Source organism: Symsagittifera roscoffensis, chromosome 9 (assembly GCF_963678635.1).
Source record: "Symsagittifera roscoffensis chromosome 9, txSymRosc1.1, whole genome shotgun sequence".
NCBI classification, from domain to species: Eukaryota; Metazoa; Xenacoelomorpha; order Acoela; family Convolutidae; genus Symsagittifera; species Symsagittifera roscoffensis.
The window spans coordinates 9,980,463-10,052,351 of record NC_087070.1 but is presented as its reverse complement, the minus strand read 5'-3'; the positions used below and the strand labels follow the sequence as shown (position 1 = coordinate 10,052,351).

Here is a 71,889-nt window from a genome sequence, read left to right as displayed (position 1 = left end):
AGTTTTCAGAACCAAGAAATAGACCACGAACCCATAGAGACAGCATACTCGGCTTACTCGATTTGCGACGAAAACTCGACGTCCGATTCAGTGTCTATGCAGTTCGTGACTAATTACAGCGACAACTTGAGACGAACAGCCTCAACGGGGGCGTCGATAGTTGGCGGAGGGTCGCACGGGTACCCCCCAACCGACTATTCCAGTCCTCCCAGTCAAGCTTCGTCAACGAATAATGTTACAGGGGAGCCCCCACCCATGTATGATGAGTTTTACAGACGTGCACAACAGAGGATAAACTCAACTAACTCAAGTACGGTTTCATAAACTTTGTAAATGAAACAAGTTATTAAGTGTTGATGAAAGTAGTGAAGACACTTATAGAGGTGGAAATTTTTCAGGTATAACTTTTAAATGTTTTTCACGCCAAATTCGATTTTTCGCGGTTCGACTTTTGATTTGTTTCTAAGTTCAATTCAATTTCATTTGCCAACTGAAAGCAAAATAACGCTTTCGAATTACGAAACTGAAAATGGCGCGGAAAAAAAAACGTGACTGACTTCTAGATTCGAAGGTGGATTTGAATTTCTAAATTTCACAGAGGAATGACAATTTCACCTGTTGATCTGATATCTCAATCTAAATTAGCAGAAAAGTTTCAAGCAGAAATTATTCTTGAAATATAAAGAACTTTTACATGATGTATTTTTTAAATTGAACAATATTCAAAAATATTCAATCCGTTTTTCCGGTACCCTTGATTTCGTTTTCACTTTGCAACTTTCTGTTACTTTTCCAGCTTTCTGTTTCAACTTAACTTTTGTTCTTATTTTACTACTAAAACGTTGATTTGGTTTGTTTGTAGTTAACTCAGCTGGCGAAATGGCGCCTGCTTATACCAGTAGACCAGTGTCAGCCGCCTCCAGCTTCCTCAGTCTAAAGATGGGTGGTGGGGGGCTGAGTGGACCACACAGTGCGGGGGGATCCCAGTTCGCAAGTATATCTGATATGAACAATCAACTGCATCAACAGGACTCGACGTGCCAGATATTACCAGCCAGAGGAAGAAACCTGAGCGGAAAGAAAGTCAAGTTCCAGGTGAGAAACGCTTTCATGAAATTAGTTCTAGAATGGGCAGGGCGAGTATGACCTATTATCAATAAAAAGTGGCATCAACATTTTCCAATCGTTGCTTAATCAAATCGAAAATCTTGAGTAATAGATCTTGATGCCGTTTTAGGCTCATCCCAATCCGCCTTATTCGGGGCCCAAATTAAGGCATGCATCCGATATGGACCCTAGAACTGCACGTAGGGTGCAAGGAGCAGGATTACCAAATCTTTCTAGTTCTGCGGGAGGTTCTATGATGAAAAACACACTTGCCACCCACCAGAATCAGCCCAGTAGTTCTAAGTCACCGGGGCACTCTTCGAAAGAGTTGAAACCAGCGCTGAGGGTACGTCATCGGTCTGCGGAGCAGAGTAGAACTATGGGTCAATTTGGTCCAACGATAGCACCCGGAACGGTTGGTGGAGCTTTGCCTGCTATCCAGCCGCCTCCGCAACATCCGGGATCCCGGCTCCTGAGGAACTCCAGCAACGGAAGTGGTGGAAACTTGTTGACAGGAAGCAGCACAAATAGTATTCTAGATGAAATATCTGGCGGTGCTAGTACTCACAAAGACGAAAGCTTGTCCAAACGAAATTTAGCGAACGATGAGCGAAAATCAGCGCCTCGTTTGGCCATTGATACATCTGTGAGACAGCGTCATGTCTCGGCCGATCAGCCTGCATTGGGACGCAATCGCAAAGATAGTGATATGATAGGTCTTCTTGATGACCAGAGTCCGATGATTTTGACCCCTGGAAGCGATGGTAATAGCAAAAATATCACAGTCAACCCTTTCTTATTTACGAAAGACCGAAAATCAGCATCAGATTTCAATTCTGATAGACAAAATGGGCAATCGGCTGAAGGAACCTTAAATGTAAGCAATGTTTCATCTTCCACGAATGCTTTAACTGTTCGCAGTCCATCTGAGCTGAACCCGCCGATGTTTCAATCAGCATCCAAACATCAGCGTTTCTCAGATCAAGACCTGACCGAAAATAATCCCAGTTTGACAAATTCTGCAATACGTCCAAGGTCTAAAAGCGTGACTGACCAAAACCGCCAGCTAAATACTCCCTCTTCGTCGAGTGTGAATGGAAATTTGGAAAAAGCTGATTCAGGGTCGGGAGTAGTAGGGTACAAAGTGGGAAATGTTATAGGAAGCGCTTCCGGTAGCAAAACTAGTGTTGCCTCTATAGAAAAAGGCGCACCCCATTTGCCCAAACAAGGCTCCATAAATGCTTCCTATGAAGACGAATCAATATGCTAGCCATCAAACTTGTTCTGGAAAGGTGTTATTTATGTAAAATTATTTTTGATAAATTTGAATCATTTCACCAAAAAAAAAACTTTTGTAAGATATTATCCTATATCGAAAATGTGATTCTGTTGATTTAACTTCAAATTACGGCAGTTTGTCTTGGACTTATGGGTGTTTTTGAGGAAAATTGCCTAATGGAAACATTTCCGACAAGAAAATCAAAGCAGAATTAGAACGAGTAAGAGTATTTAATTCTAATGCATCGTCTGAGTTTTTTTTGGAGTGTTCGGTTTCCTTTTTGGTACTATTTTACTTGTTTGGTCCCGTGAGAAAACTAGTTTAGATGATTGGTCCAGCCGATTCTTAAAAACAAAATAAAGCGAGAGATTCGAACCTACGCCTTGGGGTTGGTAACCGAATTCGTACCGACTAAACTGAATATTCCAGCTCTGTTGACAACATAGAGAATTAAAATGCTCAGTGGGAGATTTAATCCAAATACTGTACCTCTGTTGCTATTAGGGACCACGGCATTTTTGCGTAACCAAACAAATAAACCAGTACTTCATTTTTTTCAATATAGGGAATTTTTTTAGGAGCACCCGATTAATTTCAATCGACCTAAATGATGTGGTAGTTTCAAAGTAATTCATTTATGGATATACGCGTTACCTGGCTTGTTGTCCAACGTCTGTTCCTTTTGTTAATTAGTTAAATAAAAGTTAATCAATCAAATTTTTTTGCAATCAAGTCACTTCTCAAGGATAGGAAATTATTGCGGAGTAAGCAGTTTTTCAATGCGTTTGTGAAATCGGCAACTAGACTTTTACTATCAAGCAATTTTTCCTACAAGTTTTCTATAAAGTGTTCTTTAAATACAGGAAGTTTTTAGTCTCTGGAGGTCTTGATGTCTTCAATTTAGTCTCAAATTTGTTTGAATTCTTTTTTCAGTTTTGAAGTGATTGTAAGCTATAATGTTGTTTGACGTTTGTCTTCTTGTTGTAATTCAATTGATTTCTTTTATCGAAAGAAAAGCAAGTTCAATTGTCGAAAAGCGGAAGTGTAATGGTTACAAAAATTTCAATGGCTTCTAGTTTCAAAAAGGACTTAAATGTTGCCAACTCTCAGCGGAATAAAAAAAGTAGACATTGAATCCAGTTTTCTTTAAATAGGATTATTTTAACAAAAATTGTCTATCATACACAATTCCTGAACTTCAAAGAGCTTTAATGTGATGAAGAGATTCTCTTAGAAATTCTAAAGTTAGTTTTTTCAGTTTCCATTTTTAGTTACATTTGTCCAACTACTTGTTGGCTATCTGTTCTTTTGAATAAAAAAAGGCCATTTACCTTTCATAAAGACTATCAATGTTTGTTTCATAGGAGCCTAAAATTTGGGTTTTATTACTCAATTTAAAAATTGTTTCAGTGTATTCCGGCTATGGGCAAGTAATTGAGCTCCAATTTTTTTTTTTGCTATTTTTTGATTTTTTTTGTGCTGATCATTAAAAAGTTTTGAAAATTGTTTGCTTTGTAAATTCAAGTTTGTAAAGTTTCTAATGATGCAGGTAATTTTGTTCCAGGACTTTTTTGTGCACCTTGCAATTGTTTGAACTTTTTGAAGGTCTTTTTTTCAATTTTTGATTTATCTTTTCATTTGCTGGTAATCATAGTTATTTTTGTTGTATCGCAGGTGATGCGGAGCTCCGCCTCGCCTGTGTATAATAATGCAACTAATATTTGTTCTTATTTTCGCAGCTCTTGACCTAGCTCAATCGCTACTTACTAAAAAGAGGAATAGAAATTATGGCGAAAAAGTACAGAAATAGCATTTTTGTTCGTCGTTTCCCTGTAATAATGCTTCCCTAACTAGTTGCTCCCTATTATTTTATTAACAAATCTGAGAGGAAGGTTTAATTCAAAAGAAAAAATTATGGGGATCACCCTTTCTCAAACGGTTCATCCCAAAATTTGGTTTAAAAAAGTTATGGCGCCAAGCAAGTCATTTCGGTTAATTTTTAACATTGTGGTTAATTTAAAAAAAACTTTTTGATTTTTCGCAAAAACTACCCTGTCAAATAGGAGGTTAAGGGTTTAACTAAAGAAATAAATTATGCTAATTTTACCCGCGGAAGCGGCTATGCCCTGCAATTTGAAAAAATAATGCCCTGCGTAGTCTGTTTTACCCTGTATCTTTGTAGTAAAGATGATATGGACTGCGTAAAAATTCTTTATTTAAAAGTTTACCGTTTTCTTAGAATTTTCGTCGCCATTCACGAAAACTTGTAGCTAAATCTGATATTAAGGGTTCAAAAATCAAGGCGTGAAAAGCAGAGGCTATTCCTACGCATTAGTAGAGAAAAAATTATGGATTTAGGAAAAGTCGAGTTTTCGATTTTGCTCATTTTTTAAAAATCTTTTTCACTTTTTCCGAAAACAACCGATCCGAATCTGTCAGGAAGATTTCAATTTAAAGAGCAGCAAATAGTAGTTTTCTCCTTAAAAGAGGCGGTTAATGGACTACTTAAGCAGAGAAACACTAGGATTCAGCGTAAAGTCCTTTTTTTGAAATTTTGAACAATACGCATTTCCGTATCAGTACAATATATGATAAAAATATTAGAACAGGTAGATAGCCACTGGCCTACTTCCAAGCGAAAGTGGCACAAATGCGAGGGCGTGAGAGGCCTAATTAACAGATCGGATATTCAAATTCGGAACATTGAAGTAGTTATGTTTTTTTGGTCGAATTTTTGCCACATAACATTGGCAATTTGATAAACTGTTGCTGCTTTATTGGCGACCAGTGTTAGTAAAACGGCAAGCGTTCACGGAGCAGATGTGAGAATCTGATGCTTTTATACTCATTGTTTTTTTAATGTGTAATTTTAATCTATTCCTTATTTCACTTTATTTTGCCTGCTTAGCGCTCCTTTTCGCATTTTCCTCGCTTGTGTTTGCGAAGCGCTGCTTCGCCGCTCTGCGTTAAATATACATAATGTAATTAATTTCAAAAGTTAGGCACTTGTATACTCAGTTTTGTTCATTAAAAATCATTCAAATCGTTTGTTTCCGAACTATACTGAATTTTGTTTTGTTGTATGTTTCATCATTGTTCTGCGAATACTCCATACATAGTGATAATATCTTAAGAGGATACTGAAACTTTATGTTATACTTTTCTTGATTCTCTGCTGAAACTACCTAAATCTAAGCATCAAATTAAATTGGCTTGCATAAGTCTGATACTTCAGAACAATTCATATTCCAGCTTGAAAAATGCGACTATCGCATGCAAAAATGCTAAACTTATGCCCTATTTTTGATCACAGTTACTGTTAAAAGAGAGAAGAAAAGGAGAACGTATTATTCATATTTAATACGACTTAAGGATACTGATGTTACAGCAACCATTTTGGCCGACCAATTCAATTTTTCGAAAGGAGTCTGGGGAACCAATGCATACTAACGCTGAAAGAATTTTTTAATCGAAACCTTTTAACGGAACACAAAGCGACCTTTTTATCGCTCCAGCAAAAATTCATTTGCAGCGCAAAAATGCATTTTTTTGCAGTAGTCGAAAACTTTTATCGAAGCTCTCGAATTTCAAAAGGAAACTGCGAACAATTCTACAAAAAAAACATGCCCAAAAACAATAGCCGAAACAGATTATTCATCAACCTAAATCGATTGATATGGTGGGGTTGGCGCGGTAGTTGGCGCAAACCAAAAACTTACTTGTCTGTTGGGTATATTTCCTGGGGCAGGTCTAATATGTGTCAAAGTGTACTGCTGTTTAGCTATGACTATTCTCTATCATTCGGTTTGTAAAATCAATAATCTCTTTAACTTCAATTTTTTTCAAACCAATGATTAAGTACAAAGTGTATGATTTTTCTTCGCGCAAATAAATAGCGGAATTTTTGATGGAATCGCATATGATCTCTCAATACAGCCCTTTCTATCATGATTAGAAATGCAATTTTTGGGTCGAAAAAAGTGGCTAAATAGATACGAATAATTTTTAATTGAATTTATTACAGGCTTATCAGATTTTTTTTAAACTTAAATAGCATTTGTAATGATCAGGGTTGCATGATTAAAGTCAACCTGATTTAAATCGTTGATTTAAGTCCGATGTTAATCGAAGAATAAAAATTAACTGCGCTGTTTATTGCGTCATCCTGCCGAGTGCCGAGGTAAACACAGCCCAGCACTTTCGGATTTGTCCACTTCAGTCTCAGAAACCGATTGGGAATAGAAAAATGCGGAAAATTTGTGTTCTGCTTTCGGGTGCTGACTCAGTAATTTCACGTGAATTAATTGATTTTGAAACAAAATAGTTTCAACAGAAATAAAAAAATCCAAGTAAAATAATAAAAAATGTATTTAAAGCAATCGAGAATTACATCAGTTTTTTATGCAACCCTGGTAATGAGTGATAAACTGGACTGAGATACTTTCTGGTGAGTTCAGAAACTGGAACTGATAACTGATTATATTTTCAAGTCTAACCTAATGGCTTTAAAGCAGATATGAAAAGAGAACAGCTAGAAGTTTTCATTTTACCTCAATGAAGCGATTGGTCCGACAAATGGGGAGGAATTTTATATTCGGGTGTTTTTTTTCATTTTGTCTTTCACGCAAAATCAGCTATCACAATCATCAGAGAGAGTTAACTGGTATATCATATTAAAGCCCTTACAGTCGCGATATGAGTGGCATTGGAAATATCAAACATATTTTTTTTCGAGAAGAAACGGTTTGGAGTTTTCGGTTTTTCGTCTTAATTTGTGCGAATAAAGCGAGCCAGCAGGCTTATAATAGCTCATTTTAATGGCTTAAAGACGTACATTAGCTAAATTTAAAGCGTAAAAACTTTATTTTACTCGAGCTTGGTTAGTTTTTTGAGTAATTTGAATCAAAATTCAACTGCAAAAATTAAATGAGTTTTTTTCGTTTTTGTAAGTTTTTTTTTCATTTTTCTTATTTTATCTGTCGAATATGCCTAATCTCTATTTTTGGTTCAATTCTTTTTATCTCACCTCGTCGAAACAACTAAACTAATTTGAAAAAAAAAAACTTTTTGTTGTGTTTTTTAAGACTGTAGTCGGAACATTCTGTGCTACTTGCACAGTTATTGGCTATCCTTGTTTTTGTTGTGTAGTTTATGATGGGTGCCAATTTGATCGGTATGATCGGTGCCAATTTCTGTTTTAAATCTACGTTTTGAATTTTTATGTACTGTACGGTTGCAGTATCTGTTGGGCAGTATCTATTTCATTGCTGCTCGGATGTTATTATTAATTTGGATGTTATATTGGATGTTATCAAATTGGAATTGAGACTTTTTTGGGCTAACAGCTAGCTTAGCAAAAGACTGAATCATTTTTGCATTTTTACTGGGTACAAAAACTACTAGACCGCTAAGGGACTACGCTCGAATCCCCTGTTTTTTTATAAACCTAGAAATGATCGTCGCATGGGTTGTCTGCTTATGGTTCATCGGCTTAGTCGCCACATTTGTTTTACATTTTTTGTGTTTGTATGGTTTTTGAATTCTAATTGAAAGTGTTTTTTGATTCTTTGTTGTAATTTGTAATTCTTACAGTTGGAGAGCAAGTGTCTTGTAATCGGGAACTAGACTGTTTTTCCCGTAAGAAATTTATGTTACACGTTTAATTTAAATGGAAGTTGCTTAATTATCAAACCATAGCAATTTCAGACCACTTGGTCCTTTGAAGTCTAATGTCGGAGGCTCGAGTCCCGGTCGGACCTTGTTTTTTTTCAGTTTCTGAAATTGAAATTTTTTCCGGGAAAATTTGATTAGTCGGATTATAGTTTGCCAGCTTACTTGCCATCCCTATTTTTTTTTACTCTTATCAGTTTTCTTTGTAGTCTCAAGTGTCTTTGATTAACTCCTGTAGCTTTTTAAAATAACTATACCTGGCTGGTATATTTCCGTTTTTTGGGTTTTTTCGCTTAGAAATTTTATTCGGCATAAATTATTTCGGCTCTTTGTTTAGTGAACTTATTTTGCATCGATGTAAGGATAAAAATGGTTTATCATGTTTTTGATAAATCAGGGCGGCTGGTATTATGAAAGTTAAAAGTTCGAACTTTTTAATCTTTCAAAGTTTTTCTTATGACAACAGTTTCCTTTGACAATTTTTGTTTTCGGTTTAATTGGCGGCTATCCACGTGTTGTCGCCCTAAGAAACACTTGAAAAACACTGAAAGCTTGTTTTATGCTGTGTTTCTCGTCTGTCTTTCAGAGACTGCGTTTTGCGTATTTAAAAACTAAAATGTTGATTTTCTTATGACAACCATTTCCTTTGAAATTTTCGTGTTCGGATCAATTGGCGTCTAACCACGTGTTGCTGGCTTATTGGACTCTCGGAAAATATTAAATCTTGTCAAATGGTAGTGGTTGTTTTTCTCGTCTGTTCTCTGTGATTGAATTTTTTGTATTTCCAGTTTTTTCAAGTTTTGTTTTCACTTAGTTATGTCCATCTCACTGACGATTTAGTATCTGGTACTGGTACACTTTCGTTGTATCACAAGTAATAAGAAGCTTCGCCTCTGTGCTCAAATTTGAATGAACGATCGGATGAGCCTGTATTTATGTTGGAAAATTTCTGTCAAAGAAGTGGTTTTGATCCCACCGGTGTTCCCGGTTCTTTTTTAACTATTTTTTTTTCGTTTATTTAATAAAGATCGCTTCCGGTAATGAATAATTGATTTTCTAAAATTTTCACATCTTGTATCACATTAGATCTTGACGCTTCTTTTCATTCCAGACCTGCCTTTTGAGATGCTTGATTCAAAATCCTCGATTTTGATGCCATATGTGTCGTTTGATTCATTCAGTTAAGTCTCGTTAATTTCTTTTGATTTTGACGGTGACGCAAGCTACTTGTGGGCGCTCAAGACTATTATAATGGAACGCCGGCCGCGTAGAGATTTAAATATGCAGTATATGTTGTCGCTATTCTTGTGTTAAAAGAGAATTGATCCTTCTCGTGACCGTGGAGAATCATACTTAGCATCTTTCCTAATGAGGTTCAGAAATTTGACTCGAGGAGCCGTGAGAACTTCAAACTTTTTTAAAAATGTTTTTCTTTGTAGATTGCATGAGTAATCTTTTGTTCTGTAGCATGCTCATTTTTTCCCACTGAAAAATGAACAATCTTGGGGTTGATTTTTTCTCGTGTGCAGTATATTCGGAATAGTTATATCCGGTTGTAACTTTGGCTTCAGAATCGGCAGCTAATTGAATCACTTTGGCAATACTTCCTTCTCTTCAAACGCAATCCATTTAAGTCTTTTACCTGATCTGCCATACTTCCTAATTTTATGACATTTCTGGGCTGTTTTTATGCTGGTGTGTTATTATGCTTCTGGAACAAACTTGCGGTTTTTATGCTGCATTTAATTTATGCTTCTGAAACTATTTGATTTTAAAGTTGATCTCAATAACAAAGCTAATTGCAACCTTCCAAAAATCTTTTTGTAACCCAAAACTGATTGCTTCTTGACTTGATCTTATATTTAGTTCTAACTATCTAAATGCCGCAATGTGTGTTAAGTGTCGCGATTGTCATCGGACTATAAATTTTTGTGATAGTTGAAAGAAGTTGTAACTTTGCAATTCAACAGGAGGGTCGTTGATTTGAATCCCACTTCGGTCCCAGGCGGAGGGATCCTAATGTCATCCGCCTGCAGTTGGTATGGCCGGGGCAAATGGATTAAAAAAGAATGGAACAGTTGAAGAATCACAGTAAAATGAAAAGACGCGAATGTCTGCGAGTACCCAATACACATTGCGGTTTTGCAAAAACTTGAAGTTTCTGATAAAAACCGCACTCCTACACTATGCCCAATTTATACTATCATATAAAGGACCGCCTTCGAGAGGTTTGTGCTTTTTTGCAGAAAAAAACTCGCTTACACCAACTCTTGCAAAGAGCCTCACTAAAGCTGAACATCAGCACGGTTTTTGTCCCCTCCAATACTGTGGAATTATCAACTGAACTTTTTTATTAATCCACCTGAAAGTACTATGCTGGCCATCTTAGATTTATTCAAAGCCTTCGACATGGTATGCTATCGTACATAACTTAAACTTTTATGGCATCTGTATGAGATGGATAGTTTAAGTAATTAACTGGCAAATTAGCTGAGAGACAGGCGCCTTGTTTTCATCCAAGATTGGAGATGCAGGCGTTTCTCAGGGTTCTGTCTTTTCTTCCATTATTTTGATTTTTTTCCAACACGATTCGCCAAACAAGTCACGATGTGTGAAACCTTGCTTTGGGTCACAAGCTTCCTGAAATTATTGGTTTGTTTTTCGATCCTTGCCTCAATTTTTTCAAGCAGTGCAAGCGGTCAGCGAGCAAAGCCGTTCGTAGGATATCGTTCCTGAAGGCGCCGTCGGATTCAAACGGGGTCAGTTGAAAGAGATTTTACGGAGCAGTAATAGAACCAATCAGGCACTACGCTTGTGCAGCTAGGTCTCGCGCGGTGATTGATACTTCTATAAATAAGCTGCAACTAGTGCAAGTTGCAGCTTTGCGCGGAGTGACCGATGTACTAAGATGTATACCATTGACTAACTACTTAGTGCAAATTACTTTTACAAGTCGAGGTAGCAATTTGTAAAAGGAATGTTTCCCAAAGTTGAGTCCATGACTCTCTGAAACTCGTTTGGCATATCGCCGAGTCCGTAAAAACCCGTTAAAAATTGATAAGTGCCTGTTATATCTCCGCCGACTAGACTAAAATTGCATTGGCTGCTAGTAAAATTGTCCAGCGCGAGTTGACTATATGCGTTCTTTAGGTCTAGGTTTGTAAACCATACTTCTCCGACGGAATTGTTTGAAATTTGAGCCGCTACGTTATCAACTAATTCGTGTATATTAGGCATCTGATATTTGTTCTTGTAGATTTGTTTGTTGATAAATTTTGAATATAGGGCTAGCTTTATCGATTTGTCTTTTTTACAAGTAATAACTATCGGACTAATAAATCTCTCCTCGTCACAGTTTTCTAATTTTTTGATGTGTCCTTCGGATTTAAGCCTGTATAATTCTGTTTTTACTGAATCCAGTAAGTGTAAAGGGACCCTCCTGCCTTTTAGTTGAATTGGCTTTAATGGTTCATGAAAGTGTGTTATTTTTGTTTGATTTTTTATTTTTCCAATCCGAAGGAATAGTTGTTTGAAGGTTTTTCCAATCATTTCTATTTCATTATCTATGTCAAGTGAGGTAACTGAATTGATAGACTTACAGGTTCTCTTGTTTGTGAATGTTGCGTATTGTTTTTGTGAAACTTCGATTCCGACTTTTGGTAAATTGTCATTTCCCAAGATATTTCTTTCATGACCTTGAGTTAGGAAGAAGTGACATTCCTTGTGGGACCATCCATTTGAGAAAATTGGGACAATTACTTTTCCAGTGATATTTATTGCATTGTTCGTAAATCCACAATAGAGTTCCTTGGTAGCCTTATCCACTGGATATATTTTCACGTAGGGGTCTCGTAGTTTCAACTCGTGTAACACATTCTGTTTAAGGAAGCTTACAGGGCTTGCTGAATCCACCTGTATGTTGAGAATTACTTGGTTTTCATTTCCTAAGCCGATATTTAGTAGTTTCTTCAGTTCCTTTCCTTGATCGTCGTATATAGTTGTAACGTTTAATACAGAGTAATCATCGTTATCGCTTTGTCCAGACTCTGACCATGCGTTGATTACTCCACAGCATTCTCTATTAGCGTGGTCAATATGTACATCTGGTTGTTCCGAAGGATAATGATGATCTGTATTATTTACAATTTGACTATCCACAATATTTACATTTTTACGGCGTGATTTACAGAGTCTAGTAAAATGTCCTACATATTTACAAGTCGTATCATATTCACATGTTGTATCTTTAGCAGGGCAAACCGCTAGATGTCCTTTTGTAAAATTTCCGCCGCATTTCATACATGTGTTATTTCTTTCGATGTTTAGGGTGAGTTCTCTTTTTACAATAAAATGATTAAAAGATTTGTTGGAAGAATATCCGCTGGATTTAAAAGTACTCGTCATCTTGATGTGGTTTGTAATTCCTTTTTTGTCAATCAGTGCTACGTTTAAGGCTTCTAGTGGTGGTAAGGTTTCCGCGAGGAGTTTCCGTTGGATATCTGAATTCTTCATATTATTAATAAAAATATCTCTAATCCATTCATCTTCTCCTGTGGGAATGTTACATCGTTTTGCCATTTCTGCCAGTGCCCGCCAGAATTGTTCTAATGATTCTCTGTCCCTCTGTTTTCTGTTTAGGAGTTTGTGTCTTTCGAAGGTTATGTTTGTTTTTCTCACAAAAGCTGTGGACAAATTTTCCCAAAATTCTTTGAAAGAAATTTGTAGAACTTTGACTCTCGTGAACTTTTGGCCGAATATTTTCTTTCCTTCGTTTCCGAGGGCTAGATAAAGTATGGATCTTAGTTTTTTGTCCGCCTCTTCCAGTCTCATGCCGTTGAATTTCTTGGTTTCTGACTTTATTGAGGCCATTTCTTCATCATCGAATCTCTTTTGTTCTTGAATATTCCTCTCGATGCGTGATGTTTTTTGAGCGTCGGATTCGTTTTCCGGCCGATTTTCCAATGTTGGGAGAGGTGGGTGATATCGTTCCGTTGGATTCAAAAGATTTTCGATGTCGATACTCTCTTTCGCGATTATTGCTAGCTGGAATAGATCGCTCCACTCTTCCCAAGGAATTGGTGGGTCCACTGTGTGGTTTTGCCAAAATGAAGGTATACCTCTCACGTTTGATTCGTTGCTGTTTGACTGCGCCATGATAAAATGTTCCTTTGTTACGGTAAATTCTACTTAGTTACAAATAAGATATGTTTAAAAAGTGAATTAATCTCTAAGTTAAAACATTAAAGAGTGAACGGTCATTCTCTCCGTCGGAGAGAATGAAGATAGCAAGGTCAAATGAGATTAACCAGTTAAGATACTTTAAAGTAATTAGTGAAATAAAACGAATGGTAAGAATCACAACAGCTTCCCAGTTTGCCCACAAGACCTACTTGCCAATAAACACCTTACTTTTACCATTTTGACCTTCGCCGCCCCGCTAGCTTCGTGCGAATATCTCAGATTTTAAAAAAAAGGATTTTGACCTGGAAGCAAACGTGCCTCACAATAGTATCGAGTTAATAATTTTATCGATCTAGTGTGTCCAGAAACAATAGTTTTTCGCACCAAGAGATGATAGACGAAGCTCCCCTCCCAAAGTTCTCTCCATAAGTTGAAAAAAAAAAACATCTTGACTGGGCGCTCTATCGCCCAAATATGACCAAATACAGTCCCTTCCTTAATATTTAAATCAGTAGGATAGGCCGCAATGTCTCCATAAACTCCCCTATGCCTTGGTCCCAACGCAGCGCTCACTTTTTAAAGTGTCCTCAAAATAAGACGAACTTGACCTCAATATACTTGTGGCTTCGGCGGATGGAGGAGTCGCAACGTTTCGTGGAATCTGCAAGAGCATGCTGGACTTGGCCCAAACAGCGGGCCAATAACAAATACAAATAATTTTGGAGCAAAGAAACGATGAAAAATAAATAAATACTACGTAGTGAATGGTGAATGGGTGAGGCGTATGTCTAATTGAAAAAATGTTAATTTTCTGTCTGCTTTTTGTTTTTTTTTGCTCAAAACCTGTTTTTTTTTTTGCAATCGGGCAGTATGAGCAGTAGATAATAATCTTATTAGTAAATTTGAGTTCAGGTGTATTGTTTGTTCCTCAATTTCTAACGAAGTGTCTGTTCGATTAATCGACAACTTTATATCCTGTTGACTATTTAGGATATTGAATCTATTCGCAGATTTTCCACTGTATTCTTCTTTAACATTGTGCTCTTAATTTACCAGGTTATATTCAATTTTTTTCCTTGGTAAGATGAGTTTCAGTCAAACAAAAGAAGGAAAAAATATTTAAACTCAAAATGAGTGCTGAAACTGACCATTCGCTTTTAAGCTTCTTTGTCTTGCAGATATATGGTCTATGGATTGATACTTTCACCAGCATGTTTGCGTAACAGATCTAACTCTCTTTCTGTGATCTTTTGCAGATAAAGTCATGTTAGATTCTTATCAACGTTGGCTTCGATCTTCAATTCAGAGCTCCTGTTGACAATCAGAAAAGTGTGCTACTTGAATCTATGAGCACTGGTGTGTCACCGGGAGGTGATTTGAGGTCGCGTGGTACAGCTGCAGGCAGTGGGGGTAATAAAAAGATGCTGGCTTCAAATATTCTAGGCTCTGGATCTAGTAGGGCAGAGTATTACAGAGTTAGAAATGAACAAAGACCGGTTCCTGTCTATTCGTCAATGCAGGTAATCAAAATCACTTTCCTTATTTTGGTTTAAACATAATTTTCTACTGTGCAGCTAAAGTTCGTTGAAGGCATTTTTATCGGTGAGTTATGCTAATCAATTTAAAATTTAGTTACTCAAAAGAGCTGGTATCACGAGTGTAAAATGTTAAGAATTTTTTTTATCATGATAATGGTAAATGCATTAAAATCAGTAATGAGTGTAGTCCAGTAATTCTGGTTCCAATTTTTTCCCAAAGGGTTATCACGTATATTAGTACTATTTCAGACAATCCAATTTTCAGATTTGAATTCACAATAATCCTACCCCCTAAGTGACATGCCAAGGTTGACCACAATTTTTTAAAAGGCTATCCTGAAAAAGAGAACATTAAAAAAATTTTGAGGCATTAGCTCTGTAAATATATAGTTAATCTTGGTTAATTAGAAATTGATCAATGGCTTCAGAATAACTAGTTGGTTTCAGTATAAATCAGCCCCGTCCAAGGTGCCTTGGAAATCTGGAGGCGTTAGCTCTGTAAATATATAGTTAATCTTGGTTAATTAGAAATTGATCAATGGCTTCAGAATAACTAGTTGGTTTCAGTATAAATCAGCCCCGTCCAAGGTGCCTTGGAAATCTGGAGGCATTAGCTCTGTAAATATATAGTTAATCTTGGTTAATTAGAAATTGATCAATGGCTTCAGAATAACTAGTTGGTTTCAGTATAAATCAGCCCCGTCCAAGGTGCCTTGGAAATTTGGAGGCATTAGCTCTGTAAATATATAGTTAATCTTGGTTAATTAGAAATTGATCAATGGCTTCAGAATAACTAGTTGGTTTCAGTATAAATCAGCCCCGTCCAAGGTGCCTTGGAAATCTGGAGGCGTTAGCTCTGTAAATATATAGTTAATCTTGGTTAATTAGAAATTGATCAATGGCTTCAGAATAACTAGTTGGTTTCAGTATAAATCAGCCCCGTCCAAGGTGCCTTGGAAATTTGGAGGCATTAGCTCTGTAAATATATAGTTAATCTTGGTTAATTAGAAATTGATCAATGGCTTCAGAATAACTAGTTGGTTTCAGTATAAATCAGCCCCGTCCAAGGTGCCTTGGAAATTTGGAGGCATTAGCTCTGTAAATTTATAGTTAATCTTGGTTAATTAGAAATTGATCGATGGCTTCAGAATAACTAGTTGGTTTCAGTATAAATCAGCCCCGTCCAAGGTGCCTTGGAAATTTGGAGGCATTAGCTCTGTAAATATATAGTTAATCTTGGTTAATTAGAAATTGATCAATGGCTTCAGAATAACTAGTTGGTTTCAGTATAAATCAGCCCCGTCCAAGGTGCCTTGGAAATCTGGAGGCATTAGCTCTGTAAATATATAGTTAATCTTGGTTAATTAGAAATTGATCAATGGCTTCAGAATAACTAGTTGGTTTCAGTATAAATCAGCCCCGTCCAAGGTGCCTTGGAAATTTGGAGGCATTAGCTCTGTAAATTTATAGTTAATCTTGGTTAATTAGAAATTGATCAATGGCTTCAGAATAACTAGTTGGTTTCAGTATAAATCAGCCCCGTCCAAGGTGCCTTGGAAATTTGGAGGCATTAGCTCTGTAAATTTATAGTTAATCTTGGTTAATTAGAAATTGATCAATGGCTTCAGAATAACTAGTTGGTTTCAGTATAAATCAGCCCCGTCCAAGGTGCCTTGGAAATCTGGAGGCGTTAGCTCTGTAAATATATAGTTAATCTTGGTTAATTAGAAATTGATCAATGGCTTCAGAATAACTAGTTGGTTTCAGTATAAATCAGCCCCGTCCAAGGTGCCTTGGAAATCTGGAGGCATTAGCTCTGTAAATATATAGTTAATCTTGGTTAATTAGAAATTGATCAATGGCTTCAGAATAACTAGTTGGTTTCAGTATAAATCAGCCCCGTCCAAGGTGCCTTGGAAATTTGGAGGCATTAGCTCTGTAAATATATAGTTAATCTTGGTTAATTAGAAATTGATCAATGGCTTCAGAATAACTAGTTGGTTTCAGTATAAATCAGCCCCGTCCAAGGTGCCTTGGAAATCTGGAGGCATTAGCTCTGTAAATATATAGTTAATCTTGGTTAATTAGAAATTGATCAATGGCTTCAGAATAACTAGTTGGTTTCAGTATAAATCAGCCCCGTCCAAGGTGCCTTGGAAATTTGGAGGCATTAGCTCTGTAAATATATAGTTAATCTTGGTTAATTAGAAATTGATCAATGGCTTCAGAATAACTAGTTGGTTTCAGTATAAATCAGCCCCGTCCAAGGTGCCTTGGAAATCTGGAGGCATTAGCTCTATAAATATATAAGTAATCTTGGTTAATTAGAAATTGATCAATGGCTTCAGAATAACTAGTTGGTTTCAGTATAAATCAGCCCCGTCCAAGGTGCCTTGGAAATCTGGAGGCATTAGCTCTATAAATATATAAGTAATCTTGGTTAATTAGAAATTGATCAATGGCTTCAGAATAACTAGTTGGTTTCAGTATAAATCAGCCCCGTCCAAGGTGCCTTGGAAATTTGGAGGCATTAGCTCTGTAAATATATAGTTAATCTTGGTTAATTAGAAATTGATCAATGGCTTCAGAATAACTAGTTGGTTTCAGTATAAATCAGCCCCGTCCAAGGTGCCTTGGAAATCTGGAGGCATTAGCTCTGTAAATATATAGTTAATCTTGGTTAATTAGAAATTGATCAATGGCTTCAGAATAACTAGTTGGTTTCAGTATAAATCAGCCCCGTCCAAGGTGCCTTGGAAATCTGGAGGCATTAGCTCTGTAAATATATAGTTAATCTTGGTTAATTAGAAATTGATCAATGGCTTCAGAATAACTAGTTGGTTTCAGTATAAATCAGCCCCGTCCAAGGTGCCTTGGAAATCTGGAGGCATTAGCTCTATAAATATATAAGTAATCTTGGTTAATTAGAAATTGATCAATGGCTTCAGAATAACTAGTTGGTTTCAGTATAAATCAGCCCCGTCCAAGGTGCCTTGGAAATCTGGAGGCATTAGCTCTATAAATATATAAGTAATCTTGGTTAATTAGAAATTGATCAATGGCTTCAGAATAACTAGTTGGTTTCAGTATAAATCAGCCCCGTCCAAGGTGCCTTGGAAATCTGGAGGCATTAGCTCTATAAATATATAAGTAATCTTGGTTAATTAGAAATTGATCAATGGCTTCAGAATAACTAGTTGGTTTCAGTATAAATCAGCCCCGTCCAAGGTGCCTTGGAAATCTGGAGGCATTAGCTCTGTAAATATATAGTTAATCTTGGTTAATTAGAAATTGATCAATGGCTTCAGAATAACTAGTTGGTTTCAGTATAAATCAGCCCCGTCCAAGGTGCCTTGGAAATCTGGAGGCATTAGCTCTGTAAATATATAGTTAATCTTGGTTAATTAGAAATTGATCAATGGCTTCAGAATAACTAGTTGGTTTCAGTATAAATCAGCCCCGTCCAAGGTGCCTTGGAAATTTGGAGGCATTAGCTCTGTAAATATATAGTTAATCTTGGTTAATTAGAAATTGATCAATGGCTTCAGAATAACTAGTTGGTTTCAGTATAAATCAGCCCCGTCCAAGGTGCCTTGGAAATCTGGAGGCATTAGCTCTGTAAATATATAGTTAATCTTGGTTAATTAGAAATTGATCAATGGCTTCAGAATAACTAGTTGGTTTCAGTATAAATCAGCCCCGTCCAAGGTGCCTTGGAAATCTGGAGGCATTAGCTCTGTAAATATATAGTTAATCTTGGTTAATTAGAAATTGATCAATGGCTTCAGAATAACTAGTTGGTTTCAGTATAAATCAGCCCCGTCCAAGGTGCCTTGGAAATCTGGAGGCATTAGCTCTGTAAATATATAGTTAATCTTGGTTAATTAGAAATTGATCAATGGCTTCAGAATAACTAGTTGGTTTCAGTATAAATCAGCCCCGTCCAAGGTGCCTTGGAAATCTGGAGGCATTAGCTCTATAAATATATAAGTAATCTTGGTTAATTAGAAATTGATCAATGGCTTCAGAATAACTAGTTGGTTTCAGTATAAATCAGCCCCGTCCAAGGTGCCTTGGAAATTTGGAGGCATTAGCTCTGTAAATATATAGTTAATCTTGGTTAATTAGAAATTGATCAATGGCTTCAGAATAACTAGTTGGTTTCAGTATAAATCAGCCCCGTCCAAGGTGCCTTGGAAATCTGGAGGCATTAGCTCTGTAAATATATAGTTAATCTTGGTTAATTAGAAATTGATCAATGGCTTCAGAATAACTAGTTGGTTTCAGTATAAATCAGCCCCGTCCAAGGTGCCTTGGAAATCTGGAGGCATTAGCTCTGTAAATATATAGTTAATCTTGGTTAATTAGAAATAGATCAATGGCTTCAGAATAACTAGTTGGTTTCAGTATAAATCAGCCCCGTCCAAGGTGCCTTGGAAATCTGGAGGCATTAGCTCTGTAAATATATAGTTAATCTTGGTTAATTAGAAATAGATCAATGGCTTCAGAATAACTAGTTGGTTTCAGTATAAATCAGCCCCGTCCAAGGTGCCTTGGAAATCTGGAGGCATTAGCTCTGTAAATATATAGTTAATCTTGGTTAATTAGAAATAGATCAATGGCTTCAGAATAACTAGTTGGTTTCAGTATAAATCAGCCCCGTCCAAGGTGCCTTGGAAATCTGGAGGCATTAGCTCTGTAAATATATAGTTAATCTTGGTTAATTAGAAATAGATCAATGGCTTCAGAATAACTAGTTGGTTTCAGTATAAATCAGCCCCGTCCAAGGTGCCTTGGAAATCTGGAGGCATTAGCTCTGTAAATATATAGTTAATCTTGGTTAATTAGAAATAGATCAATGGCTTCAGAATAACTAGTTGGTTTCAGTATAAATCAGCCCCGTCCAAGGTGCCTTGGAAATCTGGAGGCATTAGCTCTGTAAATATATAGTTAATCTTGGTTAATTAGAAATAGATCAATGGCTTCAGAATAACTAGTTGGTTTCAGTATAAATCAGCCCCGTCCAAGGTGCCTTGGAAATCTGGAGGCATTAGCTCTGTAAATATATAGTTAATCTTGGTTAATTAGAAATAGATCAATGGCTTCAGAATAACTAGTTGGTTTCAGTATAAATCAGCCCCGTCCAAGGTGCCTTGGAAATCTGGAGGCGTTAGCTCTATAAATATATAAGTAATCTTGGTTAATTAGAAATAGATCAATGGCTTCAGAATAACTAGTTTGTTTTAGTATAAATCAGCCCCGTCCAAGGTGCCTTGGAAATCTGGAGGCGTTAGCTCTGTAAATTTATAGTTAATCTTGGTTAATTAGAAATTGATCAATGGCTTCAGAATAAGCTTTAAAAGAATAACTAGTTGGTTTCAGTATAAATCAGCCCCGTCCAAGGTGCCTTGGAAATCTGGAGGCGTTAGCTCTGTAAATTTATAGTTAATCTTGGTTAATTAGAAATTGATCAATGGCTTCAGAATAAGCTTTAAAAGAATAACTAGTTTGTTTCAGTATAAATCAGCCCCGTCCAAGGTGCCTTGGAAATCTGGAGGCGTTAGCTCTATAAATATATAAGTAATCTTGGTTAATTAGAAATAGATCAATGGCTTCAGAATAACTAGTTTGTTTTAGTATAAATCAGCCCCGTCCAAGGTGCCTTGGAAATCTGGAGGCGTTAGCTCTGTAAATTTATAGTTAATCTTGGTTAATTAGAAATTGATCAATGGCTTCAGAATAAGCTTTAAAAGAATAACTAGTTGGTTTCAGTATAAATCAGCCCCGTCCAAGGTGCCTTGGAAATCTGGAGGCGTTAGCTCTGTAAATTTATAGTTAATCTTGGTTAATTAGAAATTGATCAATGGCTTCAGAATAAGCTTTAAAAGAATAACTAGTTTGTTTCAGTATAAATCAGCCCCGTCCAAGGTGCCTTGGAAATCTGGAGGCGTTAGCTCTATAAATATATAAGTAATCTTGGTTAATTAGAAATAGATCAATGGCTTCAGAATAACTAGTTTGTTTTAGTATAAATCAGCCCCGTCCAAGGTGCCTTGGAAATCTGGAGGCGTTAGCTCTGTAAATTTATAGTTAATCTTGGTTAATTAGAAATTGATCAATGGCTTCAGAATAAGCTTTAAAAGAATAACTAGTTGGTTTCAGTATAAATCAGCCCCGTCCAAGGTGCCTTGGAAATCTGGAGGCGTTAGCTCTGTAAATTTATAGTTAATCTTGGTTAATTAGAAATTGATCAATGGCTTCAGAATAAGCTTTAAAAGAATAACTAGTTGGTTTCAGTATAAATCAGCCCCGTCCAAGGTGCCTTGGAAATCTGGAGGCGTTAGCTCTGTAAATTTATAGTTAATCTTGGTTAATTAGAAATTGATCAATGGCTTCAGAATAAGCTTTAAAAGAATAACTAGTTTGTTTCAGTATAAATCAGCCCCGTCCAAGGTGCCTTGGAAATCTGGAGGCGTTAGCTCTATAAATATATAAGTAATCTTGGTTAATTAGAAATAGATCAATGGCTTCAGAATAACTAGTTTGTTTTAGTATAAATCAGCCCCGTCCAAGGTGCCTTGGAAATCTGGAGGCGTTAGCTCTGTAAATTTATAGTTAATCTTGGTTAATTAGAAATTGATCAATGGCTTCAGAATAAGCTTTAAAAGAATAACTAGTTTGTTTCAGTATAAATCAGCCCCGTCCAAGGTGCCTTGGAAATCTGGAGGCGTTAGCTCTATAAATATATAAGTAATCTTGGTTAATTAGAAATTGATCAATGGCTTCAGAATAAGCTTTAAAAGAATAACTAGTTGGTTTCAGTATAAATCAGCCCCGTCCAAGGTGCCTTGGAAATCTGGAGGCGTTAGCTCTGTAAATTTATAGTTAATCTTGGTTAATTAGAAATTGATCAATGGCTTCAGAATAAGCTTTAAAAGAATAACTAGTTGGTTTCAGTATAAATCAGCCCCGTCCAAGGTGCCTTGGAAATCTGGAGGCGTTAGCTCTGTAAATTTATAGTTAATCTTGGTTAATTAGAAATTGATCAATGGCTTCAGAATAAGCTTTAAAAGAATAACTAGTTTGTTTCAGTATAAATCAGCCCCGTCCAAGGTGCCTTGGAAATCTGGAGGCGTTAGCTCTATAAATATATAAGTAATCTTGGTTAATTAGAAATAGATCAATGGCTTCAGAATAACTAGTTTGTTTTAGTATAAATCAGCCCCGTCCAAGGTGCCTTGGAAATCTGGAGGCGTTAGCTCTGTAAATTTATAGTTAATCTTGGTTAATTAGAAATTGATCAATGGCTTCAGAATAAGCTTTAAAAGAATAACTAGTTTGTTTTAGTATAAATCAGCCCCGTCCAAGGTGCCTTGGAAATCTGGAGGCGTTAGCTCTGTAAATTTATAGTTAATCTTGGTTAATTAGAAATTGATCAATGGCTTCAGAATAAGCTTTAAAAGAATAACTAGTTTGTTTTAGTATAAATCAGCCCCGTCCAAGGTGCCTTGGAAATCTGGAGGCGTTAGCTCTGTAAATTTATAGTTAATCTTGGTTAATTAGAAATTGATCAATGGCTTCAGAATAAGCTTTAAAAGAATAACTAGTTGGTTTCAGTATAAATCAGCCCCGTCCAAGGTGCCTTGGAAATCTGGAGGCGTTAGCTCTGTAAATTTATAGTTAATCTTGGTTAATTAGAAATTGATCAATGGCTTCAGAATAAGCTTTAAAAGAATAACTAGTTTGTTTCAGTATAAATCAGCCCCGTCCAAGGTGCCTTGGAAATCTGGAGGCGTTAGCTCTATAAATATATAAGTAATCTTGGTTAATTAGAAATAGATCAATGGCTTCAGAATAACTAGTTTGTTTTAGTATAAATCAGCCCCGTCCAAGGTGCCTTGGAAATCTGGAGGCGTTAGCTCTGTAAATTTATAGTTAATCTTGGTTAATTAGAAATAGATCAATGGCTTCAGAATAACTAGTTTGTTTCAGTATAAATCAGCCCCGTCCAAGGTGCCTTGGAAATCTGGAGGCATTAGCTCTGTAAATATATAGTTAATCTTGGTTAATTAGAAATTGATCAATGGCTTCAGAATAACTAGTTTGTTTCAGTATAAATCAGCCCCGTCCAAGGTGCCTTGGAAATCTGGAGGCATTAGCTCTGTAAATATATAGTTAATCCTGGTTAATTAGAAATAGATCAATGGCTTCAGAATAACTAGTTTGTTTCAGTATAAATCAGCCCCGTCCAAGGTGCCTTGGAAATCTGGAGGCATTAGCTCTGTAAATATATAGTTAATCTTGGTTAATTAGAAATTGATCAATGGCTTCAGAATAACTAGTTGGTTTCAGTATAAATCAGCCCCGTCCAAGGTGCCTTGGAAATCTGGAGGCATTAGCTCTATAAATATATAAGTAATCTTGGTTAATTAGAAATTGATCAATGGCTTCAGAATAACTAGTTGGTTTCAGTATAAATCAGCCCCGTCCAAGGTGCCTTGGAAATCTGGAGGCATTAGCTCTATAAATATATAAGTAATCTTGGTTAATTAGAAATTGATCAATGGCTTCAGAATAACTAGTTTGTTTCAGTATAAATCAGCCCCGTCCAAGGTGCCTTGGAAATCTGGAGGCGTTAGCTCTGTAAATTTATAGTTAATCTTGGTTAATTAGAAATTGATCAATGGCTTCAGAATAACTAGTTTGTTTCAGTATAAATCAGCCCCGTCCAAGGTGCCTTGGAAATCTGGAGGCGTTAGCTCTGTAAATTTATAGTTAATCTTGGTTAATTAGAAATAGATCAATGGCTTCAGAATAACTAGTTTGTTTCAGTATAAATCAGCCCCGTCCAAGGTGCCTTGGAAATCTGGAGGCATTAGCTCTATAAATATATAAGTAATCTTGGTTAATTAGAAATTGATCAATGGCTTCAGAATAACTAGTTGGTTTCAGTATAAATCAGCCCCGTCCAAGGTGCCTTGGAAATCTGGAGGCATTAGCTCTATAAATATATAAGTAATCTTGGTTAATTAGAAATTGATCAATGGCTTCAGAATAACTAGTTGGTTTCAGTATAAATCAGCCCCGTCCAAGGTGCCTTGGAAATCTGGAGGCATTAGCTCTATAAATATATAAGTAATCTTGGTTAATTAGAAATTGATCAATGGCTTCAGAATAACTAGTTGGTTTCAGTATAAATCAGCCCCGTCCAAGGTGCCTTGGAAATCTGGAGGCATTAGCTCTATAAATATATAAGTAATCTTGGTTAATTAGAAATTGATCAATGGCTTCAGAATAACTAGTTGGTTTCAGTATAAATCAGCCCCGTCCAAGGTGCCTTGGAAATTTGGAGGCATTAGCTCTATAAATATATAAGTAATCTTGGTTAATTAGAAATTGATCAATGGCTTCAGAATAACTAGTTTGTTTTAGTATAAATCAGCCCCGTCCAAGGTGCCTTGGAAATCTGGAGGCATTAGCTCTATAAATATATAAGTAATCTTGGTTAATTAGAAATTGATCAATGGCTTCAGAATAACTAGTTGGTTTCAGTATAAATCAGCCCCGTCCAAGGTGCCTTGGAAATCTGGAGGCATTAGCTCTATAAATATATAAGTAATCTTGTTTAATTAGAAATTGATCAATGGCTTCAGAATAACTAGTTTGTTTTAGTATAAATCAGCCCCGTCCAAGGTGCCTTGGAAATCTGGAGGCATTAGCTCTATAAATATATAAGTAATCTTGGTTAATTAGAAATTGATCAATGGCTTCAGAATAACTAGTTTGTTTTAGTATAAATCAGCCCCGTCCAAGGTGCCTTGGAAATCTGGAGGCATTAGCTCTATAAATATATAAGTAATCTTGGTTAATTAGAAATTGATCAATGGCTTCAGAATAACTAGTTGGTTTCAGTATAAATCAGCCCCGTCCAAGGTGCCTTGGAAATCTGGAGGCATTAGCTCTATAAATATATAAGTAATCTTGGTTAATTAGAAATTGATCAATGGCTTCAGAATAACTAGTTGGTTTCAGTATAAATCAGCCCCGTCCAAGGTGCCTTGGAAATCTGGAGGCATTAGCTCTATAAATATATAAGTAATCTTGGTTAATTAGAAATTGATCAATGGCTTCAGAATAACTAGTTGGTTTCAGTATAAATCAGCCCCGTCCAAGGTGCCTTGGAAATTTGGAGGCATTAGCTCTATAAATATATAGTTAATCTTGGTTAATTAGAAATTGATCAATGGCTTCAGAATAACTAGTTGGTTTCAGTATAAATCAGCCCCGTCCAAGGTGCCTTGGAAATCTGGAGGCATTAGCTCTATAAATATATAAGTAATCTTGGTTAATTAGAAATTGATCAATGGCTTCAGAATAACTAGTTGGTTTCAGTATAAATCAGCCCCGTCCAAGGTGCCTTGGAAATTTGGAGGCATTAGCTCTATAAATATATAAGTAATCTTGGTTAATTAGAAATTGATCAATGGCTTCAGAATAACTAGTTTGTTTCAGTATAAATCAGCCCCGTCCAAGGTGCCTTGGAAATTTGGAGGCATTAGCTCTGTAAATTTATAGTTAATCTTGGTTAATTAGAAATTGATCAATGGCTTCAGAATAACTAGTTTGTTTCAGTATAAATCAGCCCCGTCCAAGGTGCCTTGGAAATCTGGAGGCATTAGCTCTATAAATATATAAGTAATCTTGGTTAATTAGAAATTGATCAATGGCTTCAGAATAACTAGTTGGTTTCAGTATAAATCAGCCCCGTCCAAGGTGCCTTGGAAATTTGGAGGCATTAGCTCTATAAATATATAAGTAATCTTGGTTAATTAGAAATTGATCAATGGCTTCAGAATAACTAGTTGGTTTCAGTATAAATCAGCCCCGTCCAAGGTGCCTTGGAAATTTGGAGGCATTAGCTCTATAAATATATAGTTAATCTTGGTTAATTAGAAATTGATCAATGGCTTCAGAATAACTAGTTGGTTTCAGTATAAATCAGCCCCGTCCAAGGTGCCTTGGAAATCTGGAGGCATTAGCTCTATAAATATATAAGTAATCTTGGTTAATTAGAAATTGATCAATGGCTTCAGAATAACTAGTTGGTTTCAGTATAAATCAGCCCCGTCCAAGGTGCCTTGGAAATTTGGAGGCATTAGCTCTATAAATATATAGTTAATCTTGGTTAATTAGAAATTGATCAATGGCTTCAGAATAACTAGTTGGTTTCAGTATAAATCAGCCCCGTCCAAGGTGCCTTGGAAATTTGGAGGCGTTAGCTCTATAAATATATAAGTAATCTTGGTTAATTAGAAATTGATCAATGGCTTCAGAATAACTAGTTGGTTTCAGTATAAATCAGCCCCGTCCAAGGTGCCTTGGAAATTTGGAGGCGTTAGCTCTATAAATATATAAGTAATCTTGGTTAATTAGAAATTGATCAATGGCTTCAGAATAACTAGTTGGTTTCAGTATAAATCAGCCCCGTCCAAGGTGCCTTGGAAATCTGGAGGCATTAGCTCTATAAATATATAAGTAATCTTGGTTAATTAGAAATTGATCAATGGCTTCAGAATAACTAGTTGGTTTCAGTATAAATCAGCCCCGTCCAAGGTGCCTTGGAAATTTGGAGGCGTTAGCTCTATAAATATATAAGTAATCTTGGTTAATTAGAAATTGATCAATGGCTTCAGAATAACTAGTTGGTTTCAGTATAAATCAGCCCCGTCCAAGGTGCCTTGGAAATTTGGAGGCATTAGCTCTATAAATATATAGTTAATCTTGGTTAATTAGAAATTGATCAATGGCTTCAGAATAACTAGTTGGTTTCAGTATAAATCAGCCCCGTCCAAGGTGCCTTGGAAATCTGGAGGCATTAGCTCTATAAATATATAAGTAATCTTGGTTAATTAGAAATTGATCAATGGCTTCAGAATAACTAGTTGGTTTCAGTATAAATCAGCCCCGTCCAAGGTGCCTTGGAAATTTGGAGGCATTAGCTCTATAAATATATAGTTAATCTTGGTTAATTAGAAATTGATCAATGGCTTCAGAATAACTAGTTGGTTTCAGTATAAATCAGCCCCGTCCAAGGTGCCTTGGAAATTTGGAGGCGTTAGCTCTATAAATATATAAGTAATCTTGGTTAATTAGAAATTGATCAATGGCTTCAGAATAACTAGTTGGTTTCAGTATAAATCAGCCCCGTCCAAGGTGCCTTGGAAATCTGGAGGCGTTAGCTCTATAAATATATAAGTAATCTTGGTTAATTAGAAATTGATCAATGGCTTCAGAATAACTAGTTGGTTTCAGTATAAATCAGCCCCGTCCAAGGTGCCTTGGAAATTTGGAGGCATTAGCTCTATAAATATATAGTTAATCTTGGTTAATTAGAAATTGATCAATGGCTTCAGAATAACTAGTTGGTTTCAGTATAAATCAGCCCCGTCCAAGGTGCCTTGGAAATTTGGAGGCGTTAGCTCTATAAATATATAAGTAATCTTGGTTAATTAGAAATTGATCAATGGCTTCAGAATAACTAGTTGGTTTCAGTATAAATCAGCCCCGTCCAAGGTGCCTTGGAAATTTGGAGGCGTTAGCTCTATAAATATATAAGTAATCTTGGTTAATTAGAAATTGATCAATGGCTTCAGAATAACTAGTTGGTTTCAGTATAAATCAGCCCCGTCCAAGGTGCCTTGGAAATCTATCTTGCTAGCTATCTTCCTCAGTGTGGTAGGGACAACCCTTCTGACTACTGGCTGTCTCATGCTCTCTGGACACGTAGACGTCAAGCACTTCCCTCCAAACAGAACCTGGCCCATGATAGTCTTAGGTATCATTTGTTTTTTTTTGTCAAATGTTACTTGTGGTTCACATTAGCCGTACATGAAACCATTTGTTATATAACCTAACTCCGTTTTTACAGTCGATTTTTGGACCTATATAATTTATTGCAATAATAATTATTTTTTTGCTTCCTTATTGAGCGAATCTTTAGAAAAAATTTTAAGGTCGATCAGTCAAAATTGTATGTTGTAATTTGGTATCAAAATTGACACTTTGGACGATGAATGTGCTGAGTTTTTAAAAAAGGGACGGGGTTGATACGGCTGTCAAATCCCCTCCCGCCTTCTCTAAATCCGCCCATGATTTCATGTATTATTTACCTGATAACTGTAACTTACTAATAGTAACTAACAGCTACATAGTCAATTTTGTACTTTTTGTTACAGTTGAATTCGGGAAATAAAGAATTGTTCTCAATCGAATTTGTTTTTTGTTGTTGTTGTCCAGGTGCGATCATGTTCATCCCTGGAGTGTATCACGTGAGGGTGGCCCTCATGGCCTGGTGGGGATACGAGGGATACTCCTTCGACGACATCCCCGACTACGACTGACTCACTCACTGAGTGGCTGACTCGCAGCAACACGAGACACGACAAGAGAACTTACCATATTTGGAAAGACTTAAATCGAGGAGTGCAATGCTGCAATGGGCCGAATTTGAATGATGATTGCAGCTTTTTGTCAGTTATGTAATAGTAGTCTTTAGGACGCGGACGAAAGTGAAGGAAGTTCAAAGATGATGCAATTTAATGGTCACAAAATGTTACATATTGTCAGCTTAGAATAAAGGTTTTGAAGGTTAAAGTAAAATTTGGATGTTCCGTGCTGCAGTAGAATTAATTCATGTCATTGTTTCCTATTTGGATAACGATTGTTTCGTTATTTCAAAAGTCATATCATGTCATACTTGTTTGTATTGTGTTTATGTATAAATAACTATTTTCTCATTAGTATTTAATTTTTTTTGGGTATTTAATTTGACTTCTTTTTTGCAGTAGGTTATGAATGCAAAGCTAATGAATGGTCACAATTGAATTTTTTAGTTCTAGTTTTTTGATTTATTAACTTGAATGTTTTTTTTTCACCTATTTTGAGATGTACCACTGTAAATGTTGAACAGAATCCTAATTGGGGTTCAAGATTTGCCGCATATTACTCTCTTCTTAAATTTAATTGAAAATCAATAAAAAAACTGAAATTTTCCAGGGTGAAATGGACACAGGGTGAACTTGATTGCACATGAAATCTAATACGACCACATAATACCCTTGACCCTTATATTTGTCATCGACCTTTGATCACGTGGTCTCACCATGGGCAGTGATGGTGACATGGAGATAAGTCACGTGATATTCGACATGGATGGACTGTTGTTAGACACAGAGAACATCTATTCGGCTGCCACTCAGAAACTATGCGACAGGTGAGCAGTATTTTCAAGCTCAAGTTATCTCAGCTTGCCTGTTATAATTCATTTATGGGCTGTTAATTGATAGTAAAACGTACGTTAAAACATTTGGTGGCATATAAACCAGCCGAAAAATAAACTAGCCGAAAATACGTAAGTGGAATATATACTAGTTATGCAACAATTGCGTAACAGTTATTGAAGTTTCATCAATAAGATGTAACTTTTCGGCTGATGTATATACTTTGCACATTTTCGGTTGGATTATACTTCGGCTGATTTATTTACCTCCAAAACATTTGATGCTGTTTTTTTAAACACATTTCTGATCAATAGATGTATATTAATATTTCTTAAACAAGTTTTGATTTTATCATGTTTATAACCTTACTTTTCCCATGAGCCCAGGTTGCCTTGGCAACCACAAAACTTCTGACGCTTATTTCAAATGACAATCATAATCTGATTTTAGAAAACAGTTAAATAATTTGGTCGCCTCGTCAACTTATATAAATACATAACGCGATGGGAAACGATGATGCGGAAATAAGCTTTGAAGAGAGAAATGACCTTGATATAGGTGCTAGTTAACATGGTTGCTCGTTCAATAACACTAGTTTATTTGATTGGCCTCTTGTATATTTGATTCGCTAAGATGTGTAGCGTGGCAATCAAAGTACCTAAAGAGTCGTTTTTTTTATTTTTTCCTTATAAATTCGGTTGACCAATGTTTCAGTTTTTGTAAGAGAGAGCAGTAAGTAGTAGATGTTGAGGCTAAGGGGGGGGGGGGGGGGGGTGCGTGGACCCTATGTTTTAAGGTACGTCATAGATTTCGGGTCAGAAGTGATTTACATATTTTCTTTGTAATTTAATTTTTTTCTCTCAAAAAACTCAATTTTTTGAAGTTTCAGTAGGTTTCAGCATAGTTTCAAAAAGTAAGATTATCTAATAAACTTACCATTGACTTACCATGAACCAAAAAACATAATTAATACCTTTATTTCACAACCTACGCATAATTAACCATTGATATTTACCAATTAGATAACGCGCGCCGAAATTTTTGCGAAAAACTAGACATTTCTACTCAAAATCCAAAAAAATACCGTTTTTCTTACCATTCTCTTACCATCACACAAACCATGAAACCTTACCAATTATATTCACTATCTTAATACATTGTAGACTCTATACCCAATGTTAATACATAGCGAGGCTGACCCGAAATCTATAACGTATATAGATTTAGCCCCAATATCTACTACTGCAATATTTTTAAGGTGCTAAATAGTTAAACTAGTACCTTGATATCTGGTTTGTTTTTTTTTCAAAAGGTGTTGAATACATATAGCATTGATAGTGAAAAACTACAGTTTAGGTTCGGCAAGATATATTCGTTTGACATCAAGAGACAGATTATGGGTATGCGTGGGAATGAAGCCTCACAGGCCATAATAGACAAACTGCAGTTGGACATCTCGCTGGCTGACTTCATGGCAGAAATAGAAGCAGTGAGTGAAATGTCGGTCCGGTTTTATCGCCTGATTTAACTATCTTTTTTTACCAATCTCAGTCGAGAATATTGTTGCGACGCAAATATTGTTGCGATAAAATGTATTCATTTTAAAAGTGTTCCTTTAATCAATAACCAGCTATTAAGTACAGCCAAAGCTAAAGATTTTAATACAGACTATTTTTGTTCCGACTTTCCTAACGAAAGTAACGGAATATTTGTGCTCGGGGTGGCTTTTTTTTCTTCAGACACAATTTGACTTTTTAACTAGCCATTTTTGACGGAAATTTTAAAAAATCATTCGAAAGCTATTGTTGTTCTGAACTGAAATTTGAAAAAATATTCTACCTGTGATCATTTTTCGTAAAGTTATGGGGGTTTAGATATTGCCATTTTGGCCAATTTGGGACAATTAACGAGCGATATATTTCGCGCTATTAACGCGTAAGCGAGATTTGATCCGTCATAGAAATCATTCCAAATTGGTTGAAGGAAGCTTATTTGCCATAATTGATTTGTTACTAGGAGCGAAATTTATCACTTTGTACTTGATATGGCGTGAGGGGGATGATTTTCACAAAAAAAATCTCAAATTGAAAAAAAATTGCTTTATATTTTTATTGCATTTAATTTTTTCATGTTATTACAGCTCCATAGACTGCTCTATAAATAGAGGCACGTTAGTTGGTTTTTTTTTTTCAATTAGACTGGTACTGCTAATGCGTCATAATTGGCGTTCGTCACTTAAGAAATTTTGCAGACTCAAAGTTTAACTCATTTAGTTTTTCCCAGTAGTGTTATCGGTCATTTTTTTGCTTTTGTATGCGGAGTGCAACTTCGCCTCTGTGTAAAGCGCTATTTATTACCCTTGCGATAAGCAAAGGTATTGCAACCGAGTACTAGACTTTTTTCTCCCGCAAATAACTTTGCTCACAGAATTGTTTTTTCGAATAAGTTTTTTGAAAATTCATAATATTTTTTGGATAAGTGATTTTCGGCCTTCAGACGGTTCATTTTCCGTTTTTAATATAACATTTATGTTATTTGGTTCTAATTTGTATCGGCCTTCTTTGTAAAGCAGAAATTTTGTATTGATTTTGTTTTTTTTCAAATATAATTGAAAATTAATGTACTATAATTATTATTTTGTACTATAATCAAAAATCTTCTTTTTTTTATAATTTTTATAAGTTCTGTAATTTGTCATTTACCAAGTCTGATTTTGAATATTTTTTCATGTTTTTTTTTCGACTAATGGGTTCAGCTTTTATTGTATCCGGCTCGGTTATTCAGCGCCTCTTTTGTGCAGTTTCGACGGCCAAAAAATTCTTGTTCGACAAAATGAGATATTATCAAATAAATCGGATTGAGTTTTTTTACTTTTTGAGATGCTGTCGAATTTGTTTTTCACTTCAACAAAAATTTTAGTGCAGTAGAAAACTACTCTACTGAATTCCAGTAAAAGGCGTATCAATGGAACTACCTTCTCTCGGGAATGGAAATCCCATGTGTGCATGCATAATATTTGACCCATTTTTCCAGATTTTTTATTTTCTTAAAAACTGCCCTCCTTGATCTGAGATTTTGGGTTCAATGGATAGAACGAGTTATGGGAAACTTCTCTGCATAAGCGGCTGCGCAAAATTGTTTCTGCACAAAGTTATGCCCCTGGGAATAGTCAAATATTTGATTTTTTGACCGTTTATTGATTGTTTTTGACTTTTTTGGAAACTATCCGCGCAAATTCGAGATTTCGCACTGAATCCAAAGAAAGGTTTGTGGGAAGGTTTTCTGCTTGTGGGGCTACGCCAAATTCTTTACATCAAAAGTTATGGCCCTCGGAAAAGTCAATTTATTACCGTTTTCTGAATTTTTTTGACGTTTCTCGAAAGGATTGTTAGAAGCTCCTCATAATCGACTATACCCATTTGTTCTTACATAAAAGTTAAGGCCCTCGGAAAAATCCATAAATGATTTTGTAAAATTTTCTTAAACTATTTGAAATTTCTCGAAAACTAACCTTCTTATTGTAGAAAAAAATTAACAAAATTAGCAAAATTAATCAAAGCAAGAAAATTATTCAAACAAAGGAAAAATATTTAGACTTAGAAATATTTTGCAGCAGCCTGAGAAATTTTTGTTCAGCCTGTTTTGCAGTACCCTGGCGTCTTTAGTGTGAGTTTTGGGCTCTAAATTACTGAGTTTTTCTTTTGTGCTAAAGGTAAACAAACTGGTACTGTTGCTCACGTGAAAACATTACAAGTTTTTCTCCAACTTAGGTTATCTAACTGACATCTATACACCTATAATAAGGTTAGTATTTCAGACTTTGCCAGAGATGTTCAAAGTTGCCAGTAGTATGCCTGGAGCTGAAAAACTAGTGAGACATCTACACGCACACAACATCCCAATAGCAGTATGCACAGGGTCGAACCAGGTCAACCTGGGCCTGAAGACAACAAAACACAAGGACATGTTCACACTGTTTCATCATGTGGTCACGTGTTCTGATGATCCACAAGTACAGTTTGGCAAGCCACACCCACAGCCCTTTCAAGTCACTCTGTCCAGGTTGGAAGCAATCAATTCTGAGCGTGAATAGTTTTTTTCTACAGGTAGAATTTTCATGTGATATCAAGATTTCTGCTGCACTAGTGGTACAACATGAAAGATCTAGACTGAAAAACAGCCTTGAATTGCAAAAAAAGACATTGGCTCAGCAACTTTTTTCAGTCTGGAATGTGAGAATATATTGTTAGAAACGAACTGTCCTTCGGCAGGCTTAACAGCCTTTGATAGCTCCTCTGATTTTTTCATATAGTCCTGAATCCTTTTCAGGCATTTTTTTTTTGATAATTGAAACTTTGAGGCAATTCGTGTTCTTTTACATTTTCCCTGTGAAGACCAGATTGACCTATCTGATAACGAAGGTGCTAAAATTTTAAAAAGAATGATTTGGGAATTGTAATCATGTGTGGTTATTTTCTTAAAAATAAATCATGTGTGGTAAAAAAAAATCACTTGTTCTTGGCAATCTTTTCAAGTTTCATTGAAAACTTTTTTTGCTCAAAAACAGGGCGATCAGTGGACAAAATTGACATCCAGTTATTACCAGCTGGGACCCTTGTATGACAAAGGGATCATTTTGATATTGAAAACCAGCGTATTGTCATCGCTTTTTCAAATCGCCGCTTTTTTAACTATCGCTTTTTATCAAACTGCACCGCTTGCTCGCTTTATACTTTTCTAATCTTTTTTCCATAAAAGGTTTTTCACAATGGGAAATTTTTAAATTCTGAATACTTGAGGTTTTTGGTTCAAAATCTTGAAGTACTCAGTATTTGTAATTAAAACTTGGATCTACTTAACAATCTCCCCCCTATTGTACCTACTATTGAAAGGGGGGGGGGGGAGGAATTGTTAATTAGGTCCTAAAACTTCATTGCTAATGGTTTCAGGTTTGACGCCGCAGACACAATCAAACCGCACAAGGTGCTCGTATTTGAAGACTCTCCCAATGGAGTCCTGTCTGCAAAGGCCGCCGGAATGAGGACAGTGATGGTTCCAGATCCCAGACTAGAACAAGAGTTTCGCCAGGATGCTGACTTGGTACTAGAAACACTTCTGGACTTCACTCCTGAACGGTGGTCTTTGCCTCCTTACGAGAAATAAATACTGCTTCAATAAGCAGTAAAAGAGAAAGTAAACTTAATGCAGTTTCAAATCGAACTGTTATATCTATGAAAAACCATAAGCTGTCCTCCCTTGCTACGGGTGTTATCCAAGAGGTCTAAAAGTTTTTTTTGTGGGCCAATGAAAGAGTGAACTTTAGTTCACGTGGTCTTTAATTTATCTTGTTAGGATCATTTTGCTATTTGGGTGGTTTGTTCGTTTCTGTCGAAGTTTATTTTTAAAATATAGGTTCGAAGAGTATAAAGTTATGGTTGTTTTATGTGACAAAAGACACAGTCCTTATTCGTTTTGTATAACGAGGTAGTTTTCCGACCAACGAGGTCCGTGTTTAGAGGTAGTCTCGGTATGGTCTACTGATTTCGTGGACTAATTTCAAATCCGATTAAGAACTTAATCGTGTTTTCATCTAATTGTCCATTTTTGTCCACCATTCTGTTTCCTTAATTGAAGTAATTTAGAGGGCAGGGTGCCGCTCTTTGACCTTTGCACCCGCTTAGAAAAAAGTTTTTATACCGTTGCTGAGTATTAAATCGCCTGCGAACACAATCGGCTTGCAGGCGCTACTAAATAGAGCGACCGCATGGGTCCTTTGTTTATTTGGAGAAAAAGCATCCAAGAAAACAGTCATTAGACGGTGTGTAGGGAAAACGGTTCAACGTTTGCAGATTTTTTTCCCGGATGTTACAGTCAATTATCTATAGCCAGCAAGTGAAGAGCTTTTTGTCATTTTATGGCATTTATTATGAGGGGAATGATCCGAAAATAAGAATGTGTAATTAGGGGTCCGACAAATCGGCTCAGATATAAGACCTTATTATAGAACTTTTACTTGAATAGTATAAACTTTCGATCCTCATGCTAGCTATCTAACAAATGCACATATGAACGCCCTCAGTTATTTGTGCACTTTTTGAATGCATTCCAAGTTAATTTGCTATATCCGCGTCTATTTCATAGCTCTGCACCACAATGACTGGTATCGCTCATCGCAGGGTATCCAATTTAAGCTGGACTTTAGTGGAGCCCAAAACATCAACGTCTCTGACATATTCTTCTGATGTCTCTAGTAGCGTTCCACCAAAAGGGAGAATCGGCGGACGCGGTTGCAGCATCTCGAAGGCATCGAATCGCAGAAGGTTGCAGACCAGTTCGTCATCTAACTCTGTTTTCATGTAAAACCCGTTTGCGAAAGTATTCACAAACTTTCTACGAGGTACCTCCGAGCCTGTAGTTCTATGTACGTCTTCCACATTCTCTTCTAAGGCTTCCACTTTACCCTCGTTGGGCGTGGAAACGAAGACTCGGGTTATTCATTGATGGTACACCCTCTTACGCTGCCCGTCAGTCCCTGCTCCGAAAAGTCACACTCAACAGCATCCCTAATGGTGCCCACCACTGTCCGCTGAGTCGTCCATAGGTGTCTCTCTCCGCCTTTATGCTCGAAATTTGGGGCCTTTAGTTCACTGCTCTCGCCCCAAACAACATCAAAACTGTGTTGCATCGGTTCTTCGGTGGTCACCTCAACCGTCCCATCACTTCAGTCCTCAGCACCCCTTTTGGACGTTCGAAGAGCATCCCATGTCGTTCTTCTAAATGTTTGAGGCTCAAGACCATGTCGACTTCTATTTCAGAGGCCGCCACAACATCCAGTCGGTCCGTTAATGTCCCAATCAGTATATCAACTACTGTCTGACCCAAAAGAACTACATCACTAATCTGGTCGTCCCATATCTTGAGTTTGCCGTTGAACGCTCCAAGTGGAGAACTTCCAGAGTTATGAAAGCGGAAATGTTCATCAAGTGAACCCCATCTGTCTCATCCAGTTCCATACGGACTAGAAGGTTGTCCACAAACCCATCGATGAAATGCTGCTCCGGACACACCTCGCACGAACCCAATTGTAGCAGCCCACAATTGCCCGTTCGATCTTCATCTTCTTCACGACTCCTATCACTGGCCATCGACAGCTCGGGTTGGACTGTTGTGGACCGCTCGTCGACCATACTTGTGTATAGCGTCTTCGATTCATTACCGTTCTTCCCCTCTTGCAACGTTGTTTTCAATTTCGTGCCAACTATCCCTTCATCCAGTGCTATTGTCACCATATTCGGTAGCCTATCGAACGTTAATGGGACTGACTGCATAGCATCACTCTCGTGGCAGATCATTGATTTCCTCTGGTTCACATTAGGCCATAGCGCTCTTTGAGTTCCTGAGCACGGATGACCACATCGTCGTCAAGCTCGCTGTTGCACATTTCCTTGAAGCTTCCAATCTCGACCATCGCCCTGAGGTGTCCAATTGCATTTACCTTTCTTTCTTTTCCGAAAAGTAAACCCACTGGGACACATCAGGTTCCCTTTAAATTGCAATCGGTCGTATTGGCAATCTCGATATCCGCTACTTCGTCGCAAACTTTGCCCCATACGTCAGCTAGCCGCTTTTCCGCCCGATCGGATCTGGGTTTAATTTTTTTCCTTTCGGCTTTCTGCGATCCTCGGAGTGGGCCATACTCTGCCACATCTTGCTTTCGTCCAAAGGAGGGCCAATCTCTTTCAGTACTAACACTGAGCTACCATCCGCATAAATACAACGCCGTTGACAGTCCAGTCTGATTTTCGATTTTCTTCTCAGCGTGCTGAGACTAATCAACATTGGTCTGAATAAGTTCTACTTTCTCAGTTATAGCAGCTATCTCCAGCTTCATGAAAGTTCAGCCATGAATGACAGCACCGTCTTGTCTTGTCTGGGACCGCCGTAGTTCCACAATTCTTTTCTCGGATGTATCATTCTGAACTCAACGTAGTTGATCCAGTTGAGTTGCCCTCACTTCCCTGTTCGGCTCCCAATAGAACACTTCGTCTGCTGCTAAGCAGTCCCGGTCCAGTTTTTGGCTTGTTTCAATCAATTCCGTCTTTAATGCTCGTCGTTGCTCAACCCATAGATCGTTAGTCACTCGGTAATGAAAGCCCACCTAGGAGTGCCAATGTAGATTTTGTGGGAGAGTCGTCTCCTTCAAGCACGTTCTCATTCTGATTAACGGCCGCAGAGTTCCTCCCCTTCATACCGTGTAAAAGCGCGGGACTTTAAGACACGATATTATCCACAATCCCCAAAGGGTTATGTTGGTAGTCAGACTAAAATGGCCAATCAGAGGATTACGCAACTTTCTCCTTAGTTTATGCTCTTTTCGGCTCTCCTCTTGCGTTTCTAGCTAATTCAGCAAATCGTGGGCACAATAAAAAAGATCTCGATTACGAAGAATATAAAAGCAATTTACAATACCCCTAATGAGCCATTTACTATTTAACAACTTCTATAACGAAGCCCGCCTTTCGTTCCATTCAATCGCTTTGTTAACTCGCTTGACGCAGTTGTAAACTCGTCTTCTCCAGCAGCGCAACTCGCTCACACAAATAGTTCAACCCGGTACTTAACTCGGGTTCAAATCAGCTAAACTAATTAGCTAACAATTAAGAGAAATAACTAGCCTCGCTTCGAGCAATATCGTCTTGCACGGACCAACTGTTCTTCTCTGCTTGATCAATCTTTGTCTCTCTAACTGAGAACCAACCATTCGCTCTTATAGCATAAGTGTTTTCTTACTCCGAGAAGCAGCGATTCGACTCCCTGTCAATAATTGTTCTAGTCACTGGCCTTCCAGTACCCATCAGTTCCTTATCTTTTATCAATCTTTTCACGCTTGTTTGATATCCGGTATACGGTAGGTGCAACTTTTTGACCTAGCAAACAAATGTCATAATGATCCTAATCAAACAATTCTTGACTTCCTTGAACTTTAGCCCTCAAGTTCAACTCAACCTCCAAACCATGCTATGTTTTCTTAATGACCCTCTCAACGAAATTATTTTATCCCGTTAACATTCTGACGTCCGTTAACATTCTGACCGAGGATATGGGAGACCCTTTTATGGGTAGCTGCTTCGTTTCAATATATCCTTTTTAGCTTATACCTCCTTTCTCAGTAGATAAGTTTTCTCCCAAAAATTAATAAGGTGACCAATTCTCAGTCCCAAGGAATTGTGCCGGGGAAAAACGTCCTTTTCCGGTGTTGATCTCAGGTTTTTTTTATACAACTTTGGGGTCACACATTCTAAACGTCAACTGTAGGTCACCCGGGTTCAAACTTCCATATTTGGTTTTAAAACCCCATGGGGTTCCTAACTACCAAAATTCATACATATCCCATTAATACTATCCGAGTTATCCCATTGCTAAGGTCCATTATCACTTCCCGGAAAAGGGCTATTAACTCCGGAAGGAGCCGCCGGAGGGGTTTTACTCACTAGGGTTCTTTTTCCGATGGTCGTATCTTATGTCTACTGCCGCAATAAAATCAATATGCCCTCCCCATTATTTTGCGTAAATTGCCTATTCCCGGTCTAGGGGAGGGTTTTTTCAAGGGCTAATAGCTTCTGATCGAACCGTTGGAAACGGTTCAAATTGTAACACAAGATGTATTGCCACTACCTATCATCCCTCCAAGTTTCATCTCCTGGCGTTCGTTGGGGGCTGAGAAACCATTTTCGGAAGTTAGGGGTGGGTCTGATCATTTAGGACATAACACCGGAAGTGGGGATCTTTGGATTCTGGGGTTGTAATATTAAATTTCCCCCAACTAGGCCTACAACATACTAAAAATTGATCCCAAAACTGCCGCTAGTTGCCGAGTTCTGATAGGGCAATTATCACTTGCCCACCATTGGACTGAGGGGTCCCGTATGCACGCGTTTTTCGTATGCACGCGTCAAATCATTTCTAGGACCTCTCCTCTGAGTTTCATAACGCTAGCTTTCATAGTTCCCATTTGGGGGGAGGTTTGCCGATTTTTTAAAATTTTTGTCTGGCCTATGAGTGACGAATTTTTCGAAACTTGAACTTCTCTGTGCTCGACCATTTGTTTGCTGTACTACTTAACTTAATGACTTATCAATCTTACGGCCAGGTTACTATGGAATGTACTACAGTAGAATCACCAATTCTACAGACATGAACGATCATCGTCACCTGAGAGAAACAACAGCTTGAGACAATTTTAGCTATAAAGTAGAAAACGGAAGTTAGCTTAAAGAAAATCTATTCAAGTTAAATTCAGAGGATTTATTAGAAACAGCTTTAAACAGAAAAACAATTAGTGTAATGCATAGATTCAACTAAATATCAGATATGTTCAAAAAAACTGGCAATCTCTTTGAGGCACTCTTCTTGTCTAGTCAAAGTGTATTTCAGCATAATCTCAGCAACACGGAAAAAATATTTACCAGCTCTTGCTTAGGATTAGGGTCCTGTGGTTTTTGTGAACCAAGCCCGCTCGATAACCACCATGCGACAAGGAGAGCATGTTCACAAAAACCACTCTCAAAAACCGTTATGTTCACAAAAACCACCATCAAAAACCATAATTCCAATGAACTCAAAACCCACCAAAAGTTGAGCCTAAGCCCCAAAACTTCGGAAAACATCAAAAAAACAAAAAGTGAAAAAAAAACACTAAAAAACAATTTTAAGACAAATGTAGCGAAAACAACAATGGAACAAAGAGGCAAATCTAGAATTGAGTGATAAACATCGTTTATATTTTTAATTTCATTTTCGACCAAAATTCTTTCGATAAAACACAAAAAAAATTGAAAACTTATAAAAAAATGTGTGGTATAAAGGTATCTATGGTGTATAAAAGAATTTGTTTTGTAATAATTAAAGACAAAACACAAAATTGACAACTCATCTTAACGAAAAGGCCGCTCGGCTAACCCAAGTTGACCCTGAAAAACGGTTGTTTTTGATTTTCATTTATGGCTTTTTTATGATTTGCTCTTGTTTTTTATGGGTTAATCAGGCGTACTGCGTTGAAATAATGTGTTATCAGGCCTTACAACGATACCAAAATTATTTGACAACTCGAAAAATAACTTGGTCAAAAAATTTTTATGTTTGCCCTAAGCTGGTTTTTAAATTTTTTTTGGTTTTTCTGAGCTCACATCTACTCTGAGTGAAATATCACTGTTATTCGAGTCAAAATGTTTGCTATGTATGTGGTGGATACCTGCAATCGTAGTCCGAGAGAACCAGCTAGATTGATCAACCCTTTCGCTCTTTTCATTAGTTCAAATTTTTTGTGAAATTTGAACTCAAATGTGGTTTTTCAAATTAATGTCAGTTTTTGTTTTTATAATTAAATTGATGTTTTCCCACTATTTGTGATGTTATTTTTTTGTTGTTTGACGCCAAGAAAAAAAATAAACAAAACATATCTCAAATAACTATACAAAATATTTTTTGAGATTTTCTTTTCACTGGAAACATTTTTATAACGTATTTCAGATTAGCAAATCTCTTTTTTTTTCATGAAAGCTCATTTTTTTGTCTGCAACCAAGCAAATCAACATGTTAAAGAACCTAGAGGAATGGCAATTGTAAAATAGTGCCTCTTTAGGTGCTTAGATAACCAGGAAATGAAAGATGAAATTTTTTTATCTGGAAGTGCTATTTTTTTTTTAAATTTAAATGAGCCTAGCAAAAGTTTTCCTTGTTAGAAGATTGTTAGTATTGTCTACAATCAAGGCCAATATTGATATCAGAAGAAAATTTATGACAAATCAACACCTCTTTGGAAGCTTAGGTAAAAATTGAATTTGAAATATATAACTTAAACATATTTATTTTATTAAACATTTTTAACATATATAACTTATACATATTTAAATGAATTACTCGAGTTGGATTACTTATTGGTGCCTCGCAGTTCGCCCTGTTTTTGTACAGGACTATCCAGGACTGCCGTCCGGGAGGCGGGCATCATCGGTCCCAAAAAGCTTTTTTTTCTTTTTTGCGAGAAAGCTTTCTCTTTTTTGGAACTTGAAGTTCTCATTTTTTTTTCATTGCCAAGGCTCTCTCCTTTTTTAACTGTTAAATGTTAAACAAGAATTAATTGCAAAAGATGAATTGTCGACAACTAAGCCCCTCCTAGCACAACTAAGAATTTTGGAGGCGCAAAGTCAAAAACAACCCACACAATCACTCAACTAAGCCCCTCCTAGCACAACTAAGGTTTTGGAGGCACAACGTCAATTGATCAAAATCAATATACTGCAAGAAAATGAAAGACTGCATATGATGAGCTTCTCAATTAAGCCCCTCCTAGCACAACTAAGGTTTTGGAGGCACAAAGTCAAGTAATCAAAATCAATATACCGCAAGAAAATAAATTACTGCATATGATGAGCTTTTCAAGTATATCCCTCCTAGCACAACTAAGTCTTTTGGAGGCACAAAGTTAAGTGATCAAAATCAAATATACCGCAAGAAATTGAATTGCCGGTATAACAACGGTTTAAAAATGGTTTAACAAATGGTTTAACCAGTAGACAGGGTTTTAACAGAGTTTTTAATGAACAGAGTTTTTTAAGGAACGAGAGTTTGTGTTCAATATGTTCGAGCTCCTGCCTTTATCCACTCATTGATTTGCTAGAAAATCACACTGACCTGATCTAGTTTCAAATTGAGTCCAGGTACTTCACTTCTTGTTCAGGCTAAACTTCTCTTCAAACAAGTTTTTCAAATAAACTTGCGCGAGATAGTTTCTTCCCTCGTCGTCTAGTGTGTATTTCTGTGTTGTTCTCTGTTTCCTGTTCTTGATAAACAGAAAAATTTCTTCTTCCTTGTGGAGTTCTATCTGTCTGTCTTCAGTCATTGATTTGCTAAAAAAAATCACCCTGACCTGGTCTAGTTTCAAATTGAATACAGGTACTTCACTTCTTGTTCAGGCTAAACTTCTCTTCAAACAAGTTTTTTTTTTCAAATAAACTTGCGCGAGATAGTTTCTTGCCTCGTCGTCTAGTGTGTATTTATGCGTTGTTCTCTGTTTTCTGTTCTTGATAAACAGCGAATTTTCTTCTTCCTTGTGGAGTTCTATCTGTCTGTCTTCAGTCGATGAGTCGCTATCATCGATCTTTTCCGCCTCATCGTTGACTTCGTACTAGCTGACTTCGACCTCATCGTCTCGGTTTTCTGAAGTTTCAAGCTCCAATTGTTCCCTCGGCTTTTTGCCAACTGAACGTGTTAGATCTCTGTCCAACAAAGTTAACGTTAATGCACTGTTGCGCTTTTTATTCTGCGCAACTTATTATGTTGCACAGCAACTGCGCGTGAATGACCCATCTGTTGGTCAAGTGCCCGGATAGCTGTCGGGTCATCTACTGTTTCCGCCCAGTGCGAGTCGAGTGCCTTGCGGAATCTGTTGGCGTCGAAGTTAGCAACGTCATATTGCACTCGCACTGTACGATAGTAGCTCTTCATTCTTGATACTACTGCTTCTTTGGGTATTTCCCTTAAGCTAGAATCCAGTGGTACAACAAGCCAGTCGGAAGAATCAAGTCGTCAGGTACTTCAGGCTATGGTTGATCATTTGATTTTTAGATTTTTTAAATTTTGTATATTCGCCATGCAAATAAATTGCTTCCGAAGAAATTCAATTTTTTTATTTAAGCAGAAACTCAAATGTTGGGAGCGGAATGGAAAAGAGCTTGCTTTTCAGCTTATTACTTTTGGTCCATACAATCAACCTAAGTTTTGATTCCAATTTTTTGCACGGGTGGATTTGTTGAAGCTGGAAACAATCGAATTTCTTCGGTTTCTGTGCGAAAAAAAGTTTTTTTTTAAGCGTCAATAACCAGTCTTTTTGCCATGATAAGTGACTTGAAAATGTTGGTAGTAGTATTCGTTGACAGTAGATAATGGAATTTACTTGTCTTTATGAGTTAGCAACATCTAATATAGTTCTTCTGCTTTCAGACCGATGTTGTTGTTGGCCTTGTGTGGAGTTATTGAGTTGTTTCTGACATCATGCCATATTACTACATCCTTCTTTCGGTTGAGCTTTCCATGCGTGTTTTGAAAAGATAGTTTACATTTTTAAGTTTATCTTTGTGGTTAAAAGACAAACCAGGCGCCGCAAAGAAGGATTCATTGAAATTTTTTTTTGTTCTGTAACTCAACGTATTATAAGCAGAGAGTAGTGAACTAGCTCCTAGGAGGAAAACCATTGTCAGTAATGTTGTTTGATAAGAGTAAATGATTTTTGTTGGTACACAGTAATCCAGTTGCAGTATTCCTGTAACCAAAAACTTATTATTATTCTAATTATTACTTTTCGCAAATTGGATGGCTAATAACGAGCTTTTTTAAAATTAAAACTTTCTTCATACTTGCTTACACATTGGATCTTGACTATAACAAAATATCAAAAAATTATTAAACTAAACACAACAAAAACTACACAAGTCAATAAAGTAATCAATGAAACGAATCCTAGAACACAACAAACAAAAAGGAACAAATGTAAGCAATCAATATATAACAAAAACTAAGAAGAATCATGCCATCATCAAGCGAAAAAAAAACAATATTTTTTGAACAAGTCCAGAAGAACAAAACAAACAAAAAACTATCAAAAGACTAAGCAAAGTGATAACATTAAGCAAAATTCAATCAATGGGATGAATCCTAGAAGAACAAAACGCAAGGCAAACAATATGGACCATCAAGTAAAACAAACAATTGTTGATTGAACAAGTCCTAGACGATCAAAACAAACAAGAAAACTATGAAAACAATGGAAAAATTTACAGCATTAAGCAAAGATGAAACGATGGGATGGATCCTATAAAAACAAAATCAAAGAAACAGAAAATTGACTGTCAAATTATGTCAACAAACGAAGAAAAACTGTTCCTAATATATGAGTTTTGTTCAAACTATTTCAAAGTTAACATTTGAGTATGTATATCCTTTGAATAAAAAAATTAGATTTAATAAATAAAACTTGAGTTAGATGTCATCAAAAACCTATTTTTTTTGCAAGTTGGAGGACCATTAACGAGCTTTTCCAAAACTAAAGTTTCTTCTGACTTGCTTAAACATTGGATCTTGGCTATGGTATCATAGTATCAAAAAATCATTAAACTAAACACAACAAAAACTTAACAAGTCAATAAAGTAATCAATGAAACGAATCCTAGAACACAACAAACAAAAAGGAACAAATGTCAGCAATCAATGTATAACAAAAACTAAGAAGAATCATGCCATCATCTAGCGAAAAAACAATATTTTTTTTGAACTAGTCCAGAAGAACAGAACAAAACAAACAAAAAAACTATCTAAAGACTAAGCAAAGTGATAACATTAAGCAAAATCCAATCAATGGGATGAATCCTAGAAGAACAAAACGCAAGGCAAACAATATGGACCATCAAGTAAATTAAACAATTGTTGATTGAACAAGTCCTAGACGATCAAAACAAACAAGAAAACTATGAAAACAATGGAAAAATTTACAGCATTAAGCAAAGATGAAACGATGGGATGGATCCTAGAAGAACAAAACCAAAGAAACAGAAAATTGACCATCAAATTATGTCAACAAACGAAGAAAAACTGTTCCTAATATATGAGTTTTGTTCAAAGTATTTCAAAGTTAACATTTGAGTATGTGTTTCCTTTGAATAAAAAAAAATTAGTTTAATGAATAAAACTTGAATTAGATGTCATCTAAAATCTATTTTTTTTTGCAAGTTGGAATACCAATAACGAGCTTTTTCAAAACAAAATTTTCTTCTTGCTTGCTTAAACATTGGATCTTGACATTGGTAACAAAATATCAAAAAAATTTAAAATATTTCAAGTACTTTTGGAGTTATGGGTCCTATAAATGTGAAAAAAAATGACAGACAAACAAACCAGCTACAGACAAACAAACCAGAAGCAAAGATTAAATGATGGGACAATTCTTAGAAAAAAAAACAAGAAAAGTAAGAAGAAACGGAATTGGAAAAAAAACACATTTTGTTTGACTTCTCAGCAGAAAGTTGATTGCATCGAAGATGTTAGTTTTAATTTGAAATAATTGAAGAAAATTCTAACTTTTTTGCTATTTAGTGTTATGTTTGTTTCGACTTAAGATTTCTTTGAAAGTCATTTTTTTCATCATAGCTGCCAAACATAAACAAAGAACAGAAGTAAAAAAAATGAGTTTCCCTCGGCGTAGTTGTATAGATGTTTCCTTCCTTTTGCAGTAGGTTTCTGTGATCTCTAATCTCTTGTAACAATATGTCGAACTCAACAACTTGTTGATTGCGGCCGTATTTAACAAATAGAAACTCTGCAAATTTCTGCAGATCAGTCATGAGATTTTGTTCAGCCTTAGCAGTTTTGATTGGTCTTGCTTTGTCTTTGCACGAGTGCACCCAAACTGCTAGTTAGCTTATAACTTTAATTCTTTCACTCAGTACGAGGCATTCCCGGATTCGCTGCAATTTTGTTATTGTTATGTTCTCTGGAGTAAAAATTGAGCCTTCATTCTCTTTGAACTCATGCAGTTCTGGCCTTTTAACTCTCGCAGGCTACTGTCGAAATTGATGGGCCCTCTGACCATGTCTTCTTTTTCTATTTCTTTCAGTTGTACACAGAGTGGATTCAATTTCTAAAGTATCACGGATACATCCGCCAAGGTTCTTAGTATTGTCCGGTTTTGTCTATGTTCGTGGAGACAGTCTGGTAATGAGCAAACGTATCGTTTTTCATTCGTTAAGTTCACAGCGTTCCTAATCTGTAGTAACGTTTTTTTCTGAATAACGTTCAGTTCTAGTCGACGGAACTGGTGCTCCTGCATGGTGACGGCGCAAATGGTCTCGGCTGAAATTGCGTTGATGGCATATCTGGTAGGAGTATAGTTCCTTTTTGCCCCTCAAAACTTGAAATACCTTCAGTGACGGCTACAACATATTCTTTTTGATCCTTCTGGCGGAGTTGGTTTGTAGATTTTTCCCGTGGCTTTGTTCTCGGGGGTACTCTAATGGGCACCAATCCTCACTACTCATCCCACCTTTCTCCTCCATAATGTGTTCTTCAATGCCGGGAATTGGGATTTACAGCAAATGGCGTAACATGCCATGCAAATTAAATACTGGATTTTTCCAGTCATCTCGAAAGAGAATTCGTTCTGCGGAAAGTCTCTTTTTGCATGTTCACAGGAAAACCTATGAGGCTTTATCTCCTCGGGGCACGACAATGGAAGTTCACAAGAATGGCAGTGCCATTCTTTGCTTTTCGTGTAAAGTGAATTGTTTTGATGTTTTTGGAATTATTTCCTACTGTTTTTGGCTCTTTAGTGGTATCTGATCGACAGTCTTGAATTTTTTCGTCAGGTAGAGGGGCTTTCCCTCGGCTTCTTCCTCTTCTATTTTGTTTTCTTCCTCTTCTAGCTCTTCATCAGTACTTTCTTCTGCTTCATTCGTAAACCCGAAGCTGGTTGCGAGGCTCAGCTCAGTGTTGGTTTTTTTAGTCAAGGGTGGCGGTAATCTTGCTTCATCTCCTTCCGATACCATTTCTTGCTCATTTGACTCGTCTCCGAAACCAGGCTTTCTAAACTTTGGGATGCGCTGGCATGTTTCCTTTCTTCTGTGCATTTTTCCTGCTGAGCGCTAAAGCTTTTAGCGTTAATGGAGATTCTTCTTCGCTCTCGCTGTCACCGTTTCCTCGAGTCTTTGTACAAGTCTTACTGTTTCTCCAGGGAGCCATCTCGTCGCCATAATTATACTCCAGTTCTTCGTTCTCTTCATTTTGCCTACACGCCTTGAAAACTACGTGGCTTCTAGCATTGTGGAAAAGCCACCTCACGGTAAGATTTGTATCTGAATGGTTGTCATTCATGAATCTTGCCAATCCACTGTTGTCAGGGTTTCTTCTGTCAATCAAAACTACTTTTCTGTCCGTGAAACAGTAGTCGTTTTCGCTGCTTCTTTCAGCTTGTTATACTCTTTTCTGGCTACAAACTTCCCCCATTACGTGCAAACAAACTCTCCCTCCTTAATTCTCCTACGTGCAAAAAGACCCATCCCCTTGTGTCCGGCATCTCCCACGTAAATTTTTGTTAAGTCATCTTTGTAGATAGACTTCCGCGCCGTTATTTCAAGTGTGGCTCTTTAAGTTTCTGTCTGAGATTTTTGACATCAATTTTTGTTTGATTCATGTTTCGGTTCAATTCGAAATTTCAATTCTCTCTAGAAAAACAAAAAACTTTTCGGCCAACTGAATTGATTATTTTTGTAGTGATCTATGCTGAACTTCTTTGGTTGAAGTTTTGTTTTTTTGGGGATAATTTTTGCAAAGTTATGAGCCTTCAAAATGGTCAAAAAATGCGGTATTAAAAATGCAGGTATTAGAAAGGCAGCTCAGAATTGTGATTAGACATCAAACAGCGTGTCTTTTCTTTCTTTCCCTTTCTTTTTTCGATGGCTTGTTTTTTTTGACGACTTTTTTTCCTTGACTTTTTTCCTTTCCTTGATTGAGGGTTTATTCTTTATGGGCTTGACTAGACCTGAAAGCTCTTTTGCTTTATCCCCAACAAACCATGTTTCACTTTTTTAGTTAAGAGTTTTATGCACGTAAAATTTGCAGAATTTTTCAGGCTATGGTTGATCATTTGATTTTTAGACTTTTTAAATTTTGTATATTCGCCATGAAAATAAATTGCTTCCGAAAAAATTCAATTTTTTTCTTTCAAGCAGAAACTCGAATGTTGGGAGTGGAATGGAAAGTAGCTTGCTTTTCACGTTAATACTTTTGATCCATACAATCAACATAAGTTTTGATTGCAATTTCTTGCACGGGTGGATTTGTTGAAATTGGAAACAAACGAATTTTTGTTGTTTCTGCGCGAAAAAAAAATTTTTTTTCAGCGTCAATAAACAGTATTTTTGCTTTGAGAAGTGACTTGAAAATGTTGGAAGTAGATATTCGTTGACAGTAGATAATGGAATTTACTTTGTCTTTATGAGTTAGCAACATCTGATTTAGTTCTTCTGTTGTTAGACCGATGTTGTTGTTGCTCTTGTGTGGAGTTATTGAGTTGTTTCTGACATCATGCCATAATACTACATCCTTCGTTCGGATAAGTTTTCCATGATTGTTTTGAAGCAGATAGTTTACGTTTTTAAGTTTATCTTTGTGGTTAAAAGACAAACTAGGCGCCGCAAAGAAAGGTCCATTGAATTTTTTTTTCTGTAACTCAACATATTATGAGCAGAAAGTAATGAACTAGCTCCTAAAATTGTCAGTAATGTTGTTTGATAAGAGTAAATGATTTTTGTTGATACACAGTAATCCAGTAGCAGTACTCCTGTAATAAAAAACTGTTTTTTATTCTTATTATTACTTTTTACAAATTGGAGGACTTATAACGAGCTTTTTTAAAGTTGAAACTTTCTTCATACTTGCTGAAACATTGGATCTTGGCTATGGTAACAAAATATCAAAAAATTATTAAAATATTTCAAGTGCTTTTGGAGTTATAAATTTGAAAAGGGCGTTTTTTGAAAACTGTCTACTTTGCTACAATTTTGGAGACCTCTAAAGTTGTTCCTAATATATGAGTTTTGTTCAAACTATTTCAAAGTAAACATTTGAGTATGTTTCCTTTGAATTAAAAAAAAAAATTAGTTTAATGAATAAAAGTTGAGTTAGATGTCATCAAAAACCTATTTTTTTGCAAGTTGGAAGACCAATAACGAGCTTTTTCAAAACAAATTTTTCTTCTTGCTTGCTTAAAAATTGGATCTTGACTAGGGTAACAAAATATCAAAAAAAAATTACAATATTTCAAGTACTTTTGGAGTTATGGGTCCTATAAATATGAAAAAAAATCGACAGACAAACAAACCAGCACCTAAAAAAGCAAAGATTAAATGATGGACAATTCTTAGAAAAAAAACAAGAAAAGTAAGAAGAAACGGAAATGGAAAAAAACACATTTTGTTTGACTTCTCAACATTATGAAAGTTGATTGCATTGAAGATGCTAGTTTAAGTTTGAGATAATTGGAGAAAATTATATATATTTTTTGCTATTTAGTGTTATGTTTATTTCGACTTAAGATTTCTTTGAAAGTCATTTTTTTCATCATAGCTGCCAAACATAAACAAAGAACAAAATTAATATAAAAAATGAGACATAAAGAAAAAAAAATGGTGATCCACTCGTCTTTCTCTTCCTTCTGGGAGCCCTAAAAAACACTGAAATTAGTTTCGAAAACTATAGACATACAACCACCTGTAGCAATACAGGTTCTTCTGCCATCTTTAATGCTTTTGTTGTTTATTCTTTTTTCGAAGCTTGTCTTTTCTTTCATTCCCTTTCTTTTTTCGATGGCTTGATTTTTTGACGACTTTCTTTCCTTGATTTTTTTTTCCTTTCCTTCATTAAGGGTTTATTCTGTCTGGGCTTGAAGACTAGGCCTGAAAGCTTTTTTGCTTTATCCCCAACAAACCATGTTTCTTTGTTTTAGTTTAGAGTTTTATGCACGTAAAATTTGCAGAATTTTTCAGGCTATGGTTGATCATTTGATTTTTAGATTTTTTAAATTCTGTATATTCGCCATGAAAATAAATTGCTTCCGAAAAAATTCAGTTTTTTTTTCTTTCAAGCAGAAACTTCAATGTTGGGAGTGGAATGGAAAGGAGCTTGCTTTTCACGTTTTTACTTTTGGTCCATACTATTACTTTTGGTCCATACAATAACCAGTATTTTTGCTTTGATAAGTGACTTGAAAATGTTGGTAGTAGATATTCGTTGACAGTAGATAATGGAATTTATTTTGTCTTTATTAGTTAGCAACATCTGATTTAGTTCTTCTGTTGTCAGACCGATGTTGTTGTTGCTCTTATGTGGAGTTATTGAGTTGTTTCTGACATCATGCCATAATACTACATCCTTCGTTCGGTTGAGCTTTCAATGCTTGTTTTGAAGCAGATAGTTTACATTTTTAAGTTTATCTTTGTGGTTAAAAGACAAAGCAGGTGCCGCAAAGAAAGATCCATTGATTTTTTTTTTTCTGTAACTCAACATATTATGAGCAGAGAGTAATGAACTAGCTCCTAGGAGGAAAACCATTGTCAGTAAGGTTGTTTGATAAGAGTAAATGATTTTTGTTGATACACAGTAATCCAGTAGCAGTATTCCTGTAACAAAAAACTGTTTTTTATTCTTATTATTACTTTTTACAAATTGGAGGACTTATAACGAGCTTTTTTAAAGTTGAAACTTTCTTCATACTTGCTGAAACATTGGATCTTGGCTATGGTAACAAAATATCAAAAAATTATTAAAATATTTCAAGTACTTTTGGAGTTATAAATTTGATAAAAGGCGTTTTTTGAAAACTGTCTACTTTGCTACAATTTTGGAGACCTCTAAAGTTGTTCCTAATATATGAGTTTTGTTCAAACTATTTCAAAGTAAACATTTGAGTATGTTTCCTTTGAATTAAAAAAAAATAGTTTAATGATTAAAACTTGAGTTAGATGTCATCAAAAACCTATTTTTTTGCAAGTTGGAAGACCAATAACGAGCTTTTTCAAAACAAATTTTTCTTCTTGATTGCTTAAAAATTGGATCTTGACTAGGGTAACAAAATATCAAAAAAAATTTAAAATATTTCAAGTACTTTTGAAGTTATGGGTCCTATAAATATGAGAAAAAAAATTGACAGACAAACAAACCAGCAACTAAAGAAGCAAAGATTAAATGATGGGACAATTCTTAAAAAAAAAAACAAGAAAAGTAAAAAAAACGGAATTGGAAAAAAACACATTTTGTTTGACTTCTCAACATTATGAAAGTTGATTGCATTGAAGATGTTAGTTTTAGTTTGAGATAATTGAAGAAAATTATATATATTTTTTGCTATTTAGTGTTATGTTTATTTCGACTTGAGATTTCTTTGAAAGATTTTTTTTTTCATCATAGCTGCCAAACATAAACAAAGAACAAAATTAATATAAAAAATGAGACATAAAGAAAAAAAATGGTGATCCACTCGTCTTTCTCTTTCTTCTGGGAGCCCTAAAAAACACTGAAATTAGTTTCGAAAACTATAGACACACAACCACCTGTAGCAATACAGGTTCTTCTGCCATCTTTAATGCTTTTGTTGTTTATTCTTTTTTCGAAGCTTGTCTTTTCTTTCATTCCCTTTCTTTTTTCGATGGCTTGATTTTTTGACGACTTTCTTTTCTTGATTTTTTTCCTTTCCTTCATTAAGGGTTTATTCTGTCTGGGCTTGAAGACTAGGCCTGAAAGCTTTTTTGCTTTATCCCCAACAAACCATGTTTCTTTGTTTTAGTTTAGAGTTTTATGCACGTAAAATTTGCAGAATTTCTCAGGCTATGGTTGATCATTTGATTTTTAGATTTTTTAAATTCTGTATATTCGCCATGAAAATAAATTGCTTCCGAAAAAATTCAGTTTTTTTTTCTTTCAAGCAGAAACTTCAATGTTGGGAGTGGAATGGAAAGGAGCTTGCTTTTCACGTTTTTACTTTTGGTCCATACAATAACCAATATTTTTGCTTTGATAAGTGACTTGAAAATGTTGGTAGTAGATATTCGTTGACAGTAGATAATGGAATTTATTTTGTCTTTATTAGTTAGCAACATCTGATTTAGTTCTTCTGTTGTCAGACCGATGTTGTTGTTGCTCTTGTGTGGCGTTATTGAGTTGTTTCTGACATCATGCCATAATACTACATCCTTCGTTCGGTTGAGCTTTCAATGCTTGTTTTGAAGCAGATAGTTTACATTTTTAAGTTTATCTTTGTGGTTAAAAGACAAAGCAGGTGCCGCAAAGAAAGATCCATTGATTTTTTTTGTTCTGTAACTCAACATATTATAAGCAGAGACTATTGAACTAGCTTCTAGGAGGAAAACCATTGTCAGTAATGTTGTTTGATAAGAGTAAATGATTTTTGTTGGTACACAGTAATCCAGTATGAGTAAAAGAAGCAGTAGTAAAAATTTGAGTATGTTTATCCTTTGAATAAAAAAAAATAGATTTTAATAAATAAAACTTGAGTTAGATGTCATCAAAAACCTATTTTTTTGCATCCTTTGAATAAAAAATCCTTTGAATAAAAAAAACAGATTTAATAAATAAAACTTGAGTTAGATGTCATCTAAAAACCTATTAAGTTGGAGGACCAATAACGAGCTTTTTCAAAACAAAAGTTTCTTTTTACTTGCTTAAACATTGGATCTTGGCTATGGTATCATAGTATCAAAAAATCATTGAAGTATTTCAAGTACTTTCGGAATTATAAGTCTTCTTAAAAGCAAAAAAGTTCGAAATTTTTTGAAAGTCGTCTACTTTGCTACAATTTTGAGGACATGTAACTTTTTTCCTAATTTTTGTATTTTGACGAAATTGTTTCATAGTAAATCAAAATAATTTGCTATCAAAATAGTTGAACTATCTCGAAGATTCATTGAATGATAGGTCTCCAAAAATGGCAAAAACGATCTGTAAAAAACTATATTGATTTGTTTTGCAAGTTTGAAGACTTTCAACTTCACTTCTAATTTATAAATCTTGCAAAAACTCTGTCAAATTGTAGAACAATTGTTAGGTAACGTTTGACAGAAATATTTTTAGGATTTGTTTCATTTATAATTTAGTAAGAGGTCCTCATAAATTGCCAGAAAATCCAACTTTTGAGATTTTTGAGCAATTTTGAAGGCTTGTAACTTTTTTTCTTAAATACGAATCTTGTTGAAATTGGGTCACTTTAAAGAGCAGTTTCTGGGTAAAGCATTACAAAAAATCTGATGGATGTCTTTTAGATTTTTATTTGGCAAGATGTCCTCAAATTTGGCCAAAAATTCCAAATTTTGAGATTTTTTTTAACTTTTGAGGGCCTTCAACTTCCCTTCTAATTTTTGAATCTTGCTGAAACTCTGTCAAATCATAAACGATATGTTAAGTAACGTTTGAACGTAATTTTATTGGGATTTGTTTTATTTATAACTTAGTCAGAGGTCCTCAAAAATTGCCAGAAAATCCAATTTTGAGATTTTTGGACATTTTGAAGGAACTTTTTTCTAGTTCATGAATTTTGTTGAAGTTGAGATACCTCTTAATTCAAGATCCGGGTAACACTTGACGAAAAAATTTTTTGGATATCTTTTCGATTTTCAATTTGTAAGAGGTCCTCAAAATAGGCCAAAAAACGCGTAATTAGAGAATTTTAGCATTTTTGGAGGCCCCAACTTTTTTGATCAGGACAATCGAAAAACCCGTGTAACCAGTTCTTATCTGCACTGTTTTGAATGGCTCCACAAGTTTTTGAGTCAGTTCACATTTTTTTGCCAATTCTTAGGCGATCAAAATTTGGACAAAGAAGCGAAAATTTCAGTTGAAAACCAATAACTTTTTTGCCGAGTGAATTGAGTTTTTCTTCAAAGATCTATGCTAGCCAGTCTTTAGGTTACCAGGAATTGTTTTTTTTTGGAAATTGAATATTGTTTTGCAAAGTTGAGAGCCTTAAAAAATGGCCCAAAAACGCGTTTTTTGAGATTTTGAGCACTTATGAAGGCCTCCAACTTCTTTTGAACAGGATAATCGCCATACCCATCTAACCAGTTCTTATCTGCACTTTGTTAAATACCTCAAGAAGTTTTTGAGTCAGTTCACGTTTTTTTTTGTCAAGTAATAGGCGAGCAAAATTTCCACAAAAAAGCACAAGTTTCAGTTGAAACCAAGTTTAAAGCCAATAACTTTTTTCGCTGACTGAATTGATTTTTTCTTCTTTGATCTATGCTTAAGACAATTTGAGTTACCTGGAATGCTGTTTTTTTTTTGGAAATTGAAGAAGTTTTAGCAAAATCATGAGCCTTCAAAACTGGCCAAAAAACGCTATTTTTGGTATTTTTGGACTTTTTGAAAGCCCATAACTTTTTTTGACTGAAAGCAGCATAAAGCTCAAAAAGCGCACTGAAGTTCCTATGAACTAACCACTGAAGTGTTTTTAATTTCTATACTACTTTTTTTCAAAGAGTTATGGAGTCTCAAAGTTGAATCAATAACCAGTTTTTTGATTTTTAGCATACTTTTCAAAATGCCTGAAAAATTTTGCAGCGATAGATAGCTCTGTGTGGTCTGTTGCATCATAAAGAGCAACAACTACACTACCACCCCACAATTTTTTGTAAGTTTTCAACAATTTTCAACCCTATTTTTACTATCCTTTAAATCTGAATTTTCAAATTAAGCAACTGAATTTTGAGTGAAATAAGAGACGAATGCAATTTTCCAACACGTACTTAACGTTTTACCCAACAAAGCTCAACCGGAACGAAAAAAAATTTTGACCAAAAAACCACCTTCCATTTTGAGCTTCAGAGAGTCACTAAATTCATTTTTCCGGCATGAAGACGAAATTTTTATGCAAAGACAATGCATACTTTGTAGAACGAAGTTTTAACGCGCCGAACCATGGAAAAAATTGCATGTGATAAAAACATTCTTATAAAAAGTTGTTCAGAAAGAAATGTACTATTTTTCCAGAAAAACGCAATTTTCGACCATAAATCGCGGCTGATATCTTTTTTTTTCGGAAGAAAATGGGCCGATAATTGTTTTTGAAAGTCAGTCCAGAGCTAAGTTAACCCAGATAAAAAAACTGATTTTCGAAATTTGTCGAAAAAATTAAGATTGATATCAAAAACTGGGATAAAAACTTACCAAAATTGTGTGCTCATTTTGAGCATCAGAAAACCACTAAAAGCCTTTGTTTCGAAATGAAGACGTTCTCGAAACAAAAAGTTTTTAAAGAATTAAGTTTTGCCGTGTCTGTGATAGAGCTTATAAAAAAATTCAACGTCGGGTTTCTGTTCAGTTGTTGAGATATGGCTCTGGAGCTACATTTTCTTTGGAAAAAACGCTGTTTCCTACTTCTTGTTTCCCTCTAACTTTTTTTCACTAGCTTTTTCCCCCATTGTTTTTTACGAAAACTGGTTTGATGCCATAAATAAAAAAAATATCACTTCGATATCTCAAACTGAGTGAAGAGTTAAGAAAAAACCCATATTCTAAAAAAAGGCCCACTTTTGATAATTTTGTTTTTGATAATTTTGAGAGAGCGAGAAAAATGATTTTTTCGATATATAGACAAAATTTTTCAGGAAAATTGAATAGAAGCCGACTTTACAACTTGTTGCGAAAGAGCTTCTAAAGAAAAATCCGACTTCATATTCCGTTTTGGTTGTTGAGATATGACATGAATGGGAACCTAGAAAAAACGCTAAGTTTCAAATTTTCTTTAAATATTACTTTTTTTTCACGTGATAAAGCTCCCAGTTTTTTGTTTACGAAAACCGGTTTGATGCCATAAATAAAAAAAATATCATTTCGATATCTCAAATTGAGTGAAGAGTTACGAAAAATCCCATATTCTAAAAAAAGGCCCACTTTTGATAATTTTGTTTTTGATAATTTTGAAAGAGCGAGAAAAATGATTTTTTTCGATATATAGACAAAATTTTTCAGGAAAATTGAATAGAAGCCGACTTTACAACTTGTTGCGAAAGAGCTTCTAAAGAAAAATCCGACTTCATATTCCGTTTTGGTTGTTGAGATATGACATGAATGGGAACGTAGAAAAAACGCTAAGTTTCAAATTTTCTTTAAATATTACTTTTTTTTCACGTGATAAAGCTCCCAGTTTCTTTCTTTCAAAACTGTGAAAGGATGTAATAAACTTAAATAAAGTTTTTTCAATGTCTTAAAAAATCTTAAAAAATTCTCGAAAATTAAAGAAGTTGATAAAAATCAATTTTTTTTTGGCGAGTTTGAGAACATCCAACGAACTTTTTAAAAATCAAAACATTCTTCATACTTAATTAAACAATGAGTATTTGCGATGATAACAAAATGTAATAATGTAATAAACTTAAATAAAGTTTTTTCAATGTCTTAAAAAATCTTAAAAAATTCTCGAAAATTAAAGAAGTTGATAAAAATCAATTTTTTTTTGGCGAGTTTGAGAACATCCAACGAACTTTTTAAAAATCAAAACATTCTTCATACTTAATTAAACAATGAGTATTTGCGATGATAACAAAATATCAAAAAATCATTAAGATATCTCAAGTACTTAAGGATTTATAGGTCCTCAAAATTTGCAAAAAACTCTAAAACAGTCGAAAAGTGTCCATTTTGCTACAATTTTGAGGACATGTAATTTTTTCCTAATTTTTGAGTTTTGACAAAACTGTTTCATAGTATAAACCTTGATATGAGTTTTGTGTGACATCAAAATAATTGAGCTATCGCGAAGATTCATTGAGTGAGAGGTCTCCAAAAATGGCAAAAAAAAACAATCCGTAAAAACACGAAACTGATTTTTTTGCAAGTTTGAAGACCTTTAACTTTACTTCTAAATTATGAATCTTGCTGAAACTCTGTCAAATTATAAAGCAGTTGTTAGGTAACGTTTCACAGTAAGTTTTTAGGATTTGTTCTACTTATAAATTAGTTAGAGGTCTTCAAAAATTGCCAGAAAATCCAATTTTTAGAAAACATAAAGAAAAATAATAGTTCCAGAGAATAACTTTTGATCTTAAACTTTATGGTTATCTAAGCTCTTAAGGAGGCAGTATTTTGTCCTTGTCATTCCTCTGAGATAATATCATGTAGTTAGCCTCGACTGCACACAATAATCACAACCTTTCTAGAGAAAAGTGTTTTTGCTAGGCTCAAAGAAATTTTAGATTTTCAATATTATGGTTATCTGAGCACCTAAAGAGGCAGTATGTTGTCCCTGCCGTTCCTCTAAGATCCTAATCATTTAAGATTGCTTGGTTGCAGACAAAAAAAACGAGCTTTCATGCAAAAAAGAAATTTGCTAATCTGAAATACGTAAAAATTTGTTTCTAAAAAGAAACCTTTAAGGTTATTTCGTATAGTTAAATCAGGTATGTTTTGTTCATTTTTGTTGTTTTTTTTCTTGAAGTCCAACAATGTGAAATAACATGACAATTAGTGGGAAATGAACATTTTAATTATAAAAGCAGAAGAAACTGACCTTAATCAGAAAAAAAAGCACTTCTGAGTTCAAATTTTACAAAAAAAGTTGGTCCAATGAAAAGAGCCATAGGGTTGCTATATCTTGCTGGTTCTTTCAGCTTACGACCGTAGATGTCTATCACATACATAGCGGTCATTTTGCATCGAATAATAGTCATATTTCACCTAAAGAGTGGATGTGAGCTCAGAAAAACGAAAAAAAAAACTTAAAAACCAGCTTAGAGCTAACTTAAATTTTTTTTTTGAAAATATATACTTCGTGTTTTCAAAAAAAATTGGTATCGTTGGAAAGCTTGATAACACAACAGTTCAATTCGATAGGCCTGAATCAAACAAAGTTTTAAGAACAAATACAAAAAAATGCCAAAAAAAACAAAAAAGTCACACTTTCAAACTTTACAAAAATGTCTGGTCTAGCGAAAAGAGCCATAGGGTTACTATATCTTGCTGGTTCTTTCAGGTTACGGTCTTAGATGTCTAGCACATACATAGCAGTCTCTTTTACTCGACTAACAATGATATTTCACTCAAAGAGTGGATATGAGCTCAGAAAAACGAAAAAAAAAAAATTAAAAACCAGCTTAGAGCTAAATAAAAAAAAGTTTTTGACTAAGTTATACTTCGAGTTTTTGTATATTATTGGCTTCGTTGGGAAGCTCAATAACACATCAATTCAATCAAATAAGCCCGAATAACCCAAGAAAACAGAACAAATAAAAAAAATCCCAAAAATATAAAAAAAAACCTCGTCTGAGTTCAAACTTTACAAAAGTATTTTGTCTAGTGAAAAGAGCTATAGGGTTAATATATCTGGCTGGTTCTTTCGGGTTACAGTTGTAGATGTCTAGCTCATACATAGCAGTCATTTTTACTCGAATAAGAATGATCTTTCATCAAAGAGTGGATATGAGCTCAGAAAAACGAAGAAAAATATTAAAAACCAGCTTAGGGCGAAGTTTAAAAAAATGTTGGACCAAGTTATATTTCGAGTTTTTAAACTTTATTGATTTCGTTGGAAAGCGTGATAACATATATTTTCAACCCGATAGGCCTGAATAACCCAAAAAAAACGAGAACAAATCAGAAAAACGCCAAAATTACGAAAAACCTCAAAAACCACCATTTCTCAAAAGCCCAAAATCCATCCAAAAAGTATGAAACTGCCAAAATAAGTATTTCATCGTTGTCCTCGTGTAAAACGAGCCTTCCAAACTTCATAATTTTTGGAACATAAGGTAAGATTTTGGTTTTTCAACCTAAGTAGATTATCGAGTTTACTTTTTGAACCTATGAGTTGGACTCGACCTTCTGGTCCAAGTGATTTTTCTAGGGTTAGCCTCATAAAGTTATATATACATGGCTGGAAAACTCTGACAAAATGTGATCGAATATTACCAGTTTCTTGATCTTAATCTGACTGGTTCAGGTGTTACAGCTAAATGAAAAAAAAGTTAGACCTAACTTTTTCAAAACTTTCAAATGAGGTTTCTGATAACTTTTAATGATCCAAAATACAAAAATGAGGTAGCTACGGACAAGAAATGAGCAGGGGATTACAACGGTGTAGTTGTTAGATGAAAAAACTTAATTTAAATGTCCTAAATAAGCTCCCCCAAAACACCACAAAAACCACCAAAATGCTTAGCCCTTATTTTAAAAATCTGTTTTTAATGACTAAAATTTTAAAACGAAGACATAGCTGGACGCTAAATGCTCTTGGAAGTCCATTCTCGATGTCAAATTGCCAATTTTCGGCCGTCTAGGTACATGCGACAGCATTTCAAAAAAAATCACTCAGGGAACGATGTTCACAAAAACTACCATTGCGCCGGATTAGTATACCAACTTAGAATACTGAGCCACTCTGTGCAGTGGTTCTGGATTGTTTTCGAATCGATGGTTTATAATGAGCTACAGTTTAGTCTCTGCCGCAACGCTGCTTGCACAGCAACAGACTTTTTTCTCATGTGTTTGACATTTAAGGGCTCCTGAGCACGGTCCTTTTTATCCTCCTTTTTTTCCTCATGTTTAGAAAAAAAATTTTGAACAATTTCGTTTAAATGTCGAGAAAAAAGTCACTTTCAAAAGTTGCCAGAAAGGTTTCCAACGTAGGAACTTATTTTTGACCCAATACAAAAGGTTCGTCCACTGTCCAAAAGTTTGTTTACGGGTTCTTGTTACAAACAAAGTTTTTATGAATAGGATTAACCACTTAATCAAATAGCTTATTGAAACCAAAACGAGCTCAAAAACATATTAGGGGAATCTAATTCAGTTGCTAGCGACCGGTGCAACGCTAGACCCAGGAACAATGAAAATTAAATAATATTTGCAATGCCTCTATTTTTTTGGTGTAAACGTGTTGAAAGAACTTTTTTTGTCTGGCCCTTTTTTTGTAAAAGATTGACTTTCTTGTGAACAAATTAACATCAAAAGCAATCAGGTTTCCATATGTTTCGAGTAAGTAAAGTATTTTCGATCTTACGCGGGGGCCCATATTGACGATAGTTTCTGAGATCACGAATTTAAATCTAACTAGTTTAGTTTCAGTAATCAAGTTTTATGGAACTCAATGCGCTGAACCTTGAAATAATAATTGGAAGGACGGCTTTTGTTATGATTTTCACTAATGTACTTGTATCTTGAAGGTTTTTGTATTTAGATTAGATATATGTATCTGTTATGTTTGTTTTGAATTGAATTTAAAGTACGCGTTTTTTATAGTGAAATGACGAATCTTTTGGTAACTATCTGATCGAATGCGCAACTATTTTACTGTGTTTTACAGGATTGTTTCTTGTTTTTGTAAAGCACACTTCAAATTCATTCGCTAAATGGAAACTATAATACGTTTTCCTATAAAAAAGGGCAAATAGTGCAAGAAAACTTTTGATTGTTTTCTAGTTTCAAAGGTGGATTTTAGTTTTAGGTTATATAGAGGAATAAACTCTATTCTATTATTCATCCGAAATTCTCTAATTGGTTGGTTTTAACGAAACAATTTATATTCATAAAGGCTTCAATTTTGGGAAATCGAAGACCTGAAACATGAAAAAAAAATTCAAAAAATCATTATTTCTTTTAGACATCTGGAGTTAATGGACGCAGGGGCGGATCTAGGATTTTCTCGAGGAGGGGGGGGGGGGAGGGAGGCCGTTGGATTTAAAAAAAAAATTCGAAAATTTTGATGACCTTTTTTTTCAGGTCGACCAAATAGATTTTTCGAGCTCTCCCAAAGCAATGATTGCCCTTGTTTTGGCTAAATTTTCTGCGCCGCAGGCAAATTTTTGAAAAAACAGTCAAAAAAGCCGTTTTTGGGCACTTTTTGAAAAATTTTGACAAAAGAATCGCATTTTTTTTTGGCGCGCGCTCCCCCTCAAAGTTAGTATATATTGGTGCCACAGGCGCCTTTAGAAAAATTTTAGGGTCGGTCGGCCAAAAATGGATTTCTGAAAAAGTATCAAAGGGGGAACCCTTTGGGTGGAATCCCTGAGGGGGGGCATCCGCCCCCCCCCCCCCCCCCCCTAAATCCGCCCCTGAATGGACGTTTTACTAAATGTCTGCTGGTTATTATTGTTTCTACTGCCACCAGCGGCATCAGGTGTAGTAGCATATAAATTGGTGGTAGGTCAGTAAACCGATGTATCAGCTACCCGAAAAGGGGAAGACCAGACCAATAAACCGATAATGAAGTTATCAGATCTGTAAATCGAAAATTTTGAAAAAGGTGTTCAGTAAACCGCAAATGTGTTTTTCAAAGTAATCGCATTTTTTCAATTACTTTACCCCTAAAATTCCTAGGAAATATGCGCAACATTGTTTTTAATAAGATAATACAGCAAAAGAAATCAATTTTTTTACACAATTAACAATTAGAGTGAACAGTCTGCCAATTTGATGCGCTGATTTTAAGCTCAGTTAATACTTTATAAGATGCAAACAGTCACGCAATTGTTTCATGATTCGATATACTGATATGATAATTTACTGATACATCGGTTAACCGCAAGCATAACTTATAAACCTTCTTCAAGTCATCATTGCGAACATCCAGTGATGAAAAAAAAACTGGTCACGCAGTGACGAAAAACTGATCTGAAGTGTTTACATGCTCAGACTAATTTACAGCTTAGTGATTAGGGAAAATTATTATTCAAACATTTTTTTATCATTTCAGCCAATTTTATTAAGAGTCGATGAACGTATTTCAGTCTCAATTAGGTCGCAATATTTTTTTCTGAATGTCTTCAAAAATTGTTCAGTCTCAAATTTTACTTTTTTGCGGTTTGGCTTTTGTTTTGAAATCAAAGGGCTGTAAGGGCATGTAGTAAAGCTTCGAAATTCCAGTTAAGATTTTCAAAAAACAAGTCAGCTTTTTTTATGTTTACTTGCGTTCATTCACTCTTTTCCATTCGTCTGTCGGTCATGTTTATCTCTAATTTCAGCCATTTTAGCTGACTTTTTCCAATATTTATATGTTTTTTGTGTAAATTTAGCTTTTTTTTTCTTAATTTTTTATAATATATTTTGGACTTAACATTCTTCAGTAGTCGTGCAGCTACCGGAAACCTTGTTCTCTTAAACCTCTTTTTCATTCGACCACTCGAAGAGTGGAAAAGAGCTACATGCTAGAGTTTCTTTTTTTTCTCGCAGTTTGAGGTGTCCTAAAGGAAGCGCGCATGTGATCAAGATTGGGTTATTAGTAAATGCATCTCAGTTAAGATTCAAAATCTAAAAGATAATTGCAACACGTTTTCTCCAAGAGTTTGAAGGTTTGATATCCGAAGTTACTGATTAGGCTTGAGAAACATGCCTTGTAGTAATACGGAAAGTAATATAGCAATGAATATTTATTAACAAAACATGCCGATCGTGTAAAAACGATAACGAAACTGCGCAGAGATGAGTAGTTAAATAAAATATAAAACACATCAAGTACCGAGACTGTCCCCAAGACAAGTTAAAAAGTTTAAATCTTCTCTAACTGAATTTCAAACAATTATACCCGGCTGCTCTGAATGGAGCATAGAATGTTCCGACCAAATTCGCAATAAAATCGAAGTTTCTGCAAATTTTTTGTCGTTTTTGCGCGTGCTAAGATCAATAAATTATACAACCGTGAAAAAACTTAGAGAATTAGGCAGATTTCTTCAAGTAAAAAATTTTAAGTAAGAGTTTTTGAAGTTAATTGCTCGAGATTTTTTTTATAATCAAGTTTTGGTAGCCTAAATGATCAACTTTTCTGTAACGAATGTTAATTGATAGCTTCAATTGCTCGAAATTTGACTAAAACTCAAAAACTTAACCCGTTTTTTCGGCACTGGGAAAATTCTTTGAAAAATTGTTGCATCGTTGGAGTCACGGCTAAAAAGGCTTTAACATTGATATTAATGATATATTGTTCGAGCCGTTCCGCTATGTAAACGTGGTACCTGCTTATGGGTGAAAAACAAAAAAAGAAGAAGCTAAAACACACCCGAAGACAAAATTTCTCGCCAATTTTAAGGGTCGCAACAATGTAGGACTTGCATAGCCTAGTTTGCAACTAGAGCAATTTTTTGTACTCATTTACAATTTTTCTTAGCTTATCTTTTTGTTTGGTCAAGTGAGACTCTGAAAATAGCATTTGTACAGTTAAAAAAGAGGCATTAGGTCTACAAAATTTGTTGTTCTTTTCTCCTTGGTAATTTTTTTTGAAAATTTAAACAGAACATTGAATAGAGTTCAATTTTTGTAGCCGAGCCATAATGACAATATTGTCTCTTAGGAAAATCAAAAAGACTGTATTCACATCGGGACCTTCAAATGGGGAAAACGTTTTTAATTCAAAATACTGGTTTTTCTGCGTGGTATGATTAAAAAATCTGAATAAAAACTAGAATTTAAGGAAAAATGGACGCCAAAATAAATAAGCAACATAAGCAACAGTTTTTCAAAAAAAAATGACTTGGAAAAGGTCATTAAAAAATACACGAAATATTTTTGAAAATTTAAGTTTACCTGAATAAAAGTAAGTTTATACGGCTTAAGCTAAGCGTAAATATGCTTCAGTAAGTATGCTTGCGCGCCTCACTTGCTCGAAAATTGAAGAAAAATCAAAAAATTCAAACCGGTTTTTATCACCACTGGGAAAAATTATAAAAATTTTTTCTTTGGTTCCAACCACAGCTGAAAGGGCTTCAATGTGAAATACCACTCAACCCAGCCCGATGAAAATTTATGGTTCCCAATTTTGCGTGGAAAACAAAAAAAAAACAATAAAATTTAAACGCACCTGAAAAAAAAGCTCCTGCCCATTTCAAGGGTCGGAACAAACACAATAGATGAACGTGAGTTTCTATCTAGGTCTCAAAGAAGAAGCTTAGGTTTCAAACACTCGCCTGGCAATATAAACATACGGCGTTGTCAGTTCAGGTTTTTTTATAATTAATGAATTTTTTATCTGGTTAACTACCCGGGATCATCATCAGAATAGAGTAATGAAAAAATTGTTTAAAGATATGAAAAATTTGTGAATTTCATTCCAAATAATATACGCTGTTTCAACAAATTAAAAATCAGTGCTGATTTGAATTATACTGACAAAATGAGAAACAAAACGTGTTCTTCTCAAGTGGGATTGATTTAGGACAAAAAAAATGCGGAGGCACAACTTGCTTGGAGTTTTAGCAGAATTATTATGCTGCAATTCAATTTACGAAATTCTGGCCCAGACCATTTTACAATTTTATTCAATCAAAAACTACTCCAGAGAAATCAAGCAAATTGTTGACAAAACTATATCAAAATAAGCCTCTTATGTGGCCCAACGAAGTTAAAGAAGGGTATTATTTTCAGATTTTTTTATATTTATAATTATTTTTGTTTCAAAACCAAAAATTGACACAATTTTACTATAGAACAACATTTTATATATGAAACGTTTAAAAAATGTTTTGCTAAAATATAGATATAGCTTTGTCAGCATTTAATCCTGATGTTATGGGGTAATTTTTGATTGACTAAAAAACCTAAACTGATTGGTTTTGGGGAAGCATTTTTTGTCTCCATCATTTTTTTGACTTCCTATGTATCAAATTGAAAAAAAAGTTATTTGAGAAAACTGCAATTTAATTTTTTGTGTTTTTTTTGTGTTTTTTAGGGAATAGTTTCAATCAACACTGTAGTCAGTCGTTAATTTTGTACCCGTACCGTGAAAATTCTTTTTTTCTGACCTGAATTACTTTATATCTACGCTAATTTCTTGCCAGAAGTTCTTTTTGAAATGTTTTAAGAAAGCAGGAATTTTCTCTAAATGATTTATTTCTGACTTTAGTTCGGATCAGAAATTAGCCAAAACTAGGCTGTTTCTAGCTAGAAAAAAGTCTCCTGGTGCAGCTCGAATCTCTAACCTTCAGATAAGTGGGCGTTTGTGCTAACCACTAGTCAACAGACCTTGATAGCGCTGGAAAGTTTTAGCGAAAATAACTTGTTAAAACAAAAGATAGTTTGCATTGTATTGCTACTGTTATTGTGTAAATTCGAAGCATTTTTATCTCGTTGCGGTTGAACAGTAAACTGATTTCTGGTTACTTCTTTCCAGAAACTGTTTACATCTAAGCTAGAAAAAAAATTGATCACTTCTGCTCAGAAAATACGAAAAAACTAGGCTAGTTAACCTATATAAAATTTCTATCTAGTTTGATATTTCTTTTTGTTTCTAGGCAAAGAATCCTCTAACAGACATGTGAAGTCAACGGGTTGTGAGACCCGTAGAAAAAAAATGACACAGCATGAAAAGAAAACTCTGTCAGAGTTTTCAAGGAGTCGCCGTCGCAATTTCGTCGGGCAAACTAAGAAGCGAAGTCGCATTTTTCAATCAATCACAAGTGCGTCAATCTAGCTACTTTTTGCTACTTCATTATTTTTATCAAGTCTAACCCGGGGTGATAATGACGATAAGGTTCATGTGCAAATAATCATTGCCTCTGCGTGACAAACTAGACCGCGGCTGGATGAATTAGTACAAAAGAGACGACTTTTCCATCAATTCTAATCCGAGCAAAAGAACAATGGTCTCAAAAAGACAGCCGAACTATCTCAAATTGACGCATCTGACCTGAAAGCCTGAAGTGTTTTTGTTTTCTTTTGCGCTGTTGGTTGTTCGTCAAGTCTGTCCGTGAACTATTGTTGAAAATTAATGAAATGATAAATTATTCAGACAGAAATTGGAAGTTTTCAGCACAGTGGATTTAAGTCGGAACCGTTGCTACAAGGGAAAAATATATGTTTTTAAAGTCTTAGAAGGAAATGGGCAGATTTTTTTCTAAAAAAAATAGATCGGAAGTTTTTCAGGATATTTTTCCATCTTTGCAACGTGAATTAACCAAATTTTTTCTAAGGTTTCTGGTTTGGTCGAATAATTGTATTGATCGCTGAATGAAAATGGCAAAAAGAAGCCCCTTAATTGACAACCACCAAATTTTTTTTTAAAAAAAATCAGCTTTTACATTGAGATCAAATGGAAAGGGAAGAAAAAGGAGAAGATCATCGTAACAAATCACATAAAACATTTCAAAAAAGCACAAACAACATGTTAACAGTAAATTAAAACTCAGACAGGACAGCTGACAAACTCATTGGGGCTACTGAGTCTTGCTTTGTTGAAAAGCGCATGAAGCAGAAACATAAGTAAAACTTAAAACGAAGGAAAAAGGACAAAAATAAAAATGCAAGACACCAAACATTCAACTACAACTTGTAAGTCAAAATATTCAAAGGTAGTGATCTTCTGACATTGCAGCTAGAGCCTTAACCCATCTTATGAACTATGAGTAGTTATTTGTTTTTCCAATTGGTAAAGTGTAACTGAAGCTCAGATAAAATTGTTTCTATAAAACGGTTTTCTGAAATTCTAAAAACTCGCTATAGTCGTAACAACCATTACAAGCCGGCTAAAATAACAAACTTGAAGTAGCTAAATTAGCATTAACTCCCTTTAGTAACTGTGTCCCATCCCTGAGAGCACTCAACATCAAAAGGAAAGACTGGGTGCTAGATAGTCAATAGACACTTAACTGAGCCCATGCAGCAGTAAACGTAAATAGTGAACGAGCCCAAGCAAGAATTTCTATTCGGATAAAGCGGCTAAAAATCAAAAGTACGAGAAGTAAAATGAGAAGCGTAATATGCGGATACTATCATACAATCTATAAATTGCAATTAACTAAATCGTAAAAACAAAATTATTTTGAAATTTTTTACTTTCATTACAAGTCTCGTAATCAAAACAAGGGTTCTGAGCATCCAAAAATGTTTTATCACTATTTGCGTTTACTAAATTGTTTTGTCGAATTAAATTAAATAGCTTAATTTCCTGTAGGTGATTGATGCTGTTGGTATCTTGCTTTTGAAATTTTATGTTTTCGAAAGTCTAAAACACTATGAAAGTTGACCTTTCATAGATTATAAGTATTTTTGTGCTTTATTCAGGTCTTCGCTCAAAATCAAAAACCTCTTGTCCACAAACTCTGAATGAACTATCAATTCATTTTTCATCGCGAAAGAAAAATCAAGTGCACACACCACTCATGGAGGGGAGAGAATGTAAAGATCCAGTAATTTTAACTATGTCAGTTTATTCAGAATTCATAATAGTTTTTTTGTGGATATGAAATAAATAGTTTGCATTTGATAGCTTTCAAAATGAGGATATGGAAAGGAAAATAATTATAATACCTAATCATAATTTCACGACTTGTTGCCCTAATTTCCTATAATATAAGTTTAATTATGACATGAAAACTAATGCATTAATAATGAAACATTGAAACCCAACACTGTGAGTTGACATTCCAAAAAAGTTCCAATTTATCTTGTGTTAAATTGAATCAATTTGACTGCAGCTCAGAATGCTGTGCAAGTAAACGAAACTCTTGGATTACAGCAAAATTTGTTTTAAAAGTTTAAAACGATTCTTTGTTATTATTTGAGTGTTGTTCTTTAAGCAGGTGGGTAAAAGTCTTAAAATTGTGTTGAATAAGAGATGGCTTTAGTTGTTTAGTGTTATCTTTACACATAAAAATAAAAAAACATACCCAACAATTTTAGCTTATGTGTAAAGATAACACTAAACAACTAAAGCCATCTCTTATTCAACACAATTTTAAGACTTTTACCCACCTGCTTAAAGAACAACACTCAATAATAACAAAGAATCGTTTTAAACTTTTAAAACAATATTTGCTGTAATCCAAGAGTTTCGTTTACTTGCACAGCATTCTGAGCTGCAGTCAAAGTGATTCAATGAAGCAATAAAAGTTCTTATGTGAAAGCTACTTCTTGAAAATTTAGTTAAAGACTTCTTGGCTAAAAATTAAATTTCAAAATTAAACCTTAAAAAACTGAAAAAGTTTTGGATAAAATAAAAAAACATACCCAACAATTTTAGCTTATCAAAAAATTTTTCAGTTTTGTAACGTTTAATTTTGAAATTCAATTTTTAGCCAAGAAATCTCTAACTAAATTTTCAAGAAGTAGCTTTCACATAAGAACTTTTATTTTTTGATTTTAGTAACAGTGTTTTTTGGTTCTTTTGGCTATTGCTTCATTGTTTCTACTCATTTTTTAATGGACCAAGAAGCAGAATTTTTACACGGATTTTTCAATCAGAAATGGTTGGCTCAAATTATGACGCAACAGGTTTTAATATGATATAACACTCAATTCCATCTAAAGTTTCCGACCAATTGAATCATGCTGAGGAATTTTGTATTCGGGTGTGTTTTATTTTTTAAATTTTTTTATTTGTTTTTCACGCAAAATCAGATGCCACAAGCAATAATCGAGATATGTAAAATTATATATCGCCTTAAAGCCCTTTTGATCGTGATTCAATTTAATTAAGAATTTTGGAAACTTTTTCTCAGTGTCGAGAAAAACCGGTGCGAAATTTTTCGTTTTTTGGTCCAATTTCGAGCTAACAATCAGCGTGCAGGCTTACAATAGCTTATTAAAGCCATGAAAACAAATCTTTGATTGAGAAAATTTTTTTTGAGCTTTTTAGCGCCATTTTCTGAATCAAATTTTTCAAGACTAAAAAAAATTGCAAATAAATATTTTAAAAAATTATTGGATTTTTAATGCCTTTTTTTACGATTTGTTACTGCTAATGCGTAACAATTGGCTTGCGTCACTTAGCAGTTATGTAGACTCATAATTGGCGTGCTTCGCTTAAGAAAGTTTGTAGACTCAAAGTTTTACTCATTCAGTTTTTCCCAGTAGCGTTACCGGTCATATTTTTGTGTAAGCGAAATTCAACTTCGCTTCTGTGTGAATTTTTTTAATGATTTTTTTTGTCGAAAAAAACTAATTTAGTAAATATCGAACCTTTTCTGGTTTTTTCACAACAATTTTGTTTCAAAAAATAAATGAAAGCGAAAGAATGCTCTTTAAGCAAAAATAATTTTTATTTGAGGGTCTTTCAGATATCCCAGATAACAAAAACAATTGTGCCACAGACTTCAGTTTTATTGAACTTAAACAAAAAAAATTATGCCACAGACTTCATTTTTTTGAACTTTGGTTTAAAATGCAAAAAAATCTTGATGAGAGAGATGGCTTGTTTTTCATAGTCACGGTCTGCTAGCGTGTTTTGCAACCAAAATTATATTAGAACATTGTTATTGAAGAGCGTACTTTTGCTTTTTAGAATCAATTTTTGTCTTGTTGTAACTTGATGATATAATTTTACTCTAATATACTTAAATGGTTGCGAAATTAGTTGCAATTATTCAAAATCGAGCTTTAATTTGACAAAATTGTTTTTTTTTACCATACATAGTACTAAACTTCTAAAAATTGTACGTTTACTTTTTTCAAAACTAGGTATAATTCTTAAAAATGCCAGGCCTGATAATTTCAACATTTTGCATGCGAACTCAAAATGACAAAATAATGGTATTTCATAATCGTCATTTTAGGTAGTTTCAATTTTAAGACACATTTAAGGCACAATTTTAGGACACATCACTTTCTGCATTTTTACTAGACGGCGAAAGTAGTGTTTTTTTTTGAATTTTCCCAAAATGGGGTGAAACTAGCGAACAATTTAATAGAGTGCGTTTCGGGCGACAGAATAGTTCAACATCTATTTTTTTCTTAGAGATAACCTTTTTATCTTTGTGAACTCAAATTTTCTTAGTTGAAAAATTTCTAAGTGAAAGACAAGAGTGTGATTGTAAGTTTGAGCTAACCTTAGTCGTTTTAGTGAGGGTTTTTTTAAACATCGGAAGTAAACAGCAGTTTTTGTTAAATCCGAAAATTTTAGCCTATTTCATCAATTTCAATTTTAAGTTAACACCTTACAAAAAAATCTTCGTTTTACAAAGCCGGATTTGGATGTCATTTTTATTATTATGTCCATTAAGAAGTGCAGTCAGGTGCTGTTTTTTTCTGACTTAGTTCAATGTGTTCCAATGTCTCTGTGCTGATGAAAATTAAATAGTTCACCTTGCTACAGATACAAGTATAGTTTCTTGCTGTACAGAAAAGTATCAGATTTGATACCAGAAACAGGCAATTTGTATCATGTGTAAAAATAGTAAGCTATACAACCTCAAATTTGATTTTGAAAAAAAATTACTTGTGATTGTAGTAATATACCTCATTTGTTTTGGATGATCCCTGGAATCTTTGTCTCTTGGGTGTCTCCTCCCACTAATTTTAGAACTGAGTCAACTTACATGAGATTACAAAAGTAGGTTTCAGTGAAGATCATCAGTCTAATTACGTTATGGACAGAACCAGTTAATTGTGGACAATATTTGTTTGCTTCGGGGTTTGTTGAGTACGCGCATCATATTTTGAAGTCAAGAAAAGACAAAATAGATTCAAAAAGCAGTTCGCAAAATTGTTCTATCAATGGGGTGAGACAAAGTAGCTCTCCATTGATCATTGACACCCGTTAAAAAAAAGAGAAAAAACTTGAAAAAACCTTCTTTGAGCATCAAAGCATCAGTTTCAAAGCATCAGTTGGGTGGTAGGTGACGCTAAGGCACCTATGGGTGTATGTTGAATCCCCCTCCCCCAATTTGTGTTTTCATCTTCTCTCGATCACAAATGTATGTCGTAAAACAGTCCGATAAACAGTACCAAACGTCGTAAAAAAGCACCCCCCTCTGAATCCCTACCTTAAATTCACCCCTGTGCCGTCACACATGTTTTAAAATTACCCAATTTTGCGAGTTACAGAGCATGATTGAATCCAAAGGTTCAGTTGGACTCTACAAATCAGAAATTTAACATTTTTATGGCTATGGGGGGAAGCAGAACCAGGGTCGAAAGAAATTTTGCGATATTCAAGATAAAATCCAAAGCGTTTCCAGTATTTTAACAAAGACCATGTTGTTGATTATTTACTTGCACTTGCTCATATAACTCTTCCGTAAATTTTAAAGTGTCATAATTTCATCCATTTTGTTCGGCATTTTGTTGCATTTTCAAACAATTTTTCAAAAAATCATCGTTTTTTAATTTATAGCCACCATGGAGAACCCATATTTTGGGAAGTGATAGAAGTCCTTACTGCCATAATTTTGCTCTTTCCCTCACGCCGCCTCAATACTGGGGTAACCATCATGATGGGTTTTTGGGGGGCGGGGGGGGGGGGCAGTACCTGCACTTTTCGTTTCATGATTTCAAAATATATTTTTTTGGCTTCTGCTAGTTTTGAACTCTGGATTTTTTGACTAAGAGTGATGTGCACTAAATCTATGCCAAGTGAGCTTACAAAATCAGCAATCAATATTTTGATATGTTTAACTCAAAATGAAAATATTGTTGCAATTTTGCAGCTTTCAATTTGTTCATGCAAGCTTTGTACCCAATTTGATTCCGCACATGTTTTAAAGAATCCGTATTTTGTTTCAAGCTGAACTGTTTAGGAAACTTATCTTTCATTTTATTGGCGACACTATGTTTTAGGAGATATCAAGAAACCTGGGGCAACTTTTAATTATTTTTTCTTTGGGACGAGATGACATAGGACAACTTGTCTTGTGGGGAAACTTGGTGTAACAAACAGTCAAGAACCAGGGCGAGTTGGTATAGAAAAAAGATCCGGTCAAGTTGGAAAGGACAAATTGACTTGATACATATAACCACAACAAAGGTATCACGAGTCTTTGGATTAATTCATGCTCTGTACCTCGCAAAATTGAGTAGCCTTAAAACATGTGAGACGGTGCAGGGGTCAATTTCAGGGTGAGATTTAGAGGGGGATCTTACGACGTTTGGTACTGTTTATTGGACAGCTTTAAGACATACATCAAGAGAAGGTGAAAATAAAACCAATTTTTAAGGGCGGTTCCAACGTTACATGTCGTTTTGACCAACTCAACTTGTCCTATCTCATCTTGTCTCAGATAATAAATGATTCAAATCTGCCGCAGATTCTTTGATATCTTCTAAAACATAGTGTCGGCAATAAAATGAAAGATACTTTTCCTGAAAATTTCAGCTTGAAATAAATTGCGGATTCTTTTAAACATGTGCGGAATCCAATTGGGTACAAAAATTGAACGCTGCAAAAATGCAACGCAACTTTCATGTTGAGTTGAACAAATCAAAAGATTGCTTGCTGATTTTGTAAGCTCACTTGGCATAGATGTTAGTGCAACTCACTCTAAATAAACAAATCCAGTGTTCAAAGCGCGAAGAAGACAAAACTTTTAATTTG

General features: G+C 35.2%; 3 protein-coding genes across 6 annotated transcripts in view; all 3 read left to right on the top strand.

The window, feature by feature from the left end:
* Positions 1 to 3,103, top strand: part of LOC134854554 (uncharacterized) — a 245,060-nt gene extending 241,957 nt beyond the window's left edge. For both annotated transcript variants that reach the window (XM_063870859.1, XM_063870860.1), the window contains exons 8-10: positions 1 to 310; positions 863 to 1,095; positions 1,238 to 3,103. The exon at positions 1 to 310 is cut by the window's left edge and continues 176 nt beyond it. In XM_063870859.1, the coding sequence (XP_063726929.1) occupies positions 1 to 310; positions 863 to 1,095; positions 1,238 to 2,377 (1,683 nt within the window). In that variant the 3' untranslated portion in view covers positions 2,378 to 3,103. The remainder of the gene's footprint in view (positions 311 to 862; positions 1,096 to 1,237) is intronic.
* Positions 3,104 to 14,477: 11,374 nt separating this feature from the next.
* LOC134854287 (transmembrane protein 230-like) lies at positions 14,478 to 28,672 on the top strand. Its single transcript, XM_063870482.1, has 3 exons — positions 14,478 to 14,757; positions 27,448 to 27,610; positions 28,072 to 28,672. The coding sequence occupies exons 1-3, from the start codon at positions 14,584 to 14,586 to the stop codon at positions 28,173 to 28,175; spliced, it is 441 nt and encodes a 146-aa protein (XP_063726552.1). The 5' UTR covers positions 14,478 to 14,583; the 3' UTR covers positions 28,176 to 28,672.
* A 162-nt stretch (positions 28,673 to 28,834) lies between these two features.
* On the top strand, positions 28,835 to 64,973 carry LOC134853972 (pseudouridine-5'-phosphatase-like). 3 transcript variants are annotated; one of them, XM_063869998.1, is made up of 5 exons: positions 28,835 to 29,047; positions 30,411 to 30,543; positions 32,872 to 33,116; positions 34,004 to 34,247; positions 64,877 to 64,973. In XM_063869998.1, the coding sequence occupies exons 1-4, from the start codon at positions 28,938 to 28,940 to the stop codon at positions 34,215 to 34,217; spliced, it is 702 nt and encodes a 233-aa protein (XP_063726068.1). In that variant the 5' UTR covers positions 28,835 to 28,937; the 3' UTR covers positions 34,218 to 34,247; positions 64,877 to 64,973. The 3 variants fall into 3 exon arrangements, with proteins under 3 accessions (XP_063726068.1, XP_063726069.1, XP_063726067.1); XM_063869999.1 differs by lacking the exon at positions 64,877 to 64,973 and adding an exon at positions 59,011 to 59,541 and having other exon boundaries at positions 34,004 to 34,189; XM_063869997.1 differs by lacking the exon at positions 64,877 to 64,973 and having other exon boundaries at positions 34,004 to 34,437.
* The last annotated feature ends 6,916 nt before the right edge of the window (positions 64,974 to 71,889 follow it).

Coding starts and splice junctions, on each gene's coding strand:
- LOC134854287 (XM_063870482.1), top strand. CDS start 14,584: ATGAGCACTGGTGTGTCACCGGGAGGTGATTTGAGGTCGCGTGGTACA. Junction 14,758..27,447: donor CTGTCTATTCGTCAATGCAG/GTAATCAAAATC, acceptor AGTTGGTTTCAG/TATAAATCAGCCCCGTCCAA. Junction 27,611..28,071: donor CTGGCCCATGATAGTCTTAG/GTATCATTTGTT, acceptor GTTGTTGTCCAG/GTGCGATCATGTTCATCCCT.
- LOC134853972 (XM_063869998.1), top strand. CDS start 28,938: ATGGGCAGTGATGGTGACATGGAGATAAGTCACGTGATATTCGACATG. Junction 29,048..30,410: donor ACTCAGAAACTATGCGACAG/GTGAGCAGTATT, acceptor ACTACAGTTTAG/GTTCGGCAAGATATATTCGT. Junction 33,117..34,003: donor TTTCAAGTCACTCTGTCCAG/GTTGGAAGCAAT, acceptor TAATGGTTTCAG/GTTTGACGCCGCAGACACAA.